Here is a 72,089-nt window from a genome sequence, read left to right as displayed (position 1 = left end):
ACTTTGTTTCCGTACGTGTAGCTGGCCACTTAATTAAAGACAACAAGAAATGAGTTATAATTTTTTTTAAATAAAAAGAAACAGCATTGTGCTTTTCTTCGTTTTGCCGCGTAATTTCATAAATCGTTGACAATCCATAATTTCTTTGAGTATTTTTAATTTTTAAAATTAAAATTCATATGTTTAATTGTTTTAATATCAATTATTATGGTTAAAAACAAGAGTTGCGACTCGTCCACAAGAAAAATTATTTTTAACTTCCATGATAATTAAAATGTTCCAAGGATATGGTTATGAATGCTATAAAACATGTCAAGATGTTCCACACGACCGAAAACGTACTCAGAAAAGCAAAACCAAGTGAAAATACTCGGGCGAAAGATTCAAAAATGGTGTTTTTGGCTAAAAAAGATCCATTAAAAGTGTCGGAACTGATACAGTTCAGAGTTGTATGGTGCAGCAGGCTTGAAGGGGGTGTCTGCAAGGACAATTAGACGGAGAATGTGTGAGGAAAACTTGCACTGAAGAGTATCTCGGAAAGTACCACTTTTGAAAAAACAAAATGTGAAGGCAAGATTTGACTTTGCTACAAAATACGAACACTGGACTGAACGAGAATGGAAACATGTGCTGTTTTTGCATGAAACTAAGATTAATAGGATTAATTCTATCAGAAAACAATATGTAAGACGCCATCTCAATAAGGAAATGGATCCAAGATACATTAATAGGTAGTCATACATGGGGGTGGAAATATCAATGTGTGGGCGCTGTTTTTCTGGACTTGGTGTTGGACCTGTCAAAAAGACAGAAGGCAACATGCATAAATTCCAGTACAAGTATATTTAAGAGCAATCCATGCTGCCCTATGCGGAGGAAATTTTACCTTTTGTTTGGACTTTTCAACACGATAATGTTCCTAAGCACACAGCAAAAGTAGTGAAGTGCTTGTTAAGGAACCAATCTGTAACTGTTTTGGATTGCCCTCCCCCCCACAGTCCGGATATAAATCCGATCGAAAACTTATGGAATCAAGAAAGAAGGAAGTCGCGGCAAAGCGGTCATCAAACGTCGACTAAATTTGCAAAGCATTTTCGAAGAATGGAACCAAATTAGTGATGCAACTTGTACAAAATTAGTTGCTTCAATGCCCAAGAGATGTAAATCGTCATTACTGCCAAAGGATATGCAACCAAATATTGAAAAGTGTAAAAATGTTTTGTAAATACGTCAGGCATTTTGTGTTGGAAAAATAATCTCATTAAAATAATATTTTTTTATATTTCTCATAAGCGAGTCTAATGTCTTTAATTATATGGCCAGACCTTTGCTAGGTTAAAACTGCTAGTAGTAAGGATGAACCGATTAAAATCTAACAAACCGACAAGTTTTGTAGATAAAATTTAGTTTAGCATTGGACAACACATACCTGAATATTTTAAGATTATTTAACAAGTTCCAATGGTAGTGTAAAAAAAATGTTGAGAGAAGTGTCTTGTGTAGTATAAAATGCTCTTAGTGTCTTTAATTATGTGACCACCACTGTATGTGTGCTAAATTTCATTGTAATCGGTTCAGTAGTTTTTACGTGAAAAAGTAACAAACATCCATACATCCATACATCCTTACAAACTTTCGCCTTTATAAAATATATATTTTATATACAGGGTGTCCCACTATTGGTATACTAAGCGCGAAGGAACTTGTAGTTTTGCATACACTGATCACGTAAAAAATACTTAAAAAAAAAATTACGTACAAATTTTTTTGCTAAATTTTTCCTGAAAATCCATGTTTTCTTCTCTAGCTTCGCGCAGCCGGCATATACCGCTTCTCTTATATGAGCATTTTATCTATGAAAACATAATCTTAAACGATAGCTCACGTGCTGGTGGCAAAGTTGGGCGGCTCGCTTGTTATGGGTGTACACATAGAGTTTTAAGAATTCATCTATTTGAAAAAAAAATGAATCTGGAATTTTTTAATTATTTTTTACGTACTCAGCGTATGCAAAACTATAACCTCCTTTGAGCTTAGTATACCAACAGTGGGACACCCTGTATATTTTTTTTTCTAGCTGTCCCGGCGAACTTTGTACCGCCCTGTCAATGAATGTTGTGTTACCTTTTAGCTGAACTAATTTAGGCTTTGATGAACGTAATACAATGATACAAAATAAATATTTATATGGATTGATATGTAATAGTATTTAATTTTATTACTTCAAACACGTCTCAGAGAAAAATGACTGAATTTTAATAATTTGTGCAGCATGGATTAACTCTTTTCATTCTTTAACTGTTATCGACCACGCCATCGTTTCGTTTCACTTTAGTTGTGATAATAATTTTACCATTATCATTGGGCGATCGACGCTGATACAGTGGGTAACCATCGTTGCCTGTGATGGTCTCTGCCATCAATTTTCGTGGATACCTTTTGGTACACTCACTGTCAACCATGCATGGTGATTGGTGGTTGATGGTGTCACACGGTCCATTGAATCATATTCGTGATAACAACGTTATGTCGGTCTAGATCGGTTTCAGGATTAGCAATCCCCGCACACTCATATATTTTATCTGCCCGAATCCTTTCGACTAACCAAATTAAAATGTGTGCATGCTGCATGCCAGATTGTTGTCATTCGATTGAATACATCCATCATTGCATAATCCCAAAGATGAGTTCCATTAATGTACCTACTCATCAGTGATCGGATTTTTTGCTTGAAAACACGCGTGGTGATGTCGTGCCGACCACTTGATATTTGTCCGGGAAGCAGCAGTTGAATAATTTCCATCCATTTCGGATTACATAATATAAATGTAATGAATAAATCTGGCCGACCATAATGACGAACATATTATTATGTCATTGCATCTTGCGCATATTCACTTGGGCTACCTGTGTATGTCGCCGGTAAAATAATCAATAGACCAACATTTTCTGCACCTTCTTCTGTGCTAATTGCATCGCATAAATAGATGTAATCTTCAAAACGCAATTTAGCTTGTTTATAGCAATTTGATAGCAATATTGTTGACGCAGTCGACGAAATCGCAACAAATAATTGTCAGAATTTTTACATTTTTATAGAATTTTTTTAATAATTAATCGAACTAAACTTCTTGGTTAGTTTCCCCACCAAAAATACCTTATTAATTCCTGAAAACACGCGTAAACACAAACATTTGAGGAATTTTTATGTATCTGCTTTTATTGCACTTTTTAATAATTGATTTTAAAATAAATACAAACAATATTTATTCACCCTTTTTAATTTTTTATTATTTTACAGATTTTTGAACGCATGAATGTCAAACATTATTTTCCGTATTTGACAGGATTGACAACTAATGATTGACATGTACGAAAATCAAAATTTTGGGAAAATATTTATTCGTCTAGTTTTTGTTGTTTTTATGATTTATTCTTCTATTCTGGACGGAGACAAATCCAACGAATCTAAAACCATGAAAATTGGTTCAGTAGAACTCGAGTTATAAGTGTTGGAACATACAGACTTTCTTTTATATATATAGATTAGATATTAGATTTAGAAATAATAACCACTGTATTTTCAGAATTAGATCAAGCTAACATATTATTCTATTTTCTTTATTACATGCTTTAGTACTTTCGCACTTATTTACCCATCATCTCCAATTATAACAAAGTTTAATTTTACACGATGAAAAGGTATAAATGAATACAAATCTATTCATTACAGTCGCCATTATCACAAGAATCGTTCAAAGAATGCCTCTGTGAATTTCATTTGATATTCCCATTAAATTTCAATTCCCGAACTCATCTCGGCCACAATGAGAGAACGTACAATGGCTGCTCTCAATGCCGTTACTTCTATATTTTATAATTGTTTGTCTCTGAAATGGGCCTCTCTCCACTCCGGATACATTGCTATTCTGCTAGTGCTAATTTATTAGAATTGAGTTCTAGTGTAGCAATGCCTATAGTAATGGTATTGAGTCGAAAGGAGGTTAATAGTATTTTGGCGTAGTTAGAATTGCGATCGACTGAAAAAGCGACTAACAATCCGACCGACAATCCAATCGACCATCTCGAAAAACTCGTCTGCAACTGAAAATACTTAGACTAAATTATGCGATAATTTACAAATATTTTACCAACTTCAGCATGGAACAAATCGAACGATTATTTCATACTTCAAACCTGTTTCTCCATCTAACCTCAAATTCGTTCCGCCTTAAATAGTTTGCATGTTATTGACAAAACGACGCTATTTCTCTTTAGTCCCACAACAATAGAAAAAATAGCTACAACGCGAGGCTTTAAAACGGTTAAATATGAGCCATGAATGGAACCGTCCTATTAATATTGTCCAGACAGTCTGGAACCATCGAACAAATAGCTCGAGAGGCATTATTTATTCCGTCGTGTGTTCGATATTAAATGCCAACGATAGTGCATTGTTGAAAGATGGAGTTTGTAGAAATTTATATCCTGGACACAAAGGGACGCTAAAAAAACTATCAATGACAAACGTTTCGGAGAAATATTTTACGTATCATGTGAGGTGGTGGGATGGAACGCGTGGTTAACCTGTGCATTCAAGTTTTGTATAAAAGAAACGTATGGTAGTTAATAAGGTTGTCTAATTGAGATTTAAAAAAAAAATTATGGTCACTTTGAAGCTTACTCTCAGAGATAAAAATTAGTTGTTAAATGGAATATTTATTAAAAATTAAAATGATCAATATTGAGAAAATTTATTTCTAGAAATTGCGCGTTTATAACATTACAGACTAGATTTAAATTCCTTACATATTTATTTCCCATTTAACATATCCTCGAGCAACATGATCTTCGACCACAAACGATAAAACCCCATAAATTAATGTAGACATAATATTAATATTCATTACAGAACTTAATTTGAAACATGGCTTTACGGCATTCAATAAACTGTTATCGCGTGTTTTATCAACCCTCTGTGAAGGCGTTGGTGCGTGACCAACTTCATACGGAACTGAGAACATATATCCATCCTCGTCTTCACAATGGAGTCATACAAAGATATGTAAATTAGGTGAGAACCCGTTTCTAAAGGAACGTGGGTGAAGGAACAGAACTAGTGCATGATGAATTTTAGGTGCATGATGACTTTGTTCAACTAGACACACGATATTGTTAGCCAAGACTTTGAAGTAAAAGGCTGGTTGCCTATTGTTGATATTTCGTGTGAGCCGATTGATACCAGTATTTTATCTAAGTACTACTGTTTACTAGCCAACTACTTCAAGCAACCATCTTGCCTAAGATAAAATCTAATAGATTTATTCCACTTCCTTACTATTGTCCATTTATCCAATTGATTACTAAGAAAATGGATTTATGTCATCTAGGAGATCTCCAGTATTCTTATAAGATCCAGATCATACAAGAAAATAAAGTTTTCTAACTGCAGCACTTTTTTCATAAATAGCCTGTCTTTTCCTAAGACTTAGCCTATCGTTGGTCTAATTTTATCAAATGTGTTTATTTAGAATCGACAAGAAATTGATCACATATGTTCAAGCCTGTGATTGAATAATAAAAATGCCAAAAATTTGTGTTCAAGCCAACAAAAACATCAAATGTATCGCCATAAACGAAGCCGATAGTTAAAGTGAGAGCATAAGTGGCTTACTTTTGATCCGGTAAATCAGTATTTTGGAACGGTTTATCAGTTAAGGGCCCTTCACGGCCCTCCCTTTGGTCCGGTCAAAGGGATGCTTGTACCGATGCAAGTATCGTTTATTCTTTTACCGATTTTTAATGGACCTTAATTGAATACTGGACTGGTATATTGAGGATCTTGAAATGTACCAGTTTCTAAACGGTTTAGTGCTTTTATTTATTAAGATTATGACTGTGACATGATATCCAAAGGGCACCACTAGGTTTCTTATTGAGGTCTACAGGAATGTACGAAGAATGTTTGTCGAAGCAGTGTTAACAAATTTAAAAAATAATTAAGCTTTTTACACACACAAAAACAGCATATTTAATATTTATCACACTGGGATCGTACTGAATCGATTTACAAAACAGAATTAATACTAAAAATGAGTTATATGAAACAGATGCGTCTATCACTAAGCAATACGTAATAATCACTTCATAACAATTATGTAGTAATGGACAAACAGACATATGTTGGTGTCGTCGTGTCAAGTGTAATCGACTGGACATAATTTGATTTGATTACGATTAGAGCATGCCCATTGACCATGCGTACATCCGTTGTTATTTATTGAAATCATTTCTGTTTGGATATTAGTTTGACACTTTAGTTAAAGTGTATAAAATATAATTGTGGAAAAAATATTAATATATTTTCTGCGATTTTTTTAAGAGACTTCTTCTAGTAGTAAAATTTCGTTGACATGCTGCATAATACTTTTGTTTGCAGAAGTTGTGAAGCAGAAGTTTGAGTACATATATATTAACTTTTATGTTTACATAACTGTGAATCAATTTCCATAAAGACCTAATCGTGCTATTAAATGACCTTACAGTTTTCACTGTTTAATTTACCCAATAGCTGAAGGATGGATAAATTCATTTATCATTAAGTACCTAACACAAGCACCTTGCATCTTTGAATAAAATTACGAGTTTCGCTTTCTATCTCTATCCCTTTATCCCAGGTAACAATTTTTTCAACCAACATTCATAACAACTTAAGGACAATCAAAAAACGCATCGGATAAATACCACAAATGGTGCCTGTCTGTCTGGCCGTCGCAGACACCGTGGCACCCACACCACGTCTATCTCCTTCTAACACTAGCCTGATAACTATGCTAGAAAGAGAGCACAGTAACATACCTCTTCCCTTTGAATGGAACCAAAAAAAGATGGCGCGTACGATCATATTTGTTCTAGCCGCTAGCCGCATGTCATTATGGAGTGTTACCTTCGATGAAGGTTATATTTTTAATTTTTTTTACCTTTTATAAGTGTGAGGAATGATATTTTTGAATGTCGTATAAGTTAGTATAGGTAGGGAAGCAGATGAATCAGGAGAAATAGAAACTAAAAGTGGCAAAAGATTTGTTTGCACTTTTAATGTTAATTCAAATGTATTCAATGTAATGATGAAATACAAAGGTAAAAACGGGATTTTTTCCAACAGGTTTACAATAGGTCATATAGGAGTAACTAAACCTCTGAATTGTTATCCCCAGGTAGTATGTTCCTGAGTAAGCTTATATCCATCCTATGTCATTTACAATCTACTAAATTTCAAATGAACATAGAACATTGGGACGATACAGTTTTTTTCTATGAAGAGACATATTATTCCAAGTCAAACATGCAAGTAGGTAATCAACTTCCGAGTAGGTATAATACACATACTCAAAACAGTCACATGATTGATCTCCCAACCCAACATATACGTTGCGCCCGCGCATCGCTTCTTTATTAAGGGTTTTATAACGCGGAGTGGTCCAGAGGCGTTTTTATTCGCTCCCGTAGCAACGTGGGAAAGATCACAATGACGTAACAAAATTTACTCCTATATGTTCAATATTATCCTTCAGATGATTCATTAAGACCACAGAGATACATATGGTCTATAATGAAAACTAAACATTTGGGATGTTGTATAGTGTTACGTTTAAATAGAGGGTTTTCTTGTTTGAAATTAGATGGTTAACATATGTGATTGTGTGCGGAATTGCTATGATAAATTTCTAGTGTTTTGGAAGATGTTTCTAACAATAATTAGATTCTAGAAATATTATCTAAATACTCTCCAACTTTTTCTTCTTTCAAAGCAAAATAATGTTTTAAGCATCAAAATGAAGTATTTTGGTCCTTTTGGTATTTGACTGCCGTATCTGCCTTCTATTTCAGAAGAATAAATTCACACAGTCCCAAACTTATTAGCGCACTTTGTACAATTGAATGTACTTATCCCATAATTAACTACTACACAATTGTAAATCGACAGTTTTTAACTAGGTTCCAAAACCGGCCAGGCACGGACCGGTGTAAGCCCCTCACCTGCAACCACAGTTCCCATAAAAAGAGATTTAAAACACGCACCATAAATAATGTTTACTTTATATTGTCGCATTGTATGAAGCGATTTAATTAGCCACGGTTTGTGTCCGCCTTTACAAGGGCTGCGTAAACTAGCTTAACGTCAATGCCTTAAATTATTCATATTGTACGATGTGTATTGCGTATTTACAGTACTTTATGAGCAGGACCATTGATTAAAAATAACGACGCATGTCCCGGTAATGCTGTATTTATATTGAGTGCATAAGTATCGGATTGTCATTTAAAACAGGATATTTCAAACGATATTTTCCTAAATATAGTACATATAATCAAAATGCACCAGATTTTTAACAGATGACGTTCATTTAGACTTCAAATTGTATCCTTGTATAGCGATTTTTTGCAATTAATAATTCGTACGCATATTTTATTACGTAGGATGTAGGTACACCTTTTACTTATCTTCCAATATCAATATAATTACACAAATTTCTTCACATATTTATATTTTGTATGTACGTAAGAGACTCATACAACTGAAGAAGAATTCCAAATGTTTTTCCATCCAGTATTCAATAAAAATATTCGTTATACAAAGCGTTATTTCATTCACTGCTCACAAAACCGTGCGCGAATGATCGTAAATCCTGTAAAGCAAATAAAAGCTAATATTAGCAATGTCTCCGAGTAATTTGTTAAACTGACGTGCTAACGCCCACTTTCCCCTTACTATCATCTTAACCATTAAATATAACTTCACCCTTTCAACCATCCCTGTTCTACAAATACTTTTATTTGTCAACCCTATTCGCGAACTTATTATGGCTAAATTATACAGATTTCTTCCGGGATTTTTCGAATGTATGACTTTTATTGCCATTGACGATTGATGCAGAAATTTATGCAAGTAGCATTGATATATTATGTAAAAGAAGGATACCTATAGAATAACGCCTTAAAATCATTGTTCAGAATTTGGTAGTTTCATCTTACACGTGTTTTTACCCTAGAGGATATAATTTAAAACTAGCTGCTCCGCGCGGTTTCACCCCCGTGGCTGTACTCCTGTTGGTCGTAGCGTGATGATATATAGCCTATAACCTTCCTCGATAAATGGGCTATCTAACACCGAAATAATTTTTCAAATCGGACCAGTAGTTCCCGAGATTAGCGCGTTCAAACAAATAAACAAACAAACTCTTTAGCTTTATAATATTAGTATAGATATGACTATTTCAAACCTTGAAAAAATTAATTTTCAGAAATAATTTGTTTTGTTTACACATATTATGTAGAAGTAGCAAAACTCGCATGGTATCCTGAAAAATCATTATGTATAAGACTATAATCTATGTTTGTACCAAATTTCATATAGGTCCAGCTATTTTTATTTTATAGAGTAACATACATACATCACCAATAATGTTATAAATACAATTTCCTATTTTTATATACCTAAGTAGTTTTATTTAGTAGGACTAGTAGGATTAACTGTTTCTGGTTTTAAATTTAAAGTCAAATTTATTAGATTCTGAATTAAATATCACATCCTTGTTTGACTTGATGATTAAATTATTTTAATAAATTAATTTAGAAACACGAAGTTAATTTATGAGCGAAAGGAGTTATTTAAAACTGGTTTTGAGTAGATTTATTAGAAAATTCATATTTTTAACACGTTTTTGAGACAATTCGTATTCCACTATATTATATTTTTAAATTCAAATTACATTTATTTGCAAGAATGCAGTTACAATAACAACACTGTTATTACAATTTTATAGTGCAAATACTATTATAAATAAGTTTCTACTGAAAAATAACATAAAACTTATAAGTTCATAAGAACGATCATCAAGCCTAATATTGAAACATAAGGCAATTTATCGAGTAAGTTAGTTATAATAATTACCTACTACATTCTTTCAGTAGGTATCTGCATTAATAACCACAGACATTCTAGTTAAAATTGTATCTTGCTTTAATAAATTAATTCATCTTCCGTCATCAACAATTTATTGTACATAGGTATTACATCGATATAGATAAATATAAACATAATTATACCTTAAGGTATTACAATGGTACAATTTAATTAAAAAAATCAATAAAGCCACACAAAAAACTGCTAATAAATATATAAAATGAGAAAGTCCTTTTCACAAGCCTTTGACGATGTCACACAAAACATTTTTTCATCCGAACAAAATTAACAACTGCAAGTAGCGTTCGTAAAAAAACCGATCCGTCACCACGTCTCAAGACAATCAGCAAAAAAAGTGCAGAAAATATATTTCAATTGTCTCTTATTGAACCCCAATGGGACCTATATTAAATTTAAAACCCCTTTAAATACAATTGTATGATATTTATTGGATTTTTTTGTTGACGATCGATTCATAGCGTGTAATTCTTTTGACGATTGCAGAAGTAAGGAATGATGGTATGGGGTGCGTTTGTAACTTGAGGTCATACTCACACCCTTGTACTTCCTGATCTATTTCTGTTAGGGTTGCCACTGTGGATATAATAATAATTTCGTAATTTAATATTCAATATTAGATGAGGATTTTAACGATTTGAAGGTACCTACGAGTTATAAATTGTATAAAATAATTAATGTTTTACCCAACATTCTTTAGCTTTGTATAATAATTAATAATCGTGTTATAAAGTAACTATGTAATTGGACAAAGATACTATCTATAATTTTTGTAAATTTAAAATGCCTAGACTAAATAAAGAGAAATAGGTACTTACATATTTAAAAATCCTAATACAAGTTTCCACAACACAAGTAATGTGTGAATCTTCCAAAAAGAACTTTACTTACAAATCAAAAATAAACTTACCACTTTATTGCTAACATAATTTCATACATAAATTATCCAAAAATTAGGTACATACTAAATTAAAAACTAGCAAGTGGCAACCCTTGCTAGTAAAATCTCCGTATGACAGGTCACGGAGCAAGTAAGTTCCGTGAGAACATCGATTGGGCAGCTGAAGCTCGTAGCTTACTGCTTAATAGGTACGCGTGCAGTCTGAAATCATGAAAATGGTGACAACCCTAAATAAGAAATGTATTAAGAATTTGGAAACTTTGTTTTTGTAGGTATATAGAGTCATAAAATAACCTGTGTTGTCTCAGAATATTCTCTATCTTCCGATGCCTAGCGTCTTCGCCTGCATTAAATTGAATAACTTATACTTTATATAGCATATTCTAAACGATATCAGTGTATTGCCAACTAAATAAGTAGGTCAAAAGTATGTATCTTTAAAAAAATAATTGCAACAAATTACAACAACCAGACAAAATTGTTCTTATTAAATTTTAGCTATTTACCTCACATTACAAAAAGACATTTCAATTGCTTATTTTATCGTAATTACTGATATGAATATATATTATGTTATATGAATCGATTGTAGCAGAAATCTGTTCCAATATTGTAAACGCGAATATTATCTGTGATTAGTGTTGCCGAACTATCGATAGTTTGACTATCGATAGTTGACCTTGAAAATAAGTCAGAATATCGATAGCACTATCGATAGTATCGATATTATCGATAGCGATATCTATCGATAGCGTTAATCATGGAATACTATTGATGAACTGCAATAGTATCGATAAAATCGATAGTATTGATTGCCAATAGTTGCTATACTATCGATACTGTCGATAGTATCGATACTATTGCTACTGAATATTGCAACTACAATCGATACTATCGATAGTACTGATACTATCGATAGTTTTGAGCTATCGATACTAGTAAATTGTGCAATAGTATTGTTCACGATTTCTTGGTATAATGGGTCAGTCAGTGCCACCGACCCATATTATGACTCAGTTTAAAAGTTAAGACTAGTATTTGGTTTAATCGTTGTAATAAAGAGACATCTAGTTCTAACATCTAGTTCTCTGTCATCCACTATAATATTATTGATAAAGCAATACTATCGAGAAAAAGGTCACTATCGATGGGACGATATTATCGATAGTATCGACACTATCGATAGTATCGATAGTTCGTTCGATATTGAGCTTCGATAGTATCGACACTATCGATAGTATCGATAGTTCGTTCGATATTGAGCTTCGATAGTATCGATACTATCGATGGTATTGCTATGTGTCGATAGTATTTACGCTTATAGGACTATCGATACTATCGATAGTATCGACACTATCGATAGTATCGATAGTGCTATCGATACTATTGCTTTTCCCCAACTATCGATAGTTAATCGATAGACTATCGATAGTGGACTATCGAGCGGCAACACTATCTGTGATATTACTTTGTTACATACGAAAGTGGGTACGAAGGTGGGTGATAAAATTCGCGACAGACATGCACATAACCCTTTTTTTTCGGATATAAAATGAGTATCAAGACTATCAAGCTGGCTAAAAGAGTTAGATTAGGTTTTATTCATCACATATTATACGTAGATACATTGTTTCGCAAATACCACGTGAGTGAACAATTTTACAGGTTTCAAACAAAATAAAATTATACACGAAAGAAATAATGATCTATCTTTGACTATGAAGTTTAAGGGCTGATTTTTCAATCCTTGGTTAAAAGTTATTCATCGAATAACGTATTAAACTACAATTTCAAAAATATATTATATTTTTCCGTATTTGACAGTATACAGGTGACGTTTTAAAATGTTCGTGTAATACTTTATTGGACGGATAAATTTTAACCAACGATTGAAAAATCGGCCCTTAGTGAAGTTAATGCTGATAATCCGATGTAAAATTCCAGTTAAAAAGGAAGGAACCATGTATTACCTTCGACAATCACTACTCGACATTTGTTGGTCGTTCAAGTACAATCTATTTTTAATAATACGTTATAATTGTTACAAAATTTCAAAGAAATTAACAATAACAGCTTACCTCTTAATTCATCGTGAAAAAGACATCCGTCGGTCCTCAAAGGTGCTATTTGTAATGAAGAATTAAGTGTACTAACTATATTCTTAACCGAATATCTCTTCAAAGTACAAATACATTGTGGGAACCAGTATTGCAATAATCCTCTTCAAATTGCATTAACAAACACAGTATTTACAGAATCGCTGTACAAACTGCAGAATACAGATAACATAAAATGAAGTCCCGCCAAAAGTTTTTTTTTTAATTTGACAAAGGCTAACCGCATTCAGCCTTGTCTCAGGAGAGAATCTGCATTTCGAATCTGGATTGTTATCTTCGTTAATACGACTTAAATGTCCAGTTTTTTTAAACATCCGGCCTGGTGGATTGTTTTTAACAATATCGACCTTATAGTATGGTAATACGGTGGTACTTTATTTAATTGTTTGTGGCTTAAGTAAGTGATACAATGTGTGTGCAATAAAACCATTTAATCGGAAAGTGTGATGCTGTCCGGCGATAAGGTTTTTTTTAATGAAGTGTGTTTGTATATATCTGTGGTTGCATAAAGGATAACTGTAAATTTTGGAAAGGGTAATTATTGTAGGATTACGTTTTCAATGTATTGGCAGATGCTGTGGTTTTCAACGTCCTGTGAAAAATTAACGGTGAATATTTGAATGTATTGTAAATTGTAATAAATTGTCTGTGGAAAAATACATTTGGTTCATACACTTTTGTGTTTGAAAGATTGAGTTTAAGTTTTTTTAATAAGTTATCAGTCAATAATAGTGCGTGCTATAACTTATTACCTCTAGGTATTAGGTAGGTAAATACCTACCATCATTATGACTTCCACTATGTTTGTTAACGAAAAAGAAACGTTTATTGAAGAGAAGGGAGTTGCCACTTGGAAAAAAAAGGAGAAGAAGTATTGAAGAGAATATTGTCACTAATTATTTTTAAACTTATGAAGGTTAAAAATAATCAATGAAAACCAGTTAGCAAATTATAGCAAAAAACAAACATTTTTTCACGAGACAATTACATGCTAGACGTACCATACTTATTTATAAGATAGTATCAGTCTGAGACAAGCAAACAGACACTCGTTTTAATCCGTGTTTAATTTAACCAACGTTTAACAAAAGGGTAAACCTTTATTGACATTAATTGTGCAGTTTTCTGGTTTCTACTTTCTACAGTGGCTTTATGGCGAATTTGTTTCGCACAATGGAGATTGATATCATTGCACCTAAACAAATATAATCTGTGTGATGGAAAATAGACTTTATTGCAATAGATATAGAGTGTATTTTATTTGTTTGTTTGTATAAAAAATTGTAGGACTTCATTACTGCCTCCTTCACAGAGACGTTTGGGATAAGGCATAAGCTGAAGCGTGGTTTGCTTTCGTTTGTAGTTTATACTACCATAGATAACTAAATACTACTACACTAGTTGTAGTATTACACGCAACCATTAATTACTATTTAGTGTAGTGTTCTGAGTTGAAACGATTTCTTATTAAGTTATTACATATGAAAAAGACCTTAAAAAATCTCTAGGTATATCGCACAGTTTTGGGAGCTGGATGTTTGTTATTCCGTCACGCGAAAACTACAGAAAAGATTTTGATGAAACTACTTCAATCAAATATTTATACCAACATTAGTTTGTGTATTAGGTAGGTAGTAAGTAACTCTTTATTGAGTTCACGCGAAGAATGTCGGGAGTCCAGAATTTTTATACAAAAGAGTGCATAGTGGTGAATATTAAATGATTAAGTAAATAAGTAGGTACCTATTTAAAAAGACTGAATTTATATTTTATGTGAATTTATAGTGATAATATTAATCGCTTTTCTCTTACAACTTAAAATGTTACGCAAAATCCCCAACCGAAATGATCAAGCTAGATTAAATGACGCTTCTTACGCTCTATCGACCATCAAAAGGTGTTTAACGAGTGCGAGGGTATTACCAGACAGACATATGAATATTTGTGGCTTTAGTTTTTTTATTCGTCCCGATTCAATTATGGCTTTGTTGATGTCAGCTGGTGGATAACCTTTGTTTTAACCGACTTTCAAAAAGGTTTATACATAGGTAGGTACTTAAAAAAGAGCGTGTATGCTGAGCACTCGTGTCAGAAGTGAAACTTCTTTGGTCAGATTCATAGATATAAAAATCGTCGCCTTACTCCATGACGTGGATTGCCATGACGCGACCTTGAAATTAGCTCTCGCACGCCTAAAAATTTTCACTTTAAAAGTGGGTATATAGATTCCTAATATACCTACTTAGGTACCTGCCTACATAGGAAAGTGCCTAAGTACCTACCTATCTAAGCAAAATATTATAAATTTATCTAAGTACTTAGGTTATAGGTAAGATTTAAATTGTTATAAAGTTTTGAAATGGGTAGTAGGTATGGTCTATTTTTCTTTATTTAATTAAAACTACCCTAAGTACCTATCTAATAAAACATTTTCATCAGAAATCATTTATATATAAAATCACAAGTATCGAGCAATCAAAAAGGGCCAAGCACGTAACTAACTGAATACCGCACAATACAAACAATCGATAAACCACATCACTAGCAGACACACTCGATGTCAACAACCGATGTCTCGATAATCGATAATTGCACATCACTTGTGAGAAATGCAAACAATAGGTATAGGTACCTACTGTCTTTATGTCTCAAGGGTATTTTTATATATCTAGTTATGTAATAGTTTGAATGGATGTTTGTTTGTCACGTGAGATTGGTTGAACGGTTTTGGATTACATTTTTGGTATTGATAATTTATAGCCAAACCTTTAAAAATGATGCTGGTAAATAGTTTGTAATTAATGTTAACTAGCAGTCCGCCCCGGCTTCGCCCGTGGTAGGTACATATTTACTTTTTCTCTACTTAAGAACTATCCTCGTACTTCAAGGAATATAACAAAAAAACAATTATGGAAATCGGTTCAGCCGTTTCAATTTTAATTACCTATGTACCTCCCTAAAATTCCAAAAACATTCTCGCCATTTTGAACTCATAAGCCCAATAATGCAATAATGAGGCAAGCAAATAAATAGAAACTAGTAAATCGTGATTTATATTCTCATGATATTTATGTATAATGTTATTTAATCAATTAAAATACATAGAATATTGAACTATAAAGTCATATAGCAGAAAAATCGATTTAATAAAAAATTGTGTAAAAGCTACTATATTTAACTTGAATGAAACTTTATTAAGCAACCACCTAGAAAAGGACGGAATTAATATAATAATAGTACCTACGGATGGAATTATCTTCTATCAAACATAAATTTTTATGCAAACAGAAGTAGGTACTTTGTATAACTGATTTTGATAAAGACGGTTAAAATTTAAAAAAGTTACAATACAAATTATGCATAGCGTCTCGTCATTTTCATTCATACAAAAAAATATTAAAAGTCATACCTATTGGCTATTACACACTCGATTTAATAATTATTTTAACGGATCATTAACGGTAGGTGAATAATTTTATTTACGATCTTAAATTCGTGTATTGATGGTAAATATAAATTTTTCATGCAAATTTATTTATCGATACTTATCGTTTTATCAATAAACGGATCTGTAACGGTCTGTCGAACTCCGTTGTTAATTCAACAATTGAATTTAAATTATACAGCTTTATTGCTACCTGCATTTACACATGTCGCGAATCTACATGTGTATGGCATTATTGGGTTGTCATATGCAAAAATCATTTAGCGATATTTAAATTTCCTTTATGGCAGCGCATGTTCTAAACGTGACGAATGGATCAATTGATATTTTTTATTGGCAATAAAAATTGAATTGATATGCAGTTAATTTGCGTACGCTGCATTGTAGACCGCATTGTGATATTGTTGGCGACACCTCGGGGCGCGACCCACTGCCCCCTTGCCCGACTGCAGACCTTACGATTCCATTATGAGCAGACCCCGCGATTGTGCCGTTCATATACATTTTAACAGCAGCATTTCACGGTAGCCGTGTATCATTTAAATTCGATACGATTTTTTACGATATCGTTTACGAATTTGCATGAAATTCGATTGTTGCGTTATTGGATCATATTTTGGATGATAGACATATGTTAATTTTTCCTTGAGAATTTATTGTGGCCGTAACCGTTACCAATTGAGTTATATTGGATTGTCCCACTTATGAATATCGATACTCAAGAATGTTATTCTTTAATCTAGTTACCTTTTATGTGGGGTATTGATGTGAAAATTTTTCAGTATTCCCATTGTGAGTGAATTTGTGACTTTACAATGTTAACGGTCGTCTTAAGAATATTTTTAAACGTCTAACAAAATGTACAAAAATAATATCTGTTTCATATGTAAAGTAGATATTTTCGATCAATGTATTGCAATTGATAGTGATATTAATATAATGGAAAAACGTTTCGTACCTACCTATGTGAATCGATACTGTTCCCATAATAAAGAGGGCGAAATTTTATGAATTACGTAAGCAGTAGACATTTCATACATAATAAATAATGGTAATATACAATATTAAAACTTAAAAGTAACGAGTTGCAAAGGATAAATTGATAAATTAATAATTATGACAAACGATATAGAGAACGAGCAAAGTAACAGAATGTGGGTAGGTACCAATACAATTACTTATACATATTTGAGCCTGCCACTGTTAGGCCAGTTAGGCTCAGACTTATGTAGATACGATAGAAAGAGATTTTTTAAGTTTTTTCCTATTGCAACTTCGTCATTATTGAATTACAAATGCATACCTAGTTGTTGCAATACGAAAAAATTCCAATTTTTAATTATACATGTTACGATTTTTTCTCTCTATAGTTTGTGCTTATTTTAAAGTTTGCTCTGTGTGCTATAAGTTCAATAAGATAGCCCTTCATATCGCGTGGGAGTTTCAAAATATGAGCCTCTAGAAAATTTAGAAAATATTATGAAAATAGGTAGCAGCTGACCCTACAATCGTTGTCATGCCAGGAACTCCGTACCTATAACTTGCTACAAATTTTAGAGACAAATTCTAATTCTAAACGTAACCTTCCTATCTCAAATCAGGAGTTAATTTTTCCAATAAACAATTTAATGCATTATTAATGGTTAGGTATTAAAACCATTTTCTAGTAGGTAGGCTTATTAAATTTAAATCCCATATTAATTTTTCTGCATCAATCTGCCTTATATTCCCCTGTGCCCCTAACACTGAGCAACGTATGCAAAACTAGAAATAGATTTCTAGGTATTTATAGAAATACGAGCTACTTTAGATGTATTTTCTATTAATTCATAAAGTAGCTTATTTTAAAATTATGTAGGCGTGTTGGTCGTATAACTTTTTAAATTTACTGTCTGCGAAGTTTTATAGATTTTAATTCTAACTGTTTTATTATGGATTCCTATAATAGATTCTCGTACACTAACCTTTGCTCTAATAAATTGCAATCTTCGCAGTAGGTAAATTAATCGATTTAAAAGTTTTATTTATTTAGGCTTTCGAATTCAAGTCTGCATAAATGTTTTATTAATTAAAATTTGCTGTTGCTCCATATCTCATATAAAACCAGTTATTTAATTTCTAATAAGACCACACGTAACCACGTGGTAACCCAAAACAATGTATTTTGACAGTTGAAACAGTGAAAATCATACAATCAGTACTTATCTTTTATTTATTTCATAAAATTATTTTTAGTTACACAAAACAAAACAAAAACAGAGCGCGCCACACAACGCGCAACCAATTTGCATTGTGCCCCGGCTGGTAAACGCTTAAAATCTTATTTAGAATTTCGAGTTGGTTCTTCTGCATAATAACATCCGTAAGGTAATGGCAGTTGCTTGACCAATGGGATCGCTCGCCGCGTGTACGTGGGCGTAATGGCGCGCTGCGATTGGCCGAACGCCGTCAGTTATCACTCGGTTCGGCGGCGCGACGTACGCCGCAGTCGATTGTCGCCATTGTCGCTTGTAAGGAGTCGCTCGCGTTCGTGCTACGTACTAATCGATTGTCGATCAATGATATTGTGTTGTGTGTTACTGTAACTAACTGCAAAAGGAGTGTGAAGCCAGCAACGTGGATATTGAGTATCACCGTGCCAGCGGTCACTTGATGAGGTATTTGGTTCATACGTTTTGAATGTCCTTGTGGTGTCGGCGAACTTGTAACTAATGCATTGGCCACGGTACTGGTCCAAATTTGGGTTTTAACGTACCTTTCTTGATTTATCCTGTGAAAAAGTTTGATTTAAAGTTGTGTTCAATGTTTATTGGTTGATTTCAAAGCTTGCTTGCGTTTTGTCAGTAATTGAATCGGGTGGGAACAAAGTTTTTGTTTACTTGCTTAATTAGAATGTTATTATAACATTTAAAAACATTGTGGTTTGAATGATGGTTACAAAATAAATTAAAGCTTACAGTTGTTATTGTTAGCATTTTGTAAGTAAGTGTACAATTATTGCATTTGCTTGTTTAATTAAAAAGAAAAACGCACCAATTGGCTGTCATACCGACCCTCTCCGGAGGGAAGGCGGAAGCGGGTAGGTTTATTATTTCTATCTCTCTTATTTTGTATGCCATATTATCTATTAAATGAAAGAGTACCTTATGTATATAATTTAATAGCTAATCATGGTAGGTACGTAGCTATTGTTTCTAAGTTTATATTGTGACGGACGGATGAACGTAATAATATATCAGTTTCTTTTACATACCTATAATATAGACATACACAACATCATGTTAATAGATATTCTTTTATTTTTCTATTTAATATTATTCTTCGATTAATTACAGCTATGACAATAGAATTTATACCTAGTTATTTATTTATTCAAATGTGCTTCATTGAAAAAGAAAGTTTTGTTATTGATTAGGTAGGTATAGATTGATTTCACATTGATTGAATACCTACTAGCTAGAATCCGCGGCATGATGAAGTAGCCTATTTGCTAATCCAGACTATTATCTATCTCTGTACCAAATTTCATGCAGATCAGATCAGCTGTTTTTGCTTGAAAGACTCACAAACATCTAAACGTCCTTATGCTGGCCATACACCATACTTCCTATCGTCCATTCGGCATGACGCTACCGATTGGATCAGTTAGAACTGACCATGTGTGGGAGTGGATTGGCATTATTTGGCATGATAGTTATACTTGACGGAACAATCGAATTTCGATTCTTTTGGCTTGATCATGGCGATTGGATCATGCCGATTGGACCGTGTATGGCGGTATGCGATCGTCACTTCAGTCTAGTCAACATTTTTCGTCCAAGCTGAAGCATAGGCGCTTCGCTCGCTTGGTCGATAAATATGAAAGTATATGGATGTTTAGATGTTAACGTCTTAACGGTTACGGATTTGGATAAGATTTATTTGGGAAATAGATGAAGTACCAGATTACTTAACACATTGGGTACTTCTCATTAAATAGGTATATATATATAACAACAATCTTCCCGGCATATAATCCTTTTTTTTTGTTTCATTTTTACGAGTAACGCCCAAAACGGCTAAAACATCGTCGTCTGTCACCGGTGACGCCATGGCTTCAACTGAACGTTGCTGCCGATTGGACAATTCAAACGTTGTGTGTGTGGTCTCTATGGACAAACTGCAGATTGGATCAAGCTGCAGCGTCATGCCGATTGGACGATAGGAAGTATGGTGTATGGCCAGCATTACAAACTTTTCTGTGTAGGTATATGTAGGTAATAGGTACAATTAACAGGATAGGATACCTACCTACTTAGTTATTAGTATAGTTAACAATCTAGATTCTAGACAGATACCTACCTGGGTAGGTTTGTAGATCTTTGAAGAGCTAAATCAGAGGTTAAGTCCACAGATAAGAATGAATTATCCGTGAAAAATACCTATTGAAATATCTGCACTCAATAGAATAAACATTTAACTGCCTATTAAATAGTTTAACATAAAATCTTAAAGTAGAATCTTTTCTTAGTAAGCCTGAACAAGTCTCTTTCGGTGTCCCGCAAGGGAGCATTCTTGGGCCGACTCTTTTTCTCATATACATCAATGACCTAATTTCATTGTCTCTTGATCAGGCTGATATGATTTGTTACGCAGATGACACGGCCTTGGTCTTCCATGGCTCAACTTGGAAGAATTGTATATCGGCCGCTGAGCATGGTCTCTCGCAAGTAGCAACATGGCTACATAACAACCTCCTCACTTTAAATACTCAAAAAACTAAATTTTTAAGGTTTCACAAAACTGCTAGATCAGCGCCCAAAGATAACACCCCTCTTTTCATACATACTTGTTCAATGGGCTCCGTTGATGGCATGAGACTTTGTTCTTGTGTCTCTATCGATGGATCCCAGGACACAAGATACTTGGGTGTCTTGATTGATGATCGTCTCTCCTTTCGACCGCATATTAACGTAACTGCTGAACGTACAAGGAAACTAATATATATCATGAAGAACCTCCGAAATAAAGTAACTCTGGATATTCTGATGAGGATTTACAAAGTATTATGCCAACCTATTATAACTTACTGCGTCTCGATCTGGGGTTCTGCTCCAACCTCTGCTCTAATAAGACTCGAAAGAGCTCAGAGATCGGTACTTAAAGTCATGTTAAAAAAACCCTTTCGTTTACCAACCTCGTCACTCTATTCTGAATCTAAAGTTCTAAGTGTTAGACGCCTTTTCATTCTGCATTCAGTCCTTAGGATATATAAAACAGCTTCATCTAATCAACCATACTCAAATAACAGGCGAAATAACTTACAACTCCCTAGATTGAATACTTCTTTTGCAAAACGTGCACCGAATTATATGTGGCCACTTTTATACAATAAAATCAAGAGACACTTGGACCTCTCTAAAAGTAGTTACATTACTAAAGACATGCTAACGAAATTGCTGCTCTCCTGGGACTATGATAAGACTGAGCAATTTGTACGACTTCAACTTTTTTGAATTATACTAGTTACGCGACGCTTGATGGGCCAGTGCTGTTGTGTTCAATAAGTATGTGACAGGCTTTTTGAGTAGCTATTGTTGTTAATTTAATTTGACATATTTGTTTTTCCTTCTATTCTTTTCTTTTCTTTTTTAATTTAATTTAAATGAATTTAATGAATTAAAATAATATTTTTTTTATGTAATACTTGAATACGAATTTAAATATTAACCGCATAATCTATGCCGCTCTGATATAAATTATATTATATTGTTAATCATTTTTTGGTCCCGCAGGACAGGCTTCGCCTAGTGCGGGAACCAATGAATCTCATAATTATATTAATATCAAATTATTAAATTAATTAATATTGTGAAATACACCATATTGTAATAAACAAGATCTGATTTTTTTTTATTGTAATAAACATAGGTAGGTAGGTATTTACCTACATGTATTTACTGGAAGTTTCAAAATTCAAATAGTGTAGGTACCTACCTAGGTACCTACTTACTTTTTCTACCTCAATTTTCTTATTCGTATCTTGTAAGTTAGTTGGTTACAAAGTAATGAAGATTTTAAATCATGTTTATATTTATTTTTATTTATATTTAGACACATCTATAGAATAATATAAGAAACTTGTAGGTATTTTCATCTTACCAACAAAAGGGTCCACCGCAACGGCGACTGCCGTGTTATTTGGGATAAAAACATTCTCCATTTATATTGAAATAGGTAGGTTAAAACTGTCTGACTATCCGTCTCCAAATGTCGAATCATTTTTGGTTTCAGAGATTGAAAGTCAAGTTTCTAGTAGGTAACTACTAACAGTAGGTGGGTACCTACCTAACATTAGTTCCGTAATTTTAAAACCACTATTATTATTTTTAATAAACCCTAGTTTAGGTATTATAAACGCGAAAGTTTGTTATTTTTTCACCTAAAAACTACTGAACCGATTACGATGAAATTTGGTATATAAATAGCTGAAGACCCAGAATAAGCCATATGCTACTTTTTAACCCGGAATTCCCACAGGCACGGGAACGTGAGGTTTTTCTTTGAAAACGCGGGAGAAGCCGCGAGCGGACCGCTAGTAAATTATAATTTAAAACTTACCTAGGTATTCATCGTTCTTTCTTTTCTTAAAATTCATCTTATTACAATTTCGCCACAATGAATGTAAACCTCAATTGGCAACATATCTCAAGCAGTAATGAAGGCACAATCAGAGTTTACAACCAATAAAGTTTTTACACATTTATGATAGCGGCGAGCTTTGATGTTCACGAATTGTTTAATAGCCTGGGATTCGATGGGACGATTTTTTTATTGTACCCACCTGTGCCCCGTTTAAGATATTTTAACGAAAAGTCATATCTTGATAGGAACAAGTAACTAAATTTGGATAATAATTAAAACACACTCAGTGTTAGGTACAGTTTTCAAGTAGAAAAAATATTTATCAAATCTTAAACTTCGTTTTCACAAAGTATCCGATAACGCATGTAAGAACATCATTTATTTAAGGCATCAATCACCATATTTCTGATAGATTCCTGTCCTACATACCTATAGCATTTAACGTTTTTAAACTCTTTCATGTTAATTTTTGTTATCTATTGAAGTGAAACTTCTTTATCGGGGTTGGAAAAAAATTTAGTGTAGGTAACATTTTTTCGTTACGCGTGACATTTATCCGTTACGCGCCATCTTTTTCTTATCCCTACCACGCGTGATTTTACGTATTTCTGTAAAGTTTCATATTATAGTAAATTATTTTTTGAAAAATAAGGTCATAAAGAAGTTTCACTTCTTACGTGTGTACACTAGTACACGCACACATTTTTTTTGTTATCTATTTTCTATTCTCCACTTATTTTATACCTGATTCAAATTTTATTAAAAGAAATTGCCACAGCTTCTGCACTATAATCTTTGAGGACATCAGTTACCTCATCATCTCATCACGTCTTGTTTTTAAAACAATCCCTAAAGATAATGCTAAAGAATATCCAATTTAGGCTATATTAATTACCTCTAACGTCGCGGGCGAAGCTGCGGGTAACGTCTAGTCTTCTATACACTGTGTCTTACCTCCAGCGAAGCCACGGGCAAAAGCTAGTCTTCTACAATTTGTGGCATGCGAGCAGTAACCTCTTACCCAATTATCACACCTACTCGTAAAACAATCCATTCCTCTCATCTCGCCGCAAAATAAACACTCATGATGTGCGTATGCGCTTCTAGTTAGCGCGGATTTCACCGTGATTGAAAGGGTCGAGGTTTTCTTTACTTTAAGTCGTGTGTGCAGGTTTTTTAACATTGTCTATATTGAGAAAAATATGCTGATAAAATGTAGATATTATTTTTGATGTTCGAGTTAAGCGTGCTCTAAGGCTTGAGTCTAAGCAATCGTAAAACGCGGCTATCGATCAAGATCTTAGGTTCTTAGATAGTTAGGATCTTAGGTAGGTTAGTAGGTCTTTTCTTGTTAACAAAAAAAAAAACATTTCTTCCATAAAATGTATGTTTTTTTTATTACAAACTAGCGGTCCGCCCCGGCTTCGCCCGTGGTACATATTTACGTTTTCTCTACATAAGAACCATCCTCGTACTTCAAGGAATATAATAAAAAAAGAATTATCGAAATCGGTTCAGCCGTTCTCAAGTTATGCGCTTACCAACACATTTTGGGATTCATTTTTATATTATAAGATTTAACAATGTAATCGATAAACTTGCAAATTAAAATTGTAGTACGTATAATATCTGGGTCCAAATTGTTTATTCAGCCTTGAAAGTAATTTATAATGATATTATTCAGGCGTCCATATTCATAATAATTATCTTATATCATTGTTTCTAACTTCTTAACAATTGGTTATTTCTTAAAGTTTATTTCTTAAATTTTAACAATTGCCTGCTATATTTATTTTTATTGAAGGTAGTATTTGTCTTTTATGGTTCTACCTATATTATTAATACATGCTGTATGCGACTGCTTTTTTGTAAAATGTTTTACTTAAATGTGTATATGAGGGATTTTAAACTTAGGGTAATTTCATTTTCAAACCTCTGGAAGATCAATTTGACTAACATAACCTAACCCAAAAAGGTATCTATATCTGAACACTCTGAACACAAAAAATATATTTTACCGTATATAATTTCATCTACCTATTAGAAACTATGGGGTTGTTCATATATAAAAAAAAAAAAACTTCCTTCCAAAACTTTACTTGTCTCACAAATCTTACATCAAACTAGTGACCCGACTCAGTCCCGATAACACGACAAACAAACAGACAATAAATTTGACGAACGTGTCTGTTTCTATGTCTGAAGCGCTAATGGATTGGGTAAAGGGCTTGTTCATCATAAGTGGCTTGCGTGTTTTAAACTTTGAAAGGTTTGTGTAAAATGGATTGTTAAGGTTTTGGTTTGCGATCTTTTTGTTGAAGTATATAGTTCATATATTATTATCAAATTGACCTCTGTTTTATCCCTTGCACTTGTTATCTATACTATCTATTATTTTAAATAGGAAAGGTTTGTATGTATGGTTTTCACGCATAAACTACTGGGCCGATTTTGATGAAATTTGCCACAGACAATCTTTAGATCCTGAGAAAGAACATAGGCTACCTTTTAATGCAAAATATGTACCTACCACGGGCGAAGCCGGGCCGGACCGCCAGTTTTCCATAAAAATAGTTTTATAGCTTTATTTTATCTTTCTAAAACAGAATCCGATTAAAACACAACATGTTGTGTTTATGGAATAGTTACGGTCTAGGATTTAATGTTTATATTATTATGTATAGACATACTTATTATTTGGTTAAGTAATTAATTATTCTTTAAAATAAGTAGATATAAATTCGTCAATTTACAACCAACGTTATGGACAAAATAGAAATTATTATGTATGTAGATTACTAAAATTACCATGCTGTCTTTGACGATATGATGGAAAATAATTGGATATTTCGTTTGTTACATTAAACATTTTCATTTTCAATATGTACCACAAATACCTATTTAACTTTTTCCTTTCAACAGGCATTCAAAAAGTCCAGTGGCAGTAGTCCGAACAAATATTTGCGTAGGAGTTGACATGCCACTGTGAAATTGTTACGCTTTTTCTTTCGTTTCAAAAAAGACATTTGTCACTGTATTCCAGTATATTTTTTTTTTAATATTTTTGTATGATAGCTTACAAAAAGCGTATTACGCGTTATTCTCAGTAACAATTATTAGGAGAAAAATATTGTCAGAAGTTATCCCAATCCCGTCAATTGAAGACAATTTCAACTAATAAGCTGATGTTCTGTACCGCTGTAAGAAAAGCCACATGGCAAAATAACCTATAGACCGTACCTAAGTTAAAATAAGAAAAACCGGCCAAGTGCGAGTCGGACTCGCGCACCGAGGCTTCCGTACAAACCTGCAATTTTTTTTTCACGGGTTAAAGGCAATTAGATCTAAGTATTTGATATGAATTTCAACTTGATAGCTGTACGCGTTCATGAGGAAAAAAGTAATAAGTTTATATTTATTAAAAAATAAATATAATGTAACTAAAAATTTAAGGTTTTCGGAATTTTTCCTTTATGTGTGCTATAAAACGTTCCTTCATGCCAAATTTCAAGATTCTAGGTCGACTGGAAGTACCCTTTAGGTTTTGATTCCCTTGCGAGTACTTGCGAGTTTCAAAATATGCAGCTTAAATTGCTGTTTCTTTTGATTACGTTGACATAGAAGTTTGATTTTGTTACAGCTTAAAGGTATTATAGACCTGAGTATTTGGTATGAATTTCAATTTAATACCTCTACGCGTTTATGAGGAAATGGGTAGTAAGTTTAAAATTATTAAAAAAAATATATTATGTGATGTAACTAAAAATTTATGGTTTTCGTAATTTTTCCTTTATCTATGCTATAAGACGTTGCTTCGTACCAAATTTCAAGATTCTGAGTTCACGGGAAGCACCCTGTAGGTTTTGATTCCCTTGCAAGTGTCGAAAATTTGCGGCATAAACGGCTGTATCTTTTGATTGCGTTGGCTTAGAAGTTTGATTTTTTCACAGCTTCAAGGGACAGTAGACTTGAGTAATTGATATAAATTTCAGCTTCATACCTCCACGCGTTCCTGAGAAAAAGGGTCTTGACAGACGGACGGACGGACGGACGGACGGACGGACAGACGGACAACAAAGTGATCCTATAAGGGTTCCGTTTTTTCCTTTTGAGGTACGGAACCCTAAAAATATTGAATTCTTACAACATAGCTTGGGAAATGAAATAATTCCAAGCTTATGAAAATTTAAAGACACAATATAATTAAGTATTTGGGTATTCCTCAATTTTAATCCATCAGGCCCCGGAATCACAGACACAATAGAAAATCTATTGTGTCGCGGTCGGATCTGGCCTCTCGGTGGTTGAGAGGTTAAAATAAATAACTTTTAGTAGTATATGTACCAAAAATATTTATATCATAGGTATCATCATTAATATCACCTTGTATTAATACAAAAACACATTTCAGGTAGGAGGAACTAAAATATATTTAAGGTTAGAAATTAGAATCGCACGACAATAAATATTGACACGCTGACCCTTCAAACCCTTTTTGACCCAAATATAGTATTCTCGGAAACAAAACAGTAGCAGTACAATGTTGGGGATTAATTATTTATTTTTAGGGACAAACATTTGTTTTAAAATAGGCGTGTCAATATGGAGAATTTTAAATATAGGTACCTACCTGTAAAATATAATTGTGTTATATAGGGAAAATATTTGGAATGTTTTATGATATATCTAAGATTGATTTTTACATTTTATACGAATCAAACTATTTATGTACTCACATTTAATCGTTTTTATTAAAAAGCTGTGTTAAAGGCTAGCCAAAATCGTTACAGTTAACAAAAATTGTTCAGTTTTGTTTTAAATCTAGCTTCATCTAGTCTATTCCACAATCCTTCACATTCCTCACACTTAATCTATCATTAATCAATATTATATATAATGTACTGTTAAATTAAAAACAAGTGTATATCATATTATGTATATTATATTTTCTGATGCAACTGTAATACGCTCGCCGAGTCCCTCCCAGCGGGGGGTAAAGCTTCGCAAAAAACAGAATAATCAACGTCCTTTGATATCCCTTATGATTCATATTTAAAGGTATGCGATTCAGTTAATCATACCACATTTGTTAAAAGCAATGATGAATGTGTTTCATACATAATTTTAGTTTTGATAGCGTTTGTGTAATGTCCCGTGTGTTAGTCATTTTTCATTTAAAGTGGCTTAAATATTGCAATTTTATATTAAAAGTAACCTGAATCTATAAAATACTTTGATTCATTACTTTTGAACCAAGTAAAAAAATTAAATATAGAAGGAATAAAATAAGTTGTATCATAACCAGTAAACAGGGACAACTGGACATACTAAACAATATTTAAGCAGCAGAAATAGGCATAATACCAATAACAGTCTATATTTTTTGACGAAGCAAGGGCGTGCGTGCGTCTCTACGTAAATAAACAACGAATTAACATCATCCTATAAATCTTAAACCAAACCTGCACTTGATAGCCACCAACCAATTACGAGAATCGTAATCTTTAAAATTCTTTAATACATCATTAAAAAGGGGGAGCGTTACCTAAGTAGCCAATTTGTGTCCCTCAATACCTTCTGCTTCCTTGAACACGGTAATTGTCGTTATATTAAAACTTGACACGTGGTACTTCTATGGGGAAATATTAAGGCCACTTTGTATATGATATTGTGTACAGCTTTTATGGCATCGAAAGTTATAATTATAATGCTGTAATGTAAAATTTTAGGCAATTTGATTCTACCGGACTAACTGATTGTGTAGATATGTTTATATTACTGAAAAAAACTTATAGGTACCTACTATGTAGTAATAATTATATAGAAAATCATAATCAGCTAATATACCTTCATACTTAAACCCTAATCAAGTGTGAAAAAAAATCCTGAAATAAACATTACAGCCATCTAGGAACCATTTTTTTGCGAGCTGGCTTCTATTTACAGCATACCTAGGAATCCTCAAGAGACCTGAGACCTACCTACTCCGTAGTATCTTTCCTTCATGGTACTAATGTCATAATTTCCTTCCAGTGCCGCTGGTACCATGTGCGATCGCACGTACGGGTCCATGGGCCACTTCCCCATGACCCCCATCTCCATGAGCATCGGCATGGAGGCGGTGATGAGCAAGAAGTCCCAGGAGGAGCACATCAAGCGGCCCATGAACGCGTTCATGGTCTGGTCGAGGTTGCAGCGGCGGAAGATCGCGCAGGATAACCCGAAGATGCACAATTCGGAGATCTCCAAGCGATTAGGTTGGTTGATTGCTTATTTATGCATTAAAACTTCTACTAGAAGTAGTAACATAGTTTTACCAATTGCCACTGATTCGGAAAGCAGTATAATTATGTATGTATTCAGAATATTTATTGATAGGCATTAATTGTACCTATTAGGAAATTGTTCTTCAGAAGAACATGTCAGGAAGTCTGAATTATGGCTCATTTTAATCGGTTTCGATGGAATATCTAGAGATAGATTTTGTCAGTGATTGGCTGATAATAAAGTTTTTATGAAGTATAGAATTTGGAAAATCTTTAGTTCATTAGCTACGGTTCTGTAGCTCGTGTACGGTAATTCAACGAACTCTTTCTTGATAATATGATTTAGATACAAAGAATAGCTTTACAAAATCCATTTCCACCAAACCCAGATAAATAAACGAAATAATCATCGGAAAAACCATTAGAATAAGCAAAACCAAATTATCTGTAACTCTCAATTCGTCGAACCAAACACCGAATTATTTAAACAACTATAGGGGACAAAATTGACAAATTTCGAACGATGTTTTTGCCGTAAAATCGAAGTTTAGCAAAAGGTTCGCCAAAAAATCGTTCTGTTAAAAATGGAGTCCGCAATCAACCGCTGAGGCTTCGCAGCAGGAGGCTTGCCACTGTATTAATCAACGGACGTAAGCGGAGGGCTTTTTAAAAATAAGATAGTGCCGGCAGAGCGCGCACGCCGTTATTATATAATACTTCTGCTGCGGCTTCGCTTCCGTTATTTGTGGCTAATGTAATTGTGATTAGTTTTCTTTTGTTTTCAAATAATTTCATAGATTTATGCGAAGTAGGTACGCTTATTACTATAGGTCTTCCCTATAGTCTTTTTCAGAACCAGGAAATTTTCTTATATTTCCTTTCCAAGGAACAAGAAAAAGTGTCCCATCTTACTAGACAAATACATTTCACCGTTAAAGCTAGAAAAGTCTAGTTCCATTGTTTTAACTTTCCTTGATATCTCCTGGTTCAAGTCACATTGCTTTCAGAAAATACTCACTTATAATACCACAAGAGCTTCAAAATTATCGGGTATTTTCCGATAGGTTCGTTGCAAACAAATGAAGGAGTCAAGTTTTTAGTCAAGGTTAAAAAATCACGAGCGCGAGGCGCGAGTGATTTTTCCTGAAAAACTTGACGACTTTATTTGTTTGCAGGGAACCTTGAGGGAAATGCCAGATAATTTTGAAGCTCGTGTGGTATTCGGGAGATTATTTTTCCGTCCCAAATGTCGGCCAAAAATTTCACAATTGAATTGAACCTGTCAGTTTGACGTCAACGACCAGAGAAAATTTTCAAAAAATTATCAGTATAATACCATGTAGGTTGTACCACGTGACGTCGAATGGTGCAATTCTATTGGTCGATATTTGGGTCGGAAAAATAATCACTTATAATACCACAAGAGCTTCAAAATTATCGGGTATTTTCCGATAGGTTCGTTGCAAACAAATGAAGGAGTCAAGTTTTTAGTCAAGGTTAAAAAATCACGAGCGCGAAGCGCGAGTTATTTTTCCTGAAAAACTTGACGACTTTATTTGTTTGCAGGGAACCTTGAGGGAAATGCCAGATAATTTTGAAGCTCGTGTGGTATTCGGGAGATTATTTTTCCGTCCCAAATGTCGGCCAATAATTTCACAATTGAATTGAACCTGTCAGTTTGACGTCAACGACCAGAGAAAATTTTCAAAAAATTATCAGTATACTTAATACCATCTAGGTTGTACCACGTGACGTCGAATGGTGCAATTCGATTGGTCGATATTTGGGTCGGAAAAATAATCAATGTAATTATCGTCCAATGCGGACTTGCCCAAGTGATTTTTTCTATTTTATCCTCATTCGATTTCATAGAACCTTCACGATTTCTGATAATAGTTTTCTTTTTAAGAATTGGAACTAGTTTTATAAAACCATCTAGTCTATTTTAATGAGATCGATAACACAACTATTTAAGGATCTATTCAGTGATCAAAAATGCATGTGTATATTAAAAAAAAACCTCAAAAAACTCAACATCCCGAATTCATTTAAACCTGCAATTGTTCCTCTAAAAAGAATATATAGATACATGTAACAGAGAGAGAAAGAAAGCAAAAAAACCCACCCTTCTGACAGTGATGGCGAGGAGGCGAGATTTTCTATTTTTCCCGCCCATTTTCAACACGCTCTGTGTTGTACAGTTCTTTAATTTAAACCTCATGCTAGCTTTTTTTCGGAAATGTTTGGTTAAAGAAGGAGGCAAAGATAATTAAATTAACTTGTGCTGTTTGACTCAATCTTTCTTAATTATAAGTGACGTTTTGGATTATTTTAATGTCGTTTTCTCAAGAATAATATGTTTCCAATAAGAAGTAAATCCCCTTGGAAAGATGAGTAGACCAATCAATCTTCCCATTAAAATATAAACATTGTCTGAAAACCTATCCTAACCTCCCGATGATAAAAAATAATAAAAATTGCGATAGTTTTTATAGTCTGTGTACGAATGATTTTTTCGTTCACAATAAGGTATTAAACAAATAATCTTACAACAACTAATAAACATTTCTTAGCTCAACCGATGATAGAAACTAACCAATCAGAACCTGCTTTCAAATTTCATTCGTAAATGCCGAGTAATTTATAAACAAACAAATGCCCGTGTTTTGTATACTCTGTGCTCAACGATTTGAACGTGACAGTTGTCGACAATTGCACAGCACAATGTACCTGTCGATAATCAAGCGCATTGTTTATTGGCATTATTAATCGCCAAACAAAAACGTTCTGTTTGCTATCGAATGTCACGACAAATGTGCGCAGTGTGCACCTTTGTGACACACTGCGCGTAAGGATGGCGAATGTTTTCACGCTCGATTGATTGCTCGATGATGTTATTTTTGAAATTAATTGAAGTAAAAATAAGCTATCAAGTAAGAAGATGTTTTTTAGTAGTTTCAATATTTTTTTTATTCAATAGATAGAAATCGATACGATAAAGATGTGCCTAATCAAAAATAAATACATTAGTACACCAAAAATACTAGGACTGCTTTACAGCAGATCGAATAGATACTGTCATCGTTTGTTTTTTTTACTAGTTTTCTTACAAGACTAGACTAGAATTGCAACAGTTATTCTACGTATAAGAAACGATGCGTGTCTAATATGGCGGATCTCGTCTGATTAGACCTGGCCGATTCACACATAATTCAATTATAATGGCTTAATTTTTTCCAATAAGATTAATGTAAAACGTGAATACAAATAAATTATGTTAGATTACGACTTTATTTGTGACTTATCAATTTCTTTAAAATTACCAGGATTAGCTGTTTTGTTGGAAATAAAGACGCACAGTGATCCTTTTTTTATTTCATGACGAATCTTCTCGCTACGCAAATGTAACTTAAAGTAGATAGGAATTAGGCTGAATATGAAGTTAATAAAAAATCCAGTAAAATGTAAGCGGTAAGCATAGCTCTGTTCGGATATGGAAGTATTAGACTTTAAATTGACTTTCTATCAAATAGGAATCTAATTAATAAAATGTAAAATTTATTTTTAGGGTTCCGTACCTCAAAAGGAAAAAACGGAACCCTTATAGGATCACTTTGTTGTCCGTCTGTCCGTCCGTCCGTCCGTCCGTCCGTCTGTCAAGACCCTTTTTCTCAGGAACGCGTAGAGGTATGAAGCTGAAATTTATATCAATTACTCAGGTCTACTGTCCCTTGAAGCTGTGAAAAAATCAAACTTCTAAGCCAACGCAATCAAAAGATACAGCCGTTTATGCCGCAGATTTTCGACACTTGCAAGGGAATCAAAACCTACAGGGTGCTTCCCGTGAACTCAGAATCTTGAAATTTGGTACGAAGCAACGTCTTATAGCATGGATAAAGGAAAAATTACAAAAACCATAAATTTTTAGTTACATCACATAATATATTCTTTTTAATAATTTTAAACTTACTACTCATTTCCTCATAAACGCGTAGAGGTATTAAATTGAAATTCATACCAAATACTCAGGTCTATAATACCTTTAAGCTGTAACAAAATCAAACTTCTATGTCAACGTAATCAAAAGAAACAGCAATTTAAGCTGCATATTTTGAAACTCGCAAGTACTCGCAAGGGAATCAAAACCTAAAGGGTACTTCCAGTCGACCTAGAATCTTGAAATTCGGCATGAAGCAACGTTTTATAGCACACATAAAGGAAAAATTCCGAAAACCTTAAATTTTTAGTTACATTACAAAATATATATTTATTTTTTAATAAATATAAACTTATTACTTTTTTCCTCATGAACGCGTAGAGCTATCAAGTTGAAATTCATATCAAATACTTAGATCTAATTGCCTTTAACCCGTGAAAAAAAAAATTGCAGGTTTGTACGGAACCCTCGGTGCGCGAGTCCGACTCGCACTTGGCCGGTTTTTTTTAAATAAAAATAAAATTATGTACCTACATAGTAACTTTTCATATACATACTCGCGACCATAATATGAACCACAACCAAATACACAAAAAAGTTTCGTCAGTTGTAAAAATTTTCATACACTCACAAGTCAAAACAAAACAGCATTATTAAAACCACAGATAACAAACAAATATAATAAAAAAGTTTAGTTGTCCGTTCTTCGCTACCATGAGTTCATTCCACCCCTGTCGTTAATATTAATTAAGACGGGCTGGTTTTGTGTGATGTAATTGCTTTCCATTATCGACACCAGTAACACCGGGTGCATGAGCTTGTATGTCGGATAGTTCTTGGGAGTTTGATACGTTAATAGAATTTCTAAGTTTAGGTACTTATAGATTTTGTTTAATATAGGTAGGTGGTAATAATCGAATTGGCCAAATGTGTTTAAGTTATGCTTATTTTTACAGTGCTTACAAATATATTGTGATGATTCTAATTCGATGTTGATTTAGAGTCTAGACGCACCATAAATACATCTGGCTTGCCAGGTAGGTATTCTAGATTACGAATTGGTATATCTATTCCCAGATAACCTTTGAAAATGTATAGGTGTATTAACGCTTATAAAATGTCTAAACTCTTTGATAATATCAAAATCCTAAGTACTACATCTAAAAAGTACCTATTTATCAATTAAAGCATTTCCATATTCCTAATTCCCTACATACCCTGGTAAATATATCGCACGTAGGTATAACATACATTGAATAACACCAATAAAACTAATTAACCGTTTGATTGCATGCCCCGTACCCCGTACCAATGTCTTCCATCCCCCTTTAAAATTAATTACAATTTCGAGCACGCCTCCCGACATATGGCCCAATTCAAATTTACACCAATTTTCTTCGGTAGCTCTATATACTGCTTTTTGTACAGTTTTTTGTTTATCACCGTTTTTGTTTAATTATCTCCCATTGGATATAATCCAAGGGGCATGTCTTATTATAATCGTCTGATCAGTTTTTTATTGAAGAAGAAGCGGCCATTGTAAGTTGAATCTATTAGATGAGTTTTGTGGCCTTGTGTTGATGGAATTTCGTTTTTGTCAAGCCACAGGGTATGTTCTGTTTTCTGTTAGATGCCTATTTAAAAGTTTTTCTGTAACATGATTATAATGAACTGTAAATTGTATTTAAATTTAGGTGGTTGACCGCGTCTGTTATTCGAGTGGACATTGAGAATTACGGGTATCATTTTCCTCAACATTTGTTGTGATCTTCTTCTACTTAAAGATCACTTTTCCTCCATTAACAACATACATGATACAATGCATCTTTTTCTACGAGATAGTATTTCTTCTCTGATAAATAAATTATAATAGAAGTTACATTATAATAGAAGTCATTTTCGTCGTCTTTTGTAATAATTAATTTACAAGTATAAATTTACTGTCCATTATTTCGTCTCTTCCAAACTATGTATCAAACTTTCAATTCTCCAAAGTATTAAACAGAGAACGCTAAATGAGATTTACGAACACAAAAAAGTTACGACACTGCCTTTACAAAGCTTTATAAATGCGACATTACTGAAAAACGCTTACCTTATATACCCACACGGTCCCTGCTTATCAGGGACATACAGGCCCGTCAGGGGCACGCAACAAAAATACAGTTGTTTTGTTCATTGTTGCTCCTTGTCTGTTGTCGAAGGGGCCCGTTGTTTAATTACTACAGTCTCTTGTGCCTTTCAGTTACAAAGTTTTTCATATTTTCCGCTCGAATGCGCTGGATGCGTTTTTTGGACCCGTCGGCCGATCCGTTGACCGATTGGTCGCGGGTTTCGATCGTGAAATTGTGTGTAATGCTGTTGTTTTAGATAAAGGACAGTTTTTGTTGGCATACCTTACGTTATGTAACGTAGATTACATAATAATGTGGGTAAATCTGCTGTTTATCAACATTCCACATGAGATTAAGTTTTGCATTTGATATTTTAAAGTTGTGTCAAAGGTTATCTGCGAATAATTATAAAATATAGTGTTTTTTTAAGTGTTAATTTAAATTCAATTTCGTTAAGCACGTAATATATCGGATTTAAGGAGTTCCGTATTATTAGAATCAATCTAAACGTAAATTCAAATACAATTTTTAGATACAGAAAATATCTCATGAGGTATCGATAAACAGTCACTTAACCTAATACAAAAACCAAAAAGACCATAGATATTACCGAACTCTTTAGCAAAAATGTATTATCCTCAAAGCAGGAAATAATTGAAGTATCCGAGCCATTATAAAAGCGCCTACAAAACTGCATTCACGGGTGTCGGATTAAAATCCTGAATCCCCATGACACCACCACTCCAAGGCTATTAGCCGACACTATTAAAATTTAATAAAATCATGACCCAAATAACGTCTTGGCGTTTCAATTTTCCGGACGAAAGGGTGGCTCCTTCGTCTTTGTTGGCGACCCCCCCTCCCCTCCTCCCCCGCTCTATTGTCGTGCAGGCTTTCACAGTAATGAAGAGCATTTTCGTCCGATTTCGAGTACAATGCACGTTTTAATACAAGGCAGAGAGGAAACTCTTTGTCGCACGGCGTATTGTAGTGCGCGCGTTACATACGGCCCTTGTGTGTTTTTGTTCCACGATTGTTGTACAAAGCTGCTATGTAGCATTGTTTATTAACAATTTTGTTAATTGGATCATGGTGTTTGTTATTCTAATGCTTGGGCTAGTTCTAACGCGGGTACTATATCTCTGCTGATACATGATTCAATTAGTTTCACAAAATTTAATCGTATAATATGAACAATTTTCAAAGGAAATAAATTGATATAATTGACCATCTGTTATTTCTCCTTAGCACATTACACACTAAGTACATCAAAAGCAATTTATAGTTCTCATATAGGTAAGTACCATACAAGTAAATTAATCATGTGTAACATATCGTAAGATATTGTAATCTCCTAATGGAATTTGCATTCAGAATACCTTATACATCTGAGTTTTTGTGAAAATGGGACAATATCTAAATATTGTCCCTAATACCTAAGTATCGTTTGTATTTCTTTTAAATTAAATTTTCGAAAATTGTCACAATTTGCTGAAAACTTCTAGCTTTTTGGACAAAAATGCCCTGGTATAGGTGCAAAGATTTTCTCAAATTTTCTTACTCGTAATTCTCGTAATCGTAATATTTTAAATATAAAAATTGTATCTTACTTTTGAATAATATTTAATTTCAAGTAATTAGCTTATCAAATGAATGATAGTAGTCTTTCTACTGTGACTTCAATAAAATGCCTAGCGTAATTTAAAATATCTTTTACCCAGATAGGTAACCTTAACATCAAATTATAACTTTCATTAAAATCCCCACATTACCATTATTAATTAATAAGTTTATCCACAGGACCTAAAAATAACTGAATACAAACTATTATGTACGATTCGGTATTGCCATTGTTATCGTGGCTGTAGGAAATAATTACTGTAGAGTGGCAATACTGGAGCACGTGCGTCTGTTAATTAAAAAGTATCAATGATTCAGTTTGTGTTCTTTTTGTTTTTTAGACGGGAATAGATTGAAGCACGTTTGTGTTGTTAATATCTTTTTTTGTGTACTTGTGAAAATATTATAGAAAATTAGCTTCTTATCTAAGACTTTGATTAAATGTGTAAATCTGGAAGGTGTAACCTAAAATCTTAATGAAAAAACGAAAATAAATCAATTATTAGCTATCTTTATTCTTTACTAGCTTCCGCCCGCGACTCCGTCCGCGCGGAAAAATTAACATTTATTTATTTCTACGTATTTTTCCGGGATAAAAAGTATCCTATTTTATGCCCAGGATAATAAGGTATAATTATACCAAGTTTCATCGAAATCGAACCGTTAGTTTTTACGTGATGTCTTCACATACAGACAGACAGACAGACAAAAATTTTTTTAATCACATATTTGGGTTTGGTATCGATCCAGTAACACCCCCTGCTATTTATTTTTTCAATATTTTCAATGTACAGAATTGACCCTTCTACAGATTTATTATATGTATAGATAAGTAGATACCACATCCTTCCTCCAATTGTTAGTTTTTACAATTGTGATCAATCTTCGATTCGACAATATTGTCATGATTGATGGAATATTTTGCTTTATGTGTAACTTGAGACAACTATTTAAATGTCAGAATATATACATGGTTTTACTTGATTTACGAAACCACGACCTACCTTACTGTTTCTGTCACAATTCTGCATTATCTCCATTGTAACTAATTCACTATACACTAACACACAAGTTGACAACTAAAACAATTTTCACTTGTACCACAAACGTTAACAAATTAGCAATTGAAGTAAAGACAATATATAATTTATTCAAGAAAACGCATTTATTATGCAAATGCATTGCATTAATAGCATCCAATGCTATAAGATGTCTTATTTACATAACAATTGTATGGCTTTTGTTGGCGTCCACAAAAGACGAGGAAAAATTTCTTAGTCGCAAACCGAGTATTGTGCTCGCAGAATATTAGATAGAAGAAATGCTTTATTTAAAGAATGAATAAAACTTAGCTTCAATGTCGTTTACAATGGATTTGTATCATTTTAATTATGTCTTCTGATGTTTTTTAAATAAAACGTAACGAGTGACGACTGACGAGTGCTTTCCGTTGTTAATGCAAACAAGACATGTGATTTAATCTTTATAAAGATGTATGAAAAGCTAGATCTGAATTCATAATTACTAACTCTGAATTAAAGACGCAAAACACGAAGCAGTATAGGCTTTGTAATTGAAATTATAACAAAAACGTTTCAATGTTTAAATAATAAATAGCAAAGACATTGTACCTTCAAAGTGACATGTGGAGGAAATGAGTAAACAGCAAACTCGATTTATTCGAACGCAACAGTCGCAAATACGATTCTTATCAGAGCGAGCGACAAAGAGCGAATACCCTCCAAGTATCAGCAATAATGAGTAACCGGGAAAAACTTGTGTAGCGGAATGAAAAGCGCAAATTCGTCATTAGGCATCGCTTTCCGCCATTGTTGTCGCCGTCCCGCTCGCGCCCGCGTGCGGTCGCGCGGGATAAAGCGGGAGAGCGGATGGTCCTTCGGCGGATTGTTCCTTTCTATGGCGGGAACATTGTTTTCGCTTTATACCCGCCTGAATCGGAATTGTCTTGTCTGTTTCAATGGCCGGCCCCTCCACGGTATCGATGCCTGCCTCCAAAGGGGGGACACAAAGGGTTGGTCTTGAATCGAGTTGGGAGACAGGTCGTTCGATTATTGTATCGATTCAAAGGCTTTGTCTGCGCAATGGGGAATGGTTAGCGCAAATTACTTTTCTCATTTTGTCGCTGTTGTTATAGTTTGAAATGGGGATTTATTTATACTGTTCGCTTTTGTTTCAATGGCTAGATTAGTTTTATTAATGGTCTTTTGTGGATTCTCGTGATTGTCGTGTCTAGGACATTCGGGTATTTAGATCATTCTTGTGTTGTTGAGACACTCATAACTTGTATTGTGCTTAATATTTCTACAATTTATTAACATAGGTACACACACATTTTTCGAATCCAACCTATTGCCATGTTTATCAATTAACCTATTAAAACAATATCTACAACTACATACTTATTGCACGCCTCATAAGCGAAGCGTTGAGGTGGGTACTACTGTCACTTCGCGCAAAACATCTGATTTTTCAAACTTAAAATGTCTTTATGTATCATACATTGCACTTGTAAGATAATACATACACACACATATTAAGAAAAAACACTATTTTTAACGTTCATGATATTTTTGATGTCATTTTTGTTATTTAAACTAGTTAAAAAACAGTTTAAAAAAGTTCTGTCTTGGACGTCCGTGTGTCTGTATGTGCGGATCCTTTTTCTTGTTAACACGATAGCGACCGAAATACATTACTAATCGAGTCTTTTTTTTTCTCTTACGCTTGAGTATGCTCTTTCATTTTTCAGGGTCTGATTCGATGTGGTTTAATTGTTTTTAAATAAACAAAAATAATAATTAATAAATATTTATTAAAAAAAAATTATGAGGCGTGCACTTTTGGATTTTCCAAATTATAGGTCTTTACTTCAAAGCAAAGTTAATTTAATTAATGAGATATCTTTCACGTGTTTAAACTTTAAATCTCAATCACGTTTGTCTCGAAGATTATCCAAATCAGTTTCTTTAACAATTTGATCAAACCAATCCTCTTACAGGTGCAGAATGGAAGCTTCTCACAGAAGACGAGAAGCGGCCCTTCATAGATGAAGCCAAGCGTCTCCGGGCGATCCACATGAAGGAGCACCCCGACTACAAGTACCGGCCCAGGAGGAAACCGAAGACCCTGAGGAAGGAGGGCTACCCGTACTCAATACCGTATCCCAGTGTGCCTATGGATGCGTTGAGAGCTGGTAAGTTTTTTTTTCTAGATCAGAAAGCGTATTTTTCGTTTTGTTGCAAATTCTCGGGGTCACTAAATTGACAGCTTTAAGTGACGTGACGTGGCTTTAAAGTTTTGTTGGTTACAGGATGAATAAATCGAGTTTAAAATTCGTTAAAAAGTCATTTATGTATGTAATAATATAATTTGTGTCTTTCTTTCTGTTGTCAATTAACTGGAAAGTAAACTATATAAAACACTAGAGGTCCGCCCCGGCTTCGCCCGTGGTACATATTATTATTTCGTAATAAAAGGTAGCCTATGTCCTTTCTCGGGTATGAAAATATCTCCATACCAAATTTCATGTAAATTGGTTCAGTAGTTTAGGCGTGATTGAGTAACAGACAGACAGACAGAGTTACTTTCGCATTTATAATATTAGTATGGATTATTTAAATGCATCCATGACTGGAGAGAGGCATAGCATAAGATTTAATAATAATTGATGGGCTTAATGCCAAGATGAGCAAATGTTATGACATTAACGATTAACACCTAGAACTTGTCTGAAAGTAGGGTCAACTCATCTAATTCTGTGACAAAACAGAATATGAAAAAAAAAAACAGGTTAAACTTTATAAATTTTATTTTTATTTTTAATAGGAACATTAATCAATCTTCTATTTATCAAATGGAGCAAGTGTAATCTTAACACATATGAATTAACTCAGCGTAAAATGAGCTTAATCAAACCGCGATGACTTGTCTAATTCTGTGACAATCACCATAATTCGGTGATAGTACTTCTCTAATTCTGTTATAACCGAATTAAGTGAGTATTTATTATTTTTTAACACAAAAGTAAAAAAAATACAATTAATAAAAAATATAAACATATTCAAAGTAATAATTATGTATTTATTTATCAATGAGAAATTATCAAAAGAGGAGAACCATAAAAAATTAATATTGGACTTTATAATTGTTTGTGTGAACAGTGTACAGACTCATTTTTGACTGCAGAATATTTTGAATTGCGGATGTCAGCGTTGTTTCATTATATTTTTTATTTTTATTTTTGTCTTCCTCCATGCTGTCTAAAATAAAAAAAAATAACTCACTTAATTATGTGATAAAAAAATAACGGACTTTTTTAAAATGCTTGAAAGCGATCCTACTTTTAAACTTGAGTAAAAATAAATATTTTCTGACTTAAACGACTAACGTATACGTACTAAAAACAATTATTTATACACGAATTGAAAATAATAAAAATTTGCTTGGTTAATTCGGTGACACTGTTTTGAGTTGCAATCTTGAAAATCGTTAACTTTTTGAACCCAGGAAATAAGGTATTATGCAAAAACAAATGAAAAATTACTAAAACCTTTATCGGTATCAACAAGAATATGTTTTTAACAATTAATTGTCAAAGTATCATGAACTTACACTCACCTTTTCTATTTAAAATTAATTAAATAATGACAGCACAGTTGCACGCTACCGGTGAAACGTCAAACATGGCGGGCGCAGTGACAAATTCCGTGATTGTTACTATCTCACCCGCACGATTTTAACAAAAATTTGTACACGAAAAGAAGCTTTATTACTATACCATAGGGTTAATTTTAATGTATTGGATTTTACTCCTATAACGCTGTAAAAGAGTCCAAACGTTGTATCTCCGAATTAAGTGAGTCACATAATTAGGTGAGTTTACCCTACCTAATAGTACCGGGTGGACAATTGTAATGATGTTATAAAATATAAAAACTTACTAGCGGTCCGCCCCGGCTTCGCCCGTAGTACATATGAAAAATAGATGTTGGCCGATTCTCAGACTTACCCGATATGTACAGAAAATTTCATGAGAATCGGTCCACCCGTTTCGGAGGAGTATGCAGACTAACATTGTGACACGAGAATTTTATATATAAACTTATTTATATAGCCAACTATACCAGGATTATAGAATCTTCCATAGAGGTTTAATAACAGCAAATTGAAGTGTTATTATTATATACCTAATTCTTTCATTGAACTAATGCGTAAAGATTGATTATCGAATAAATAAAGTATGAAAGTGCTTATCGCAGCATTTCTACATTCCTTCATAATATTAGCACTACGTAACATACAAGCACTACCTCCCGTCCTCTTTCTTGCCTATAGATTATTATAAAACCATTATAAAACTGATTACTTAACCCATAAGTTATTCAATTTACTTTATAATCCCAGTTAAATAAAATAAACAGGACACTGCAATAAAATTAACATATTGGCATAATAACACGAAATATTAAAACCAACATGACCATTATGTAAATGGATCTAATTCTAGTTTGACATTTATAGCGGCCATCTTTGTTTTGCGCGGCAATCACACGAAAAGCTATCATTACGTGTCGTAAAGCCGCGGCTAATGTCAGAAATGACCACAGATAATCAAAAACACCAAATCTACAATGTAGGTTTTATTGCGTTTTTATGTTACGCTGTATCTGGGATTCGATTTTGTGTGATAAAAATGTAAAATAAAATATTATTACACTTTTACGCTAATAAGCTTTAGATGTCACATTGTATTTTATATCAAAGTATACCTAATTTATAAATATTCTGGACTTAAGTTCTTAGAAAGAACGAATCTTTCTCTTTCTTCCAATTATTTCACTATAACTTGTTTATTGAAGTAAATTTTAATTAATCATCTTTCATTCGATTCGCTCAAATTTTACAAATACTTAACTGTTTCACTGTACATCAGTGTGTCTCGTGTCTCATACCTACCTACTTCTACATCAGTCACAAATATCGTTGTTTCAATAAATGCAAAAGTTTAATTAAAGTCTATAGGTAGTAAGATTGGCTACAAATTACAATGGCTGTAATCTGTTACACAAATATTTTATACACTAAAAATAAACATACATACGAGTTACCCAGTAAAATTAAACAAACTCAATACTCGATACTTCAGATATTACAATGTGAAAAGGCTATTCGGGACAGCGAGCGCTATTCAATGAAAGTCATCGATTTTTGTCGAGCCATACTATTGAAGATTACGTAATCGATGTACCGTTCGCATTTGGCAAGTGAATGGCGCCAGTGGATGTTGGCAGCCAGTACAATGGCTATAGTAACTTTCGAGTCTCATAAATCCGTTTGATATGTGTAGGTACCTAAAGTTTTTTAAAAACTTTTCTTCGTGATTGAATTTATTCTATTATTCCTCCAGATGACGATTCCCCGAACGTCAGTTTTGAATTAGCAATAAGTTTACAATAAAAAAATGGATAATCTCTTAAGTGTATCTAAATTATAAATCTTTTCCTTGCTATTTCTGAATCTGCCTTATTGTACTTCATAGTACCGACTGCTATCCCATTACGCTTCCAAACACATCTACAAAACAAACGAACACACATACACATTAGGTACGTTAGTGCCTGTGGCCGAGAGTAATGAATATTACTCTCGGCCACAGGCACATAAAAACATACCTAAAAACAATTAAAAACCCAAAAAAAATGTGAATATGTTTTTAATTCCGCTTTTATAAACGAGGCTCGGTCACTAGCCTCAACGGAATACGAGTCAATAGTCACGAATTTTTTTCGTGAGCATTAATAAAAACTTGTAAACTATTATTTGAACAATCGTCATTTACTGTTTCGCATTATGGCTTATAAAAGGATTATTTAAGATGCCATTTGAGGTGATAAGTTTATATGGTTGAGATTTAAGATGGTTCTGATAAGTTCTTACAAAGATATGGAAATATGGAATGATGTGCCGTTTTGTATCCATTTTTTATTACATTTTTGTTCATATTCGAATATTATTTACTAATCGATTAAGTAGGTAGTAAAGTAGCAAAAATTGTAATAAGTTAAACGCAAAACCACGAAAAAGTATACATGAACTAATTTACGAACTTCGGGCACTTTACACAAAAACATTTTAACAAAGCAAACAGAAACAGAATCTCATCATTTCCTGGAACAGAATCAAATCGCACTATCTATCTTCATTTGTTCAATAGAACACGCCATAAAAAACTAAATCGACAAAACGTTTGAAAATGGAACAATTTCCTACGTTATCTGTGATCTACAACCATCCCTAAGAACTACAACCGTTTCTATTTGAAAATGGAATGCCATTATAATCGACGACACACACGCGCACAATAATGAACACGAAAATGAAAATAGTACAAAAGATTCCAAATATGAAAAGCGTTTGAAAATAGAACATGGAACGCATAGTTTAAACCTTCTTGGCTGCTTTTGACAGTTGACAGTTTTCGCTGTCAAAGTGAAGGTGACAATGGCGGGGGTGCGTCAAACTTAGGGTTATATTGTGGCTATTGAAGGATGTAATGGGGATGATATTGAATTTTTGGACTCGGACTCTGTTATTATGGTAATGGTGAAATTCTATACTTTTTAGTTTTGGGGTCATATCGATGTTTAAAAGATTTTGCGACTCAAAATAGCACCATTTTAATTCATCATTTTCATCATTTTAAAAACTGAGTTTTGTCATGTATATCTGTTAGCTCGGATTCATCGAATGTCGATAAATATTTTTTTTACTTTATAGGGAACTTGTATTGTATTTTGATTATAACGATCGCGATAGTACTAGCAGATTTTTTAAATCATTTATTTCCTAATATTCTACGGCTTCCTCCTTCAAGAATTTAAACTTCCCCGATTTATACTGATTATTGACTGCGGTTTCACCGTGGGTGTGGCCGGCACGTGTGCCACCGCCCTTAACTAAGGGTCGCGACACACTAAAGTAGCTTTTAAGTTAATTGCATGCTAGGGGTGACTTATAGTGATATTGCGTAATGGGCTTATGTAAATTCTTCATGTGGTTTTGTCTTGGATGACTGTTCTGGTATTAATTAATTTTCTGGGTAAGAAATTTCAGTATTGTGTGGAGTGAATGTGTGTGTAGGTATGTGTGTGTGTATGTGTGTGTGTTGATAGTGTCTGAATAGATTTGCATGTCGGGAATGAGAACGGAGTTTAGAATACCTATATAGTTTTTTTATAAATGTTAGTTCATATAAATTGTTTAAAACGTTTTTATAAAAAAAATCCCGATGGTAGACTAATAAAACACATCGAATGAAGTCTCTAAAAACTCAAACCATTTCATGTTTATATACTTCGTCTAATCAATTTCTTTGATCCACAAAAGCTTCCAAATAATTAATACAAAAATGTATTTAAATAACTTAAAAGTTCAATTAAGGGTGGCGACACACGTGGCGGCGCGTGGCGCGTAAGGGTCGCGACACACTCAGCACCGCCTCTTGGGGCGATTTGACCGAACGTTAATGTTTTGCCGCTAATTTGGCAGTAAGTTGGCTGTGCTTATAAAAATATTTGTGATTTTTGCAGTGTTAGACAAAGTACCTATTTTATAAATTAACATCTAAAATTTGGACTAAAAAAGTTTTTGAAGTGAAACTTTAGGCGCGTTGAGAGTAAAATTTCAAGGTCATGGCAATACTGTCACGTCATGCAACACGTTTTTTTTTAATTTTGGTATCTTTGAATCTTGCCAAAGAAGTTTCACTTCTGACACGTGTGCTCAGCACCCACGCTTTTTTTTAAGTCTATAATCTAAGTCCAATTTCATTCGGATTCACACATAGTATTCTTCTCGTTCAAAATTAAAATATAATAACTACTATTAAATACAATAACTATTAATTACTTGTTCAATCAATATCAATTGCGCAATTCCATAAAAACAGATAAAATACCATTATGAAAAACAAACATACCCGACCTTCTTACATAACATTATAAACTGTAAAACTATTTATATGCTAATTAGGCACATTTATAAAGGAAAATCAAATAAAAGACAAAGCATATGTCCCATTTATTATAATGCGGTTACAAATATTGATTTGATATTCTTTTGTATCGTTTAAACTTGAGACAATGTGTGTTTGGACAGATAAAAGGATGTTTGGATTGAAAAGACGTCAATAATAGATTTAATTAGATCATGGTTTAAAAAAAAAAAAGAAGTAATTTTTGTTCAAATTAAAAATACTTTTACACTCTCCTGAGTCCTGACTGTGGCATATCCTTTAACCATTAAAATCATTGCGATAATATGAAGGTACTTACATCGTGTTCTGAAGTATATACTTAATTTTTATTTCTCAAACAATACAGTCTATACTTTCTTCATTAAAATATTACAAAGCTGACCATTGATGTTTGATTTTATCATTTAATAACTGTTAATGTCTCTCCAAAAATTAACACTTAATCTTTACCACTGCGAAATCGTATAATTACGCAATAAAGGCCATAAAAATAGCGAAAAGGGAAATTTCTTCCAATAAATCGCTATGTCACCATTAGCATAGTGTTTGTTAGTGAGCGGAAGTGACCAATCGCATGCGTTCCGGAAGTGCCACCCCACCACCGCCGGTCGCGTGACGTCATTTTACATTTACGTGACAGATGATCGTGAGCGCTCGGGGAGAGAGGACGTGCGGAGAACGATATATCGTTAACTGGTTGCGGAAATGAGTTGTATTTTTCATGGATTATGTGATATAGCGTGGGAAGGGATAATTACGATAAATGTTTGATATTTTCCTAGCTTATATAATATCTCAGGGTATAAAGAACAGAACCTTACCAAAATAAATTGTATTTTTATTTTTAACAACAATAACTTATGTATGTAGTATAACACTTGAAAATGGTTAATAACCTTAACATTTCTAGTACCTTTCAAAATTGGTACCACCATTACCCCATACCAAAAGCAACATCACAGGTCATTTGATGTTAAACAAGCGAAACTATGTTAGCATGATTTGCAAAAGCATAACTAATCTATCAATTTAAGCACGGTTTGTTAACGAGAGCCGGGTCGGGGTGCTTGTATGAAACGGCTGTATTTTCGCCATGTCATTGGTTGAGATGTTTCGGCCGTGGATAATCGTATTGAGCTGATCCACTTAGAGGTTCCGCAGAACTGACAGGATGGGGCAAATGAGCAAGCGACGTTTTATAAATGGGATTTATAAATGGGATAGTGAAGAATTTTAATCTAGAAGCAGTTAAATGATTTAGTCCACGCGAAGAATAAATGGGTAGTCAAATGTGTTGAACTGATTTTTGATGTTGAAAGCAAGCTATATTTATAGAACGAAATAGAACCTTCACTGTATAATGTAATGAAGTAAGAAAATGGTAACGCGCTACATAGATGGTTAATATGAAACGAAACCAAACACCTGACCCCAAAAAACATCAAAAGAAAGAGTTAATTGTTAGGGAAACCATACAATATTAAAGGGTGAATAGTTAGAACTTTACGTAAATAGTCTGTTGTAAGATCAAAGAACTGTTTGTAAAGAAATTATGAATAGACATTTATATCCCTACTTTCCAAAATAAATCAAGAAAGCCCTATAAAAAGATAACATTTAATCGAAGTTCTACCCACGTTAGATCAGTTTAATGTCCTATTACCAAGAAAGAGTATACCTATCTATACTAATATTATAAATCTGAAGAGTTTGTTCGAACGCGCTAATCTCAGGAACTACTGGTCTGATTTGAAAAATTCTTTCGGTGTTAGATAGCCCATTTATCGAGGAAGGCAATAGGCTATATATCATCACGCTAAGACTAACAGGAGCGGAGTAATGCGGGTAAAACCGCGGGGCACAGCTAGTTAGATATAAAATGTGTCATGTGTAACGTGGTTCGAATCTGTATTTCTGATTAGATATTCACTTTGCCACAATCACCAATACACTCTGATCACTTCCACCTACAAAGATTTCGATCCACATTTCCATAAAACACCAATACCTTAGCCCAACAGCACAGAAAAATGGACATTTTCCGTAAAATTTAACACGCAACAAAAGTGACGGGGGAGGTAGCCCATTGGGAATCCGTTCGACCTTTTTCAAACCGATCTCGTATGCACAATACCTTGCTATATTTACGTATTAACATATAGGAAGCCAGTCATTATGCTACCTGAATGGGGACGGCGAAAATGGACGCTTTGTCCGGCGAGGGGCCGAAATTACAGTTTATATTCCACGTCTTGCTAGGGTTTATTAAAATCTACTAATACTTTTTTCGTACGTAAGGGAAATTTTTGTTTCGATTTATTTCATGGGATGGTCGTGTGATGAGACACTATTTTGGTATTTTCTACGACAGTATTGTTTTTTGCGGGTTCTCATGTAATGTGTAGAAAATTAAGAATTTGTGTTTCTGTCAATTGTTTAAGAATAGACGTTGGAATATTGGGAAATACCTGTGAATATTTTTTTATTAATTTATTCTACAATAGTTTCTGAGTTATTGAGTAATAAATTTAGACAGAAAATTGCAAGTTCCATTGTGCGCAATAGTTTATTCGTATTATTAATAATACAAATAAAGTATTGTCATATTTATGAATTATGCCGTCCGCACTAAGTAATATATTGCCCACTGTAATGGATATTTAATATTTATATACTGTATATTTTATTTCGATACAAACATTATAAAGTAGCTCATAATAAATCAATACTAGCATCTGCATCGTTATAAACATCTCAATGAAATTAATGTTCCAACTTTCAATAACCGTCGTTAAATATGATATACTATTGACGTACATGTTTAATTTATTATCTGTGACAATAATTATAGAATCCGAAGTCCCGCCTAATTCAAACATTTAAATTAATAAAACTCTTCACAAAGTTCGAGGAGAAAATCCATCGTTATTCACGCCAATACCAGACGGAGACAGAATACCGCGAGATGACAACGAATTTAATTATAAAATATAATAAAAAAATCTCCAGCGTCCCTTCTATTAAATGGAAATATCTCTTAATAGATTGTCAAGTGAATTTGACCTTTAGTACGTTTGAAAAAGGAGCGAATCCAGTTTCCGACACGCAAAATGGAATTGGCGCGCTTTATAATATGTTGTAGGTAGGTTCGAGTGACGTCACCACAAAGGGGATTCATATTATTTTTTTAGAATTTAAATTTCGAAGACATCGAGTGTTCGATTACGTGTAATGCGGATATTGATATGTCATAAATGACATCTAATTTGAAATTCAGAGGCGCCTAAGCATAATGACGTTTATTGTTAGTGAAGAGGTTTTATATCACATTTATTTGAATCTCCTCGCAAATAATATATCTGTAAAGCTTTATGCGTTTATTTTCACCGCTTTTTATACCTGAAACGTATTGCGTTATCAATATAAACAATAAAAAAACTTCTGTATCGACAATTAGATTGACTAGCCGCTAATCCCGTCTCAGTCCGAAATATACCCCATGTGACTGAGGAAAAATACATTTTTCTGCTGCTAAAAGAACTTCTCAAATCACTCCAATAGTGTGAAAACATTACAAAAACACATTCCTCTTATAATTTTAGTGTAAACAGTGTCTATACATAGTTCATCTAAATCAGATAGGACAGGACAGAGTAACGTACAATACAGAGACCTCAGAATCGAGAGCAATTAATTATTTCATTGTGTAGACCTCTAGAGTACTATTAACTGCGGTCAGTTGAGGTCTCAAGGTGTTTATTAAACACAACTTAGTTTGGGTTAATGGGATTATGTTGTAATGAATAGGGTTGCAGTTCTGTGTGGCTGTTTATTTATAGATGAAGGTGGTTTTATACTGTATTGTCGTAGTGATTTTGATTTATAAGTTGAGATAGTTTTAGTTTATGTTTCTAAATCAAAAGATGATCTTCGAACTTATCTATTTTTTGATACTTGCTTAACTGAAGCCGTTTTAAAATTCTCCTTAGATAAACTCTTGAAACAATAAGAGTGATTATTTGTGAAATGTTTTCTGTTTTACAAAACATATTATCCAATACGATATCTATAAGGATCTATTTATTGATACTGACTTAATTGAAATGAACACAATTACATTTTAAAATCCTTCAAAAATATTGAGTTCAAAAATTGTGTTGATTATTTGATAGATTTTATTTTTACATAGCGCGTTGTCGTTTCGGCGTGTTATATTTTCTCATACAATACTTTATTCCATTGTACAATTGTACAGGCATGGCAGGCGGGGGCATGGGCCAGGCGATGTCCGGCTACTACGGGGCCGCGTACGGCCCGCTCGGGGCCAGCATGGCGGCCGCGGCGGCTGCGGCGGCACAGCAAACCGCTATATCGGCTGCTCTTACGCCTAATGCACAGGTATGTTGATAATATATGTTTGAGATGACAAAAAAGAGGAGGTTATTATACCTCACTTGCGCGGGTAACACTAACATGTATATACTTGCAGAATTAGTCTAAAATGTAGTACCTTTTGGAAGGTAGGTATAGTTTGAATTGGAATAATGTGAGTTTGGTTTCATTGGTACTGTTACGTTTCATTATTGAAAACATTTAACTTTTAAGAGTCTCTGACAAAATCTAAGTATCTAATCCTTTTTTTTAAACAAACAGACAAAGCTGAAGAGTTTGTTCTTTTAACGCGCAAATCTGAGGAACTATAATACAGGTCCGATTTGAAAACTTTCACAAAATTAATGTAAACAAAAATCTCAATAAAATAAACAAAGATGGTTTGAGCCAACTTCACAAGAATAATTTAAACCGTATTATTTTTATTAGCCTTTCGCGATAAATCGTAGGGAGACCGGGGATGGTTGACTAACTTTTGACTTAAGCTCGTATATCTCTGATGTTTAACTGTATATAACAAAAATAGCAGTTGATACAGATAGAAGAACTATTCAGGTACCTAAAATACTAATCTATAACCTATATATTTATCATTATAATATTTATTTAGTCGATTTTCTAAACCCCTGACGCTTGGTCAACCTACCCCATGTCCGGGGTAAGTTGACTATAGGCATGGGGTAGGTTGACCTAGGCAGTAATTAGTATAAATAAAGAGGATTAGTATAAAATAAAACACAAAAATGTACTAAATGATAGAAACTTTTTATTTAATTATAAACAAACTTAAATTTGAGATCCATTCTTGGTTAATAAAGAACTTTACTAAAGGTAACTTTTTAAACTATTAAAAAAACTAAAATTAACAATTCTTGAGGGATTAATCCAGCACCTCAATTGATAAATGTGAGTCGTGGTTGTCCAAGAGCAGAAGAATAGGCTTTTCTTTACTGGGTTTCACGTGTTTCACAAAATGCTTTGCGTAATAATTGCGTATTAATATGAAATTTTCTTCTTTCATCCACCCAGATAGGTTAGCGTCACATTCTGAACCTATAGGACCCGCCTTAAGAAAATGCTCCTTGAAATTTACTCTTGGAAAAACAAAAAACGGGGGAACCATGTTGCCGAGAGCTGAAATTGCTACTGCAATTGTCACTAAAGTGCCTCTTTCAGCCGAAGTCATTTTACCCAAATTTTTAATACCCCGGCGAGCTATGACTCTATTAGGCACATGGACTGTTGTAAGTCCCGTCTCATCAACATTCCAAATATCACTATCATAATCTTTTTTGCGTATTCAAATGCAAACTTGCGTGTCTCATACGGTGTTAATCCATAATAAATGTCAGCAGCCGTCTTCAAATAAGCTACCAGTTTATTTTCTTCGTCATCGCTAAATACCTGCCTATTTTTTATGTACCCCACCGTGTCCAGGGTCAAATCAGCTTTCCCGAGGTTCGGATAACGTTCTAGCTTTTGTTTAAGTTTAGTCACATAACGATGCAACGTTTTGTATGGAATTTGGTATTTCTTTGATGTGGCGTTGATGCTATTATTATCGAAGATTACTTCGTGGCAAGCTCTTTCTATGATATCTTTTGGTACATCACCCCTTTCAGATTTTCTTTTGTACGTCCTCATTTTCTGTAAAAATACAACTGTAATTTAGTATGTGAGAGAAGACTATAATAGTGTTTACATTGATGATGCACATTAACCATTAGCCCACACAATTCTTTAAATAAATGATAAAATGTTATACTTATTATAAAGGGGTTGGTTGACCAATTAGTCTACCTACCCCGAACAAAATTAGTCAACCAACCCCTGACGCCATTTTGAATTTCACCTGCGTATCATATGCAAACTCTGGCACTAACATGGAAGCAATACTGTGTAATATAGAATAAAATTATCATATTTACATTTGGCATAACAACAGCATTGTTTCTAACAGATCCAAAGACACAATAACGAAAAAAGTTACTTACCGAGACCAAAAATACAACATGTGATGCCACTCACGAACGCCACGCGACTGCGGCGGCTAACTTCACACAAGTTAGCGGGTCGTAGGGAGGCATCGTCGCTCGTGATTGGTTGATGAAAAACACGTGATGGTGGCGAGTTATTGTTGTTTAGTCTACCTGCCCCTATAGCCAACCATCCCCGGTCTCCCCTACCTCAATACGAGATGCGGAAAGTTACACTTGAACCTTTGTTTATTTAACACTTGCCTTTGAATGATGCCCTTATTGGGATATGACTTATAAATGAGTTACTTGCTTCTTTATTTTTATATTTGTTTATAAAAATACTAACAGATTTTACGATTAAACCAAATTGTACAGGATTGATATTGTATAAGTACAAACATTATTTTAAATACAGATTTTTCAATGAATAATTATCTATACAATATCTACGTGATTTAAATATTAATAAAAATATTACCTACCTAATTTGAAAAGTCAATTAAAATTGGTTTACTAAAACTGTAGTTAACCCTGAAATAGTTAATTTTAATTAACCCGCATACTGCCTATGGTCTATAATTTAGCATCAAATATTCCAATTTTTTGTATGACACAAATGATTACATCATCAAAACATGTCGGCAACTTAAGACGATCAGCTGACTCATCATTCCCCCTAATTAGCTGCGTAAAACGTAATTTATTAAAAAAATAACACGCGTGTAATTAATACGGAATGAGTTTACTCTTTAAATTAGCGAGGCGCTACTATTCGTACCTTTTTTTGGGAAAGTCGGTAAAATTTTGACAATTCGTCACGCTAAACGGTAGGTGTGCGAAACGGGCCGCATGTTACGTTTTTTGGTAATTTTTTTGAGTTAACTATGGTTTAACGCTTCGTTTAGGATTAAATTAACTTATTTGTGTTTTTACAAAATAATCTTGGATGACTTTTTTTGAAGAGCCGACTTTTTAGGTAGGTATAGACAAATGGTCGGAAAATGTTTAGGAGTGAATAAATCACTAGTTTTAATCACAGATGCTTAACATAAAATAATAAAATGGATTTTCATATCTTTTTACAATTTTGATATCATCGAAATTCGCTAAAGATATATATTCAATTCAATACTTTTTGTAAAATTTATTTAAAAATGGACCAAGCATAAAACAATTTTAAATATCCTTAGAGACGTAACTTTATTATCATTACTCTACAATAACATATATAAAAAAAAATCCTAATTCTTATCAACTTTAAAAAATATCCTCGATTTTAACCCTTAAAAAAACCATCTTCCAAACTAAATCTTAAAGTTATTTGTTATCCAAGTTACGTTTCGCTGTAAACAAGGGTCGGACCCGCTAATTATTTTGCGATGACCCTTCCTGAATGTAAACAATATGATGAGGGGTTAGAGTGTAAAGTAACCATGGATTTGTTTTTTAGAATAAAAAAAAAACGTAAAAAAAAATAAAGAATCGTGTGGTGTCCATGTATATGAATTTTAAATGTGTAAATTTTAAACTATACAATTAAATAAAAAATAATACTACAAAAAATATGTTTGGCATAGTTTATATTTTGTTATTAGGTCGTTCTGCATAATAAAGTAACTAAGAAAAAAGTTAATTATGCATTTAATTTATTTGTTATTTCAATAACATTTTTACCCTGGTGTACTTAGACATGAAAATGCATGATTAAAAGTAAATTTTTAAGTATTTGTAGTTAGTCAAACATTTTTTTAACAATATAAACACTACAACACACGCCTTAAATAAAAAAAAAAAACAAATCAATTCGAATGTTTATCCAATAATTAAACGAATCGATTATACATGAGTACTCGAAGGGTGCTGGGATTAGACGTCAAGCGTGGGGGAGGCGTTTAAGGGATGAGATTAAGATTACACCCTTGATGATTATGGGATGTTTTATGGATGAAAATACTTTAATTCTAGATTAATTGTATTAGGAAGGATTTTATTTGTATGTCTGTTAAGTTTGGATATTATCAAAATTTTGACTTATTTCACATCTAGATAGTATGTGTGAGTGTCATAGGCTAAACATATTTATATTTTTAATCACGGTATCATAACTATAATAATTTTCATTACGTATTTATTTATCTTCTCTTATTTTATTTACATACTAGGTACATATTATGTCCGGTTGTTAAAAAAATTCATCCTCTTCAATATAAATGTTGCTCCACTACGTAAAATTGTCCATTTTCTAATATGTATACTTATCAAAATTAATAAGTATTATCAATTCATTCGTTCCTGATCAAATACCTAACAGACTTACAAATTAATTCCACCGTTTTTAATCTTTTCTCAATTTCAATGTTTCATTTCATATGTTTTATTTATTGTTATTATTACGTGACAGTATATATAAACAAAACGCTATCATTCAAGTACTAGTACCTGTTTATACAATGCTCTCGATTTCAAAGTAAGTATCGATTAATTACTGCGAGCGAAAGTTTTGTTTCGGTAGCGGCTGTTAGGGCTGACACTTTATAGTTATTGTACAAAGGCTAGGTACATATTTTTTCAAATGTATTTATGTGTTTCATAATGCATTTAAAAATATAGAGTAAACAATAATGTTATTTAAAAATCAGCATCAACTTTTAATTAATAGATATTCTCAACAGTGCTATTTGAGAATAATCAAATCTCACAAAGCGGTAAAAAAATTAAAAACACGAAAAAATACAAATATAATTTAACATAAAATTAAACCTTTTGTAGTATTCACCGTTTCATTAACATGTAGGTAACAGTTTATCAATTAATTCATTAAATTAAAATGGAAGTCACAATTACCAATAGTATACCGACTATCCATATTATATTTTAAACCCTTACCCAAAAACCATAACAAAACAGTGCCAACCCTACATCCCCTCGCACCATACCTTAATAGACATCGATTTTTTTCGATTAACGTATCGAATCGTGCCCTAAACAGAGAAAACAATACAATCAGCTACTATTGAGCTATATTAAAAATGGTGATAGTGCGTTTTGCGCAGGTAACTTATAACGAACCATTGTGATTTTCACTCGATTATTTTGATCGATGATTTTTGGGAGCCGGTTAATGGGCTTTCATGGTCAATTATTGGACGTAATTGTTAACATGTGTTGTTGGGTAAAAATTTCATTTAAAATGTATACCTAATAGCAGCACAATATGTGTATACTGGTTTAGTAAATTTTCAATATAATGTGTATTGATATTTAGTTTACCGTGTAGGGCTAGATTTACATTGTAATCGAAATATTAACAAAGCATTATAATAAAATAAATCACCTGCAGATTCAGTTAGTAGAAAAATCTGAATGTAAAAAAGAAAAATATTTTTATTGGTAAATTTTTTGATGTTAGCTAAGTAAAAAATCGCAAACCTACCATCCAACCAAAAAAAAACAATTACCTATCAAAACATTCCATTTCAAATTCATCGCTCTTACTACCAAGCATTTATAAACAGATACAATAAAGGTTATAAAACCTACGGTCGATGTCGCGGTGTCGGGCTAAGCCTGATTTAGCGCGCCCGTAAGTTAGCCGTAACGACGCGGGACCCGACAAAAGATAGATAAAGAAAGAAAAAGATCGTGTGGAATTTTTTGAAATCGCATCCAATACTAGTCATTTAATAGCAGTTTAAAATTTTTATGAAAATCGTTTATAGTTTAATATTTTTTTGTGTTAAAAAATTATCTTAGCGTGTGAGCTGTTTTAAATATCTTTTAAAACAGCTCACACGGTTATTTAAAATCCACTAAGGACAATATAATAGTTATTTTTCCTTTTTTATAATTTTTCGCAAATATTAAAGTTTCTTATTGGCTATCTATTATTATTTGCCCGTATACAGCCTCAGGAATTCCCAGTCTAGTAAAAGAGGGAATAAAACTCATTTTTAAATATTTCAACAATGCTATCGAAACAACGCAGCAGTGTGTCACCGGCTATTTACCTCACAATATTGTGCGGCTCACTTCATTAAAAATTCCAAACTCGCGACTTTATCGAACGCTTTGTAAAGATCTGTACACAATAAATCATCGGATTATCAATTCTATCCACAATGCTATAGAGCACAGTTCACAATGCTGTCCGGTTTATAGAATTCATTCAATTTTTCAGTATTCGATAGATTACAAATTATAATCCGATTCGGAATTAATGGAAGGTGCTGATTCGTAAATATTTTGACTTTTCGTTTGGGACTAATTTATAGAAATGCGCTTATGCATTAACTAAGGAATATATCATTATCTTATATGGAAATTGATGCATGCAACATTATGAATTATTAACAAAATGGTCACTATAGTATTACAAGAAATTTTCATCATTAGTAACGTTTACTACGATCAAAATAAGTGCTGTATGATAAAAAAAGATCTCGTGACAAGGCTGGTGGACATAGAGACCTTCTAAAAGGTTATAAAAATCGTAATCTTAGATCAAGCATTATCACGTTGATGCTTTTCATCCAATTAACAGCAGTTCCCGGAAATATGAAACGAAACCAAAATATCCCGTTTTATCCAACAATATCTTATAAATAAATTGAGGTCTGATACACCAATCCGGCCCAAAATAGATCTATTAGTATACACATTATTACGCCTACATACCAATTGACTATTATATTTTTCTCGAGAAGCAAACAGTGTAGGCTTAATCCTGGACTTTATTTACATTCGAATATTTAGATACGTGTGAGAAATGATGTTTTGATGTAGATTGCAGCGCACTTGAATATAAAGTGCCCATGAAATTATTATGGATCTTACTAGCTTTAAACAGTTTTCTGAAGGGCAAGGTAGTTTTTATATGAATGTATGAGGAAAATCAAACACAACTCATAATTATTTTTTTTAAGAATTCTTTGTGGATTAGAAATATTATACGATGACAAAGGCCTTAAATTTAAGAAACCACAACTGTCTACTTTTAATTAATCGTTTGTTATAACGCCCCTTATTGAACTGTAATTGCTGTTAGTGTTAATTTTAATGATGTTACCTATTATTAAGATTAAGCAAAATAATGATGACTAAGCAAATGTGATACTCGATAGCTCACTATTTAAGCCACTGTACTTATATACTTTTTAGAGACAGCGCTTAGATATTTTGGTGCACAATGAGTCTTATAAATAAGCATATGTGTTTTAATTCGTCCCTTTTTATCTTAAACAAATCTTATTTAAAATATGTTTGCTAAACTTTCAACTCTCTTACAGGTCGGTTCATCGATGGACATGTCGAAATACTCGATCGAGGACAAATACAGGAGCTATGGTATGTACCCTGACCCTGCTCGTGGCTACCTCGACTCCGCGGCCCTCTCCAAAGCCTACATGTACATGGACCAGCAGCAACAGAGATCCTACCCGATGGACATAAGCAAGATGTACTCAGAAGCATCCGCAGCCGCTATGGCTGGTCTAAGTTCAGTTAACCCCTCAAATATTTCACCAAGATCGTCAGAATCACCTGATGTGACCCCCAAGAATGATCGCACTGAAGGATCGTCTACAGGATCTAACCCTTCCCCCTCTTTACCATATTATCAGTCCCCTGGGCTCCTAATGCCTCAGTATCCTGGACAATACGCACAGAGCACGCAAAACGGTGAATTCCGAAGACCGTTGACTGTTATTTTCTGACCAGATACCTAGTATCCGAACTGATGATACTGCTCTGTACATATTTTTAAATGTTTAGTTCGTTTTATTACCCTTGTTTATCCTTGTTTTTTTTTCGTCACATTTTGTGCCCAGTTTTTGATTGAATTATCATGAAAGACGTGTCTTACTTTGTATGAGTCGTTTCTTTGTTTGAAAGTTCGTTGTAATTCATGTTTTAAATAAATTTAAAGTTCCTTTTATTTTGACTAGTTAAACAACTGATTGACTGTAAATATTTATTATGTAAAAATTATAGGATTTAATCATCTTTTTAAGATTTGTTGTGATTAGTAAAGACAAGATTACATGTAAAGTGATTGAAACTGGTAAATGTGTGTTCATAATAGATTTGGAAAACTACTTAATCGGATGGAAGTGCACTAGAAATATAAATATAAATAAAAAGCAACATTTTAACAAATTATATTTTATAATGTTATTCTATATCTTCTATAAGTAAGTATTTCAATTTCACCAAATTTTAAACACTTGCTAGGTACATTTTTCAATCTGAATTGGTGGTTTTTCAATACATTTGTCATTTGGATATTCATAAAAAATCCTGGAACCAATTTTATAGCTGAATTTGTATCATAGCAAATCTTAAAAAGTATTTCAACAACGAATAAATAATAATATATTGTAAATAATAGAATAAGATTTAGAAATTTATTTAATATTATGTGCATTTATTTGAAAATTATATAAACATATCTAATTGTTATGATTATATGAGAAATACTTTTTTAAGTATTTTCAAAAATATTTTGTTAATTTTAAACACGATCATCTCGTGTTCTTATTGCATTTATTTTGTTGCCATATTAAAACAAATTCGAGTTTTTGAAGTGACAACCCTAGAATCATTTAGAATGTAAGCAATAGATCAAGAACCAATAATTTTCGTCTTATTTAGTTGCCATATGATTTAATTATGGATGAGTGGCAACCCTTGAAATCAATGTAGAAAATAAGCAATAATAAAGAAGAATTGCATTTGTTTTTATTTTGTTATAGCTTTGAATAGTGTTGCAATTTTGAATGCAAAATTGTCAAGGATTGACACATTTGTTAAAAATATGGATATAAATGTAAAATATTATAATAAGCGTAGAATTAACTGTATAGACACGACTTAGACACGAAGAATATTACTCAAATTAAATCGTTGGAAAATCTCAACTATTGTTTTATTTATTTCTCTTTTTCTATTAACATTTACTCATGTTATTATGAACGTACTAGATTTCCGCCCGCGGCTTCGCCCGCGTTTTCAAAGGAAAACCCCCATAGTTCCCGTTCCCGTGGGATTTCTGGGATAAAACCTATCCTATGTGTTAATCCAAGTTACCCTCTATATGTGTGCTAAATTTCATTGTAATCGGTTCAGTAGTTTTTACGTGAAAGAGTAACAAACATCCATACATCCATACATCCTTACAAACTTTCGCCTTTATAATAGTATTAAGATATTAAGATATAATAAAGAATCAAATACGCAAAAAAATACTTAAAATAGTATTAAAATCCAAACATATTGTCCATAGATAATACCTTACAATAATAAAACCATGGACCCCCATTTCGCGTAGAGCGGATTTCAAAAATAAACATTCGCAAAATAAACAAATTAAAAAACGTATAATATTTATTATATTCTAACCCTTTACAATAACAAAACTTGAAATCGAAAATGATATCATTTTTTACCACACTTAAAGTTGTATTCGTAAATTGGCCATCAATTTAAGCTGTTTACACACGAAGTGGAAAATTCAAAGGTAAAAGTAGAAATATTTTTATTTTTTCACACCTATTCATAGCAGGTACGGACGCACGACACAGGTAAGTACAGGAATATGATTAAATTAAAAAAATCTTGATATATAATGATAAAGTATCCTGATAAGTAAAAAATTGTCTTAGAGATAGCCATTGAACAATCTTATATTTACCTATACGTTTATATCAGCACCGAAATGGACAGAAAATATTTGTAATAGCTACTTACTTTAATTCTACGAGACAGTAATATTTAATTACATAGAACTACTACATTTCTAGACACCAATCTGCGATACAAAGATATAAGTGCAGTATTTGCATGCAAGAACAAAAAGCATTTTCACATACGTAGTTACCTAGTATTAGAAAATGAAGTGTTTTACTATTATTTATTTACAGAAACAATTATATTTCATACTGTTACTAGGCATATGATATCTGTTCTCTAAACTATTTAAAAATAAACAGATATGCGGCGTTTTAAACGTCACACTGCATTTAACACATCACTCCTTGCGGTACAGTAGTCCCCTGTTTTAATAAAATATGCAAGTCGATAGATATCACTGGCAGGGTAGTGATTTATTAAGAAAACAAGCGCTTTGTGGGGCAAAATACGTTGAAATAACATAAACAATTGCGCGGACCCTCTTGTAGTGTAGGTGAGCTGATACAGGGTGTTTAGAGCGTTAAATATTGTTGAAAACTATACTTTTTATATATTATAACACATCAGGATCAAGTGGACATTTTATTAATTGCTATACAGTGTTATCTCTATTTCATTATTTTGTCCTAATTCGTAAATACTAAATATGTCAACTTTCTTTCGCTTTTAAAATTGTATCCCGAATTCCCGAGTAGTAAGAACTCTTTCTAGTAAAAATATGTATTAATCAATTTTGGTACAATATCCTTCCATCAATAGAAACTGGTACAGAGCTCTATACAACATATTACCTACATACTGAAACTCATATATTATGTAGATTGTCCAGTGTTCTTTAGGTTCGTTGAGAGTAAAATCGCGCATGGCCGTGTCATGGCCATGCCGTCTCGTCATGGAGTAAGGCGATGATTTTGGTATCATGAATCTTGCCAAAGAAGTTTCACTTCTGATACGTGTTCTCGGCACATGCGCTCATTTTTTTTCTTATCCTTACAATAAAATATGAATTAACAGCATTTTAAGACACCCTGTATAGCTTAACTAAACACCTCCCCTATCAATGCGCATTATTATGACAAAACGAGGCAAAATAAATACTCGCGTCGGATGCAGGATTGTTTTTAATGCAAACACAATCAACACTAATAAATACACCCCGCTTCGCCCCCTTTCGAGTGCTTGATAAAAATGTAATGATAATATTAATGGGTAATGCAGCCATTACCAATAACGAAATGATTTTTTGAATAAACATTTATCTTTGCAAACTAAAATGGTATGAAATTCATTGTTCGTTTTTGAAATGTAGACACATGTAGATAACTTGGAAAATATACCAAAGAGATTGAAGAACAATATTGGCAGTCTAGTAAAGAATCTTTGTAAATGACGATGGTCGCCGTATTAGGTATACGGCGACATAAAATTATTACTTCTACCTATAATAAATGTGTAAATGCGCGGGGAACAGCTAGTAGGTCATACACACAGACATAGATAGACTACGCAAGTACCGCGATCTGTATGAAAACCAAGCGTGTCATATTTTTTGTACTGACCTTGACGCGTTATGACGTCACGAGCGCTTTTTAGTGATGGTAATTTCATTTTACGCTAAATCGATTAGGACGCCACTCGCGCGGCGATTCTAGTATCGTCCTATCCCATCGAAGTAAATCGAAAGAAATCAGATCAAACTCAAACTCAAACTCAAACTCATTTATTTGGCACCACATTATACAGAAATAAGGTAATTATATAAAAACAAACAAAAAGAAGAAATACAAAATAAAATTAAAATTAAAAAATAGATAAAATTAGTGTGATGCCAAAACGGTCCCCACGTCAGCAAAAGTTACAGAGTGTTTCTGTAACACTGGTTTTCAGTGAGTACCGGTGATAAGATAACTTGCGGCTCAAATAACAGAGTACGACTGCCAGTCAATATAACCTTAACGAATATAATATTTATATAATATATTGTACAACAAATTATCGCTTATAAGTACATAATACATATACACATACACATATATAATATACATACATACAAACATATATAATTATATATACAACAAGCACCATTCACTACTATCAACTGAGTCAAACAAATAAGTACGCCGACAACATGCAGACACTGATGAAGCAAGCAGGTACAGCAGTTATGTAATATACGCCGTGTAAGTGGGAAGAACGCGTGAGCCGGGAGGAAACTGATTTTGGTGATTATTTAATTTAATTTTTAAGTGTTTTTTAAATGTATAGACAGATCCTAAATTACGAATGGGAGGTGGAATGTTATTCCAACACTTACACGAAACGTATCTAAAACTACCACGAAAAGCCGCCGTGCTATACCGCTGCAAGCGCAGTGCCGGGTTGCTTACCAGACGAGTGTTAACAATACCGCTGCACCATTCCAGTTTTTCGTAGAGGTAAGTTGGTTTCTTACTGGTCACAATACCGAAGAGCAAAGTGGCAATGTGGAGTTCCCTTCTGAGAGACATCTTTAAAATGTTTCTCTCGTTGAGGTAAGGTGTCACGTGAGTGCGAGGAGGTATGTCGAAACAGTATCTTGCACAAGCATTTTGCACTCGCTGCACTATTCGCTCTGTTCTTGCAAGAAGTCGAGGCCCGTATACACAGTCAGCATAGTTAAATTTAGAAAGAACAAGAGCCTCGCATAACCTAGTTCGAATATCAGTGCTGAGAAAATTACGAATTTGATATAAAATTTTTAAACGATAAAAACAGTTCCTGACTAAATTTTGTATGTAGGTTTCGAATCGAAGCTCTTGATCAAAAATAAGTCCTAGATTACGAACCTCTAAAACTCTTTCCACTGGAACACCTTGTACCTTTATGTCCAAATTATTACTGACGATATCTTTTATTTGTTTTTTAGATCCCAATACCATGAACTTTGTTTTACTAGGATTTAACGCTAAAGATACCGAATCTGCCCAGGCTGCTATCCTATCCAGGTCTTCATTAATTTTTACCACGGCACTGGGTGTATCATTAGGATTAAAGGACAAATATATTTGAATATCGTCTGCATAGAGATGATACTGACAATATTGAATTTCATTTATTACCTCTGCTGTATAAAGAATAAAAAGCAAAGGGCCTAAAATAGAGCCTTGCGGCACTCCTCTAATAAGCGGCTGTAGGTCTGATTTAACGGCCATTCCATCGCTTCCACGAACTTCCACGGCTTGGGTTCGACCGCACAGGTAGCTCCTAAACCACTCAATAGTCCCAGGTTCGAATCCATAAAAATGCAATTTAGCAAGCAGCAGATTAATATTTATTGTATCAAACGCACGCGAAAAATCTAATAGTACTAAGATGGACCCTTCCCCGCGATCTTGAGCAGTCAGCAAACTATCAGTAACATCTAAGAGTGCAGTGGCTGTACCATGACGCTTTCTAAAGCCTGACTGACGTGACGGTAAAATATTATTTTCTTCCAAATATGAGATCGTCTGCATGTACACTAAACGTTCCAAAACCTTAGATAAACATGGCAAAATGCTGATTGGTCTTAGATCTTTCACATTCACCGGTTCGTTGTTTTTAGGCAATGGTTTTACTATAGCCCTTTTCCATAATTCTGGAAAGGTGTGTGATTCAATTGATTTATTTATTATAGAAGTTATAGTACAGAGGCTATTAGGCATAGTTAGAGCTACCATATGCAAGTTAATACCATCAATACCTATCGCATTTGAATGTAAAGAATCAATAACCTTTTTTACTTCATTTTGGGAAACTGTGCGGATGTCAAATTTAGAGTCTCCATATCTACAATTACTGAACTTCTGAATAATGTCAATGCCAATAACATTATTGCCGGGAGCATTAAGAAATGACGCATTTATAAGATTTGGATTATTTAAATGTGGTGGGATCTCTATTTCTGGTTTTTTATTTATGTTGAGCGACTTTTTGAGATTTTTCCAGAGCATACGTGGATTAGTAAACTGGTCATTAACTTTTTTACTAAAAAATGCACGTTTCTCGTTAAATAAAGCTGTATTAGTAATTTTTTTAGTTGTTTATAATAGTCCTTATGTGTGTCACTGTTAGTAGTACGATAGTTGTCATAAGCTTCATTCCTTAATTTCATCATTTCCTTTATCGTATAGGTAATCCAAGGATGTGAAACAGAACTTTTAGAAAATATTCTTTTGTATGGGGCATGACTATCAAACAACATTATCAAAATATCTGTAAACACATTTACTGTATCATTTACATTAGGTAGGCACGAAATACTATTCCAATCTATATTCATTAAATCATTATTAAAATGTTCAATATCAATGTCCTTTAACGATCTGTATATTTTCCAGCAAGGTTTGATTTTTACTACTTTATTCATAGGAAGATTAAATGAGAGAAATGCGTGACTACTGAGTTCAGGTATGTGCTTTATATCTACGTTATTTATGTCCATATTACTACTTATAACATCTATTAATGAATGACTGTGATCAGTAAAGTGTGTTGGCCCATCTACATGTTGTTTGAGATTGCAGTAATTGAGGAATTCATATAGCTTAGCAGACTGTTGATTGGTTTGAAGCAGATTTATATTAAAATCGCCCAAGACTATTATTTTTTCAAATCTTGGAAAAGAACATATGGAATCGGTAAGTGCGTCGAAGAAAGTATCAATATTTAACCATGGCGGTCTATACGCTGTGCCAATTAGAATTTTGAAACTTCCAATGTTAAGACTTACCCAGAGCTGCTCAACATTCGCGTGCAGCGGATGTTTCAATTTTTGTACATGCGTTCCCTTTCTAAAATAAACGCCCACGCCACCACCCCAAACTAGATCTATGTCTAAGAGGTAATTAAATAAATGAATCGTAATCGATTCAAGACAGAAAAATGATAATTACCATAGACAGAGGAATGATAAAATAAATTTATAAACCTTTTAATATTCTAACAAGTAAACTAATGTGTTTTAGCTTTTTCTTACATATGCCCATTGAGTTACCGTGTACTACGTACTAGAGAGGCCATCGAAAGAAAGTAATGAAACTGTCAATCAATCAATCTTTATGTCCCGTTGCATCAATCCATTTGCACGCCTCATAAGCGAAGCGTTGAGGTGGGTACTACTGTCACTTCGCGCAAAACATCTGATTTTTCAAACTTAAAATGTCTTTATGTACCATACATTGCACTTGTAAGATAATACATACACACACATATTAAGAAAAAACACTATTTTTAACGTTCATGATATTTTTGATGTCATTTTTGTTATTTGAACTAGTTAAAAAAACAGTTTAAAAAAGTTCTGTCTTGGACGTCCGTGTGTCTGTATGTGCGGATCCTTTTTCTTGTTAACACGATAGCGACCGAAATACTTTACTAATCGAGTCTTTTTTTTTTCTCTTACGCTTGAGTATGCTCAGGAATAGAACCCTTTCATTTTTCAGGGTCTGATTCGATGTGGTTTAATTGTTATTAAATAAACAAAAATAATAATTAATAAATATTTATTAAAAAAAATTATGAGGCGTGCACTTTTGGATTTTCCAAATTATTTTATTTTTATTTTCTTTTATGTTCGGGTTACTTGGAAAACTGAAAAAACAAACATAGTCTAAGCAATAAGGAGTTTTCTTAAAAAACTCCCAAGATGACACTTTAACTAATGGCGTCCATGTCATAATATTTATTTTAGTACCTTTGTATTAAAATACTTAAAAGTTCTAGGTCAAGTCGTATTAAATGACAAAAAAAATCTATGCCTCTTTTTCTGAAAAATAGCTCCTTCAAATTATCATTTTTCTGTTCGATTATAAAATCGATTAGAATCGAGAACTGTTGCATCAAATGAACATCACTAACCACAAAATTGGACAGAAAAATGAGAACAGAAAAATGAGAAGACGCTATTCATTGCTTGTTATCATACGACTCGATCTTTACCGTGCCAAGTAAAAGCCGCAATGTATTCCGAATCATTTCGTATGATTTGGTATCCGTGTTTGTCACGATCGTTTCCCACAGATATTCTTTATTTGATTTTAAAATAAATAGTGCATATTCTGATTAGAAAATTACTTACCGGTGGAAGGAAACATCTCTGCTAACTCGGCCACTCACAGCTGTGGAGTTTCTACAGTTTATAACGGCGTAATTCGGCATTTTACTTTATTCAGCTTCACGTCTTTCCTTGGCGAACTGCAAGCGCGGACTGAGTGTAGGCCAGCGTCAAGTAAGTTTCATAATCTTAGTTTGGACACGGGAAGTACATACACTCGCTTAGTCTATCTTGATACATGTCTGTGGTCATACACAAAAATGATGACGGCAGCTATACATACTTAACTGTACTTAGATATGCGTTGTAACTATTGCAAACACAAACATTAATTCAATTACATTTAAGCACTTTTGAATTGTCATAACAAAATTTACCAAAGTAATCTGTGCAACAAAATATTAATCTGTGTTCAAACGCCGCGATACGTCGTACGTTGCTAGCCAACCTTAGCAATTGACACTAATTGCAACTCCGTTTTACACATGCCAGTTCACATTTTGTTGGTAATAAACAAATGTATGCCTGTAATTATTCCTGAAGTAATTAGTTGACAATAATTCCAACGTAATGTTGGCTACACTGAAGACTGGTCATTATTGTAAATAATAAATGAGTTTGTATGTGTAAGGAAAACATGGATAAAGTTTATAAGACGAAGAAGTACTTAGGGTAAACTCACCTAATTATGTGACTCACTTAATTCGGAGATACAACGTTTGGACTCTTTTATAGCGTTATAGGAGTAAAATCCAATACATTAAAATTAACCCTATGGTATGGTAATAAAGCTTCTTTTCGTGTACAAACTTTTGTTAAAATCGTGCGGGTGAGATGGTAAGAATCACGAGATTTGTCACTGCGGCCGCCATGTTTGACGTTTCACCGGTAGCGTGCAACTGTGCTGTCATTATTTAATTAATTTTAAATAGAAAAGGTGAGTGTAAGTTCATGATACTTTGACAATTAATTGTTAAAAACATATTCTTGTTGATACCGATAAAGGTTTCAGTAATTTTTCATTTGTTTTTGCATAATACCTTATTTCCTGGGTTCAAAAAGTTAACGATTTTCAAGATTGCAACTCAAAACAGTGTCACCGAATTAACCAAGCAAATTTTTAATATTTTCAATTCGTGTATAAATAATTGTTTTTAGTACGTATACGTTAGTCGTTTAAGTCAGAAAATATTTATTTTTACTCAGGTTTAAAAGTAGGATCGCTTTCAAGCATTTTAAAAAAGTCCGTTATTTTTTTTATCACATAATTAAGTGAGTTATTTTTTTTTATTTTAGACAGCATGGAGGAAGACAAAAATAAAAATAGAAAATATAATGAAACAACGCTGACATCCGCAATTCAAAATATTCTGCAGTCAAAAATGAGTCTGTACACTGTTCACACAAACAATTATAATGTCCAATATTAATTTTTTATGGTTCCCCTCTTTTGATAATTTCTCATTGATAAATAAATACTTTTATTACTTTCAATATGTTTATATTTTTATTAATTGTATTTTTTTTTACTTTTGTGTTAAAAAATAATAAATACTCACTTAATTCGGTTATAACAGAATTAGAGAAGTACTATCACCGAATTATGGTGATTGTCACAGAATTAGACAAGTCATCGCGGTTTGATTAAGCTCATTTTACGCTGAGTTAATTCATATGTGTTAAGATTACACTTGCTCCATTTGATAAATAGAAGATTGATTAATGTTCCTATTAAAAATAAAAATAAAATTTATAAAGTTTAACCTGTTTTTTTTTTCATATTCTGTTTTGTCACAGAATTAGATGAGTTGACTATACCTATATTTTAAAAAACATAATATGGATCGAATTGTATCGGCTTTTTTATTGCTAGGGTTTATGAAAAACATATTCCAGATTCGATTTCATACAAAAAAGGGCTATCCTGATTTAAAAAAAAAGTACACATATAAGTATACTACTTTATTCTTTTAACCTTGATATTGAAGCACTCTGTTGAAAATACTGTTGTATGATAGAACAAGGAAGTAACTAGCATTGCAGTAATGCAGACCTCAGAAAGCATATTATCACTAACACAAACCTCAAATCACGTTTAATCTGATTACGTCACACAAATTCGACTTAAACCGTTCAAATTTTTAATCCCACTTCAACTTGACCCTAAGTTAATTTAAAGAACAAACGGTCCCGCCTTCGGAGCTGTCAAAGTGACATTTGACACGTCAAATGTCATGTGTCAAACGCCACGTGCCAGCACGTGCTGTAATCGCGGTGACCGTCAGGATTCTGTCAAATTTACCGATTTGCGGTTGACGTATGCAATTTTAGATTTCGATAAATCTGACGACAGGCGTTAAATCGACTTATCAGATAATTACACCATAAATTATGGTGTAGGTACTACCTACTTTACTTTTCACGCAAGTGTTATGAAGACTCGGTGATACATATTAGGTATGTGTAATGTGTATCTATAGGTTGCTAGCTGCTTTCTAAAGAACAACGACTTACCTACTACTTAACAGCTTACTTATTCTATTGCTAGCCTATTGCTCCCACTACCACATAAGGAATGAAAAGGTTTACCTACTTCATTTACCTAGGTAACTACCAGAGAGAAGCGTTCTGTTTATATTAGCGTTAGTAATTTTGTGCTTTTTATCAAAATTTACATAATTTATTGTTACTTCACAGACTCACAATTTCCAATGTACAATTTACATTTTTTTAAATCTCTAGGTACCTATATGAAAATGGAAGAAGGTATAAGAATTATGGTTATTTCTTGACTATTTAATCAAACAAACAAAAAAAAAGAATTACTTTAAACCATTCTGATACCACGATTACGTCACATCCGCTAGATGTAAAAATCAACGTCAAAAATTTCCATTTAAAAAAAATCCAACGAAGTTCCCAACAAAAGAAAAATGTCAATAATCAAACAATAAGTAATCAATATGACGGAGGGTATAATCTTAGGGATTTAAACTCCTGAGGGGTTGCTAACAAAAGGTGTTTTTCATATAAACATCCCCCTGTTGACAGTAAAATATGTGTTTTTCCTAACTCTGGCCAGCTTCGGGAAATTTTGAAGTTTGACGTTTAACAATTTATTACTTTTCTGTTTCTTTCTAGTTTCATTCAGTTAAAGATAAATCAGCATTATGTATTTCTGTATTTAGTTTGCGAAGGTTGCAATGTTTGCCTTACTGTTTGGTTTAGATTTATTTATATTTTAAGGTAATGAGATGGTGACTATCCCATGTAGGTAATAAGAAAAATTTTGGTTCTTTTTTGGTTTTGGCAAAAGTTGGTAATAAATGTTTCAGTAACCGACATTGAAAAAGGGAGCATATTAATTATCGTCTACCTTTCATTCGTATACAAATTATTTACAAGTAGGTAAGATATTATTCCACATACAACCTTATAGGGTTGCCCATAATATAATCCATCCAACCTGCCCCGATTTTGTTTTTATCAAAGTAGGTATTAATTAGGTTAAAGTAAAAATAATGTGGTATAGGTATTATAATAATACCTAGATTAGAATTGATTCTTTTGTCACACTTTATTACCTACAATATTAACTGACTACGAGCCTTCTTTCAAAACATGAGCTATCAAAGGAATCATCTCACCACATTTTGCTCACGCGAAATTCATTGAGGCAGCGAAACAACCGGATATTATTCCCCTCCTTTCATATCGTATTGTGACAGACAGATGTCAAATTTAAATTATATAGTTATCTACTACTTGTTTTTGAAGATTTAATTAGTGTTTAAGATATCTATTGTTTATGGCAAATAAATATTGGAAACATTTTTTATTCATATGAGAATTGAAAAGAAAATAAAGTCCCTTTCACCAAATTTTGTACAGATCTACAAGTAACAAGTAACAACATCTTACTATCAATTATCAAGAATACTTCAACCTAAAGCATACCTACATTTTCATAGGTATAAATATACAAAATATATCACAAATATATTCACAAACGAAAAATTAATACATCGAAAGGATATTACCCGCAATTTCCATTATATGTCACACAAAGCACACAAAATCCGTACATTGTATATGTATGTGTGTATGTGTATGTATAAAACATCCATTCTTGTTACATATTATTCCCATTTGATATACGATGTATGGTGACAAGCGATGTAGGGATACTGGATGTGTTATATTATTGTTTCTAGTTTTATGTTATTTAAGTGATTACTCGAATAATTGTGATGGTTGTAACTCCAAGCCGTAATCCTCAATTACTTAAAACATTTGGGATAGTAAAATTTATAGGTAGGGGAGACCGAGGGGTTTTGAAACAAAGGTGAGTTGAAACAGTCTCGATTTCTCCGAACTTAAAACTGTTAGCGATCTGGCAACGTCTTTTTTAACCAACTCCCGCCACCAGCTATCGCGTCAGTTCATGCCGATGATGTCAGTTGTGCAGTTGTGTAGTTCTGAATGACATGTGCCGAAAATCGCAAAAAGTAAGTATTTCATGATTTTTTACGATGCTCGTACTTTAATATTGGTATTGTTTTTTGGGTTGAGTTATATACGTTTTAAAAACTTATTATCTATTGATTCTTGAAATATACTTGGTAAATTTGATTTCTGTGTATTTACTGCTTGGTCGTGATTTGAATAAAAATTGGGAGGTGTTTTCTCACCGAGGTGATTTGAAACAGACTGTTTCAACTCTCCTTGTTTTCAATTTAATATCTGATTATAGCTAAAAAGTACGAAGATTATCGGATTTTAGTGTTGATTTAATGTGTTTATTTGTTTAAGCATGCCTACTGGATGAACTAAAGCAAGAATAAGTTTAAAACCAGGCTGTAAAACTAAAAAGGTTAAGGTTGTCAAGAAACGAAGATAGTGATGAAGAAGAAGAGGAATCCTGCTGTATTTGCTGTATGGAATCATATTCAAATAACAGATCCAAAGAAAAGTGGGCTCAATGTCTGAAATGCTAATTGTGGGCTCATGAAACTTGTGCTGGTGGAGAACTTTGTCTTTGACATCTTGTAGATTATTGTTCCTTAAATAGTTTATAGTAGGTACTGATTGTAATACATACTTAAAAAACGAATGATTATTAACTATTTTATGTCAAAGATTTAGTTTTATAAAAATGTAAAACATTTTGTTGATTTGACTGATTATAATTGATGTTACGCATGTTAATTTTTGGTTATTTAGGTGTTTATTATTTGTATTAGACCTACTTGACTGAAATGTCATTAAAATATTACTTATAAAAGTCGTTGATTACTTGAAAATATAAGTTTTAATTAAAACCTTTGAATTAAATCATCATATTTATTTTGCAGCTCCTATTACTCCCCAAAATCATTATGTTTCAACTCTCCTCGACCTCTGTTTCATCTTACCTCGGTATGAGGGGAATTGAAACAAGTTGACTTGTTACGATTAAGTTAATTTTTAACCACCATCTTTTACGCTTACCGTTTATTTATGCTAATCATTCGGAAGTGTATAGAATAACCTATCAATTGATACCAGTACCATAAGATTTCTGATAATAGTATGAGTTATATCAAACAAAACGTGAAAATTGTTTCAACTCCCCTCGGTCTCCCCTACCTAGTGATGTAGCAATACTTGACTTTAAAACTAGATTACCTACAACGCGTGGTCAAAGTAAAGTTCCATATTGCAAAATTCGTGTTTTTGGTCTAATAAAAACGTTCAGAACGCAATCAAAGAAAGACCATAGAGCGAAATTCGTGTCGTGGCTAACATGCTCTACGACCACAACGCATTGTGGCAATTAAAAATTAATTGAATAACCATAACACAATTACACAATGACAGGCTTTGAAAATATTATGAATTGTCTTATAGGTACAT

The 72,089-nt window shown here is 33.2% G+C and overlaps 1 protein-coding gene across 1 annotated transcript; it reads left to right on the top strand.

Annotated features, from left to right (window-relative positions):
* Positions 1–18,950: 18,950 nt before the first annotated feature.
* LOC149910051 (uncharacterized) lies at positions 18,951–58,547 on the top strand. The gene is made up of 5 exons (XM_090107134.1): positions 18,951–19,105; positions 29,106–29,329; positions 40,029–40,223; positions 50,320–50,462; positions 57,721–58,547. Exons 1-5 carry the CDS (start codon positions 19,101–19,103, stop codon positions 58,144–58,146), a joined length of 993 nt encoding a protein of 330 aa, XP_089963260.1. The 5' UTR covers positions 18,951–19,100; the 3' UTR covers positions 58,147–58,547.
* Positions 58,548–72,089: the final 13,542 nt, after the last annotated feature.

This window comes from Colias eurytheme, chromosome 2, assembly GCF_061535395.1.
Source record: "Colias eurytheme isolate Ceu_HAF_F1 chromosome 2, ilColEury1 Martin Lab GWU primary, whole genome shotgun sequence".
NCBI classification, from domain to species: Eukaryota; Metazoa; Arthropoda; class Insecta; order Lepidoptera; family Pieridae; genus Colias; species Colias eurytheme.
This window is presented reverse-complemented; position numbering and strand designations above follow the sequence as displayed.

Coding starts and splice junctions, on each gene's coding strand:
- LOC149910051 (XM_090107134.1), top strand. Junction 40,224..50,319: donor TATGGATGCGTTGAGAGCTG/GTAAGTTTTTTT, acceptor ACAATTGTACAG/GCATGGCAGGCGGGGGCATG. Junction 50,463..57,720: donor CTCTTACGCCTAATGCACAG/GTATGTTGATAA, acceptor ACTCTCTTACAG/GTCGGTTCATCGATGGACAT.